The following is a 72089-nucleotide window of genomic DNA, read 5'->3' as shown; positions in this document are numbered from 1 at the left end:
AGCCAGGTCTGGTGGCACGCACCTGTAATCCCAGCTACTCAGGAGGCTGAGACAGGAGAATTGCTTGAACCCAGGAGGCGGAGGTTGCAGGAGCCGAGATCACACCATTGCACTCCAGCCTGGGCAACAGAGTGAGATTCCAACTCAAAATAAAATAAATAAATAAATATAAAACCACAAAATAAAAACAATATTTCCATAGAGCTAATTGAAAGCATCCATTCACACTATTCTTATGATGGCTATGAAGTTTCTGATTTGTATCCTTTGATTTTATAAAATCAAAAAGCTCTATAGGCATTTCTTACTCTAAATTTCATAGTTTACTGAAATACAGAGACCTAAAAATGCTTCTTTATCATGCATTTAGTCCTTTACAAAACTCCTTTTGGGAGAAAAAAAAAAAAAAAAACATGTGTAGGAGTTCAGGACAAGATAAATGTTTTGAAACTCTCTTTGATTATAGACAACAGTAAAATGTTACTTAAAGTCAGCTATTCACAATCTTGGATGCATATTAAAATCACCTGGGGAGTTTTTAAAAGTCCTACTGTCCAGATCACACCTCAAACAAATTAATAAGAATTTCTGTTTAAGTCCCAAGCATCAGTGCTTTCAAAGGTCCCAAGTAATTCCAAAGTGTGTTCAAAGCTAAGAACAGTTGTTTTACAGTGTGTTTATAATCAGCTGGCAGACACAAATACATTTTAGAAAGGGCAAAAGAAAGCACTTTAATTTGCTATGATTTAATTCAAAGGGGGAAACTGTACAAAGTATCCAAGTTGGGAAAAGGAGTCATTCCAGAAATAATGAAACATCTGATTTGACTATAATAATGAAGTTCATAGGTAGGCTAGGCCCAAATGCTATGAGGAGTGTCCCAAAGTGGGATCCATCATATGATGGTACATGCGGGGCTAGTGAGGAAGAAATCCCTCTTCAATTCTCTTTCTCTTCTAGTCACAAGGAGATGACAGTGCCAGTGTTCCTGCAGAACGTCTTAGCGACTTACTAATACTGCTTTTGAATGAGAGAGCCAGCCTTGGGCTCAGAGTATCAAATGAGAATTTAATAATTGTCTCATTATATATTTAGCAGGTATTTTACAATTATGGCAAGTGTTGCTTTTCCATTTACAGAAAGGAAACACATTTTTCTTCTAAAATAAAGTTTAAAGTTTTTTTAGCTGAGTCTTTTTAAATATTAGAAATAAAAGTAGAATACTGATAGAATTTTTAAAGTCACAAAATGAGAAATAATTGTTTTAAAATTGAGGTCCAAGTTGACTGAAAGCTATGGCCACAAAGTCATGTTTATTAATCTTTAGACTCAGTCTCAGCATCACTTATTTATGAATGGCCTTACATAAAGATGCAATGGAGCCAAGTAATCAACATTGAAAACTCATTTATATAAATTTCTAACAAACTGAAATTATGACCTATTGGTCAGTTGGGAAAACAAGGTAGTGTGGATAAATTTTAAAAACAGAATATATTAGAAAATATCAGAGTATATCATTATCATACTTAGAAAGCATAAGGGTTATTTTGTGATACTTTTGTTTCATTTAGCACATATATATATATATATATTGTAAAATATGTTTCTTAATGCAAGTCTCAGCTGAATAGTAAAAACATTGCTTCTTGTATATTAACTGAACTGTTCAGGCATTCCTATAAGGGCTTTATTATTTTTATTGTTACTATTATTATCTGTAGACAAGAGTAAACTGAGGCCAAAACTTAAAAATATCATTCATTTGCTCCAGGTCACACAGAGAAAATGGAATAGCCAGATAGGGACTTAGGCAAGGTGACTAATAGTTCATGCTCTTAAAACAGTTCTCTAATTCCATGAGTATCTTTCTTTCCCTTCCATAACTGCTAATTCATAGGTCCATGGCAGGAGGCCTGCCCTCAGCCATCTATGGATGAATCTCCAAAAGAATTTGCTCTGTTTTGTTTACTGACATGACACAAATTAATCTAGTTCTCAGTAAGAGGCTCAAGGATTTCTTAGCAATGTAATAATATCTGAAAAACATTGAAAAGTATGTCTGTGGTAGATAAAAGATGGCTATACATTCTTTGATGCTCTGAGAGGAAGAGTTGATGTCCCTCAACTTGAATCTGAGAATACTATGACTGTTTAATCAATAGTGTATGGCATAAGTGATGCTACATGGCATTGAAGGGTAGGTCACAAAAGGCCATGCAGCCTCCTTAATAACTGGAACACTTGCTCTTCCAGCCCTGAACCTTCATGTAGGAAGTTCAGCTACCCTGGGGCTTCCACACAGAACAGGTGAAGTACACTCACTTAGGTAGACTATACCAGCTATGTACTGCCTCCTAGCCAACCCAGCTAAGGCCTCAGACATGTTGTGAAGTAAATGTGGGCCTCAGAGACCAGACCATTTATAGAGTAGCATTGAGAGACTTCTGCAATGTTATATAAAACAGAATAATCATCCAGCTGAGCCCTGTCCAAGATTTCGATCCTCAAAATGCAAGCTATAATATAAGGGTCATTGTTTCAAGCCACTGAGGTTTGGGTTAGTTTGTCAGGCAGCAATAGCTAACTGAACCAGAACTTGGTTGTGGGGGTGCTTTCACAACAAAACCTAAAACATATGACATTGACTTTAGGACCAGATGGGGTCAAAAACACATAGGCCCTTAAAGTGACCATTAGCAAAAGCTGGAAAGCCCTTAAGGAGGGTGTTAGTAAACTCTGGACAGGCCTCAAAGAGTTTGGCCAAAACTGGAAACAAGGAAATTGTTATTGGAGGTTGGAAAAAGGTGACATGTTATGCAGAAGAAGCAAGTCTGCAATGCTGTCATCTATGAAAACATGGAAAATAGAAAATATTCCTAATGAAGTGGTAGATTTGGCCAAGATTTTTTAGGCAAAATGTTAAAAGTGCTAACTAGTTTATTTTAGCTGTGTATGATAAGATATGAATACAGAAAGATGAACTGAGAAAGGAACTATTCTGTTTTTAAGCAAAATTCAGGGGAACGATAAAGGAACCAGCACAAGCTAGGTTTCAATATAAAACTCTTTCTCATTCCCAGCCTCTCCAGATGACAAAAGGCTCTCAAAATAGGAAGCAGCTTCAGGATAGAGATTACTTACTTTAAGGATGTGGCTGTGAGACTTTCTGTTGACCCTCTCCATTAGACAAACAGACTTATATGTCTAATAGGGGCTTTGTCTCACAAAGCTTGACCGTCAGCCCAAGCTGAAGAGGAACTGCTCTTGAACAGATTTGAGGGTGTGGCGTTATCTGACAGAGTAAACCCCAACAAAATTTATAGAAAACCCACAAAACTTTTAAGAAAATTATACTAACAAAACACCATTGGCTTAGACTAAAGGAGACAAGGAAGTTAAAAAGAAGAGCCCATAGGCCACCCATGTTCTACAGAGGTTAGAAAGCAAGTTGAGAAATCTATGCAACTATCTACATGGAGCATGGTAAACCAAAGGAAGGATGACCCAGGGGATAGAATCAAGGAGCCCAGAGGATACAGCCCAAAGCACAAAAACATACTCAGGGGCCAGAACTGGGACCTGATCATGGAATTGGTAACCTGTGCCCAGCTGGAGTTCAATTGCTGCCATACCAAATTACCACAAACTTAGTGGAGTAAGACATCATATATTCTTTATCTTACCATTCTCTAGATTAGAAGCTATATACATTTTTTACCACACTAAAACCAAGGTGTTGGCAGGGCTGCCTTTCTGGAGACTCTAAGAGAGAAGCTGTTTCCTGCTCATTCTGAATATTGGCAGAATTCAGTATCTTGAGATTATAGTATTGGGTTCCCCACGTTCTTGCTAGCTGTAAAATGAGGGTCATTTCCAGCCTCTAGATGTCATGATATTCCTTAACTCACAGCCTCCTTTTTCCATCTTCAAAGCCAGCAGCAGCCTCTGTCTGACTCACCATGCTGTCTTCCCCTTGTACTTTGACAGAGTCAGGTGATTAGATTTGGCCCACAGACAAACCAGAATACTCTTCCCATCTCAAGTCCTTAAACTGAATCTCATCTGCAAAGCCCCTTTTGCTGTGTAAGGTAACATATTCACAGGTTCTGTGGGTTAGGACTGGACATTTTTGAAGAGGTTTTTTCTTCCTGTCATAATAACTAACTGCTATAAGCCTTCTGTTGTCCTCCTTTTAAATGGAAATTCCTTTCTAAATTTTTTTAAGAGGAGGGAGCTCACCACATTGCCCAGGCTGGAGGGCAGTGGCTATTCACACGTGCAAACATAGCACACTATATCCTCAAATTCCTGGCTTCAGTTGATCCTCCCACATCAGCTTCCTAAGAAACTACAGATCCATGCCACCATGCCGAACTTCAAATGGGAACATCTGTTGTGGCTCTGTCCTAGCAGACTATGTGCAGGGAGTGGGCATGGGGAGGAGTGGGAGAGGGACAGATAATCTGCCTCTTTAATGTACACATGTTCAGAACAACTAGAACTGAATTTAGGAGCTATATCCAAGGAACAACACATGAGAAGCCTCATCCACATCTGGATCTGATTCAAATGAGGAGGTCTTGGATTTCGAGCTGATGCTATAATAAATTGGCATTTCAAAGGACCTTAGAAGGGAAGTGAGTATATTTTGCATGTGGGAGAGATGTAAATAATTTGCAAGCAGAAGGAAGGCTGTGGTAGATTAAAGATGAATGCAAATTTTTTGCTAGTCTCCTCAATGAGAGGTGGAGGCTACTTCCCCTCCCCTTGAATCTTGTGACTGTTTTGGTCAACTATGTATGACAAAAGTGAAGCAGTGTGACTTCCTGGACCAATTATTGTGCCTATCAGTGACATAATACTGGAAAACACTTGTGGAACAGATCAACAAATGAAGAACCTACCCTCTGTAGAAGTCAGGGCAGAGGATTACTTTAATTATTAATCATTTCATATGGTCACATAACCATTTGCTGAAGACTTACTATGTGCCAAGCAGTATGCTAAGTGTTTTTACATGTGTATACAATTTTATTTGATAACTATTATATGAAATAAATATAACTATCTGTACTTTATAGGTGAGAGCAGAAAGATTAAGTAATGTGACTATAATCATACAGTTAGTAAGTAGCATAATTGGTGTTCAACCCTGAGTCTCTCTAATGCCCGTCATCTTCTTGCTTGCTGGCTTTCTTCTTTTCTTTACTTATTTTTAACTTCCTTCATATAGCCAGAAGAAAAATACAAATATTGCAAAAGAGTATACTCTGTGAAAAAGATAGCTCCTTCCTACCTCTGACCCTAGTCTCCCAGTTCCCATTCTCAAAGAAAAGTACTGCTATTAGTTTCCTGTGTATCATTCTAAATATATCCTATATATATATACAAGTATATGTGTGTATCCTTTTTCACACAAATGATAGTATTTTAAATACAGTTATTCAATGTTTTTCGTATTACAAGATGTCTCCAAACTTTTTATTATTTTTGTAGGTACATAAAAAGTGTATATATGTATGGGGTACATGAGATACTTTGATATAGGTGATATGATTTCGGTGTGTCCCCACTCAAATCTCACCTTACATTGTAATAATCCTCACATGTCAAGGGTGGGGCCAGGTGGAGATAATTGAATCATGGGGGTGGTTTCCCCCATAGTGTTCTCATGGTAGTGAATAAGTCTCACGGGATCTGACGGTTTTATAAAAGAGAATTCCCCTGCACAAGCTCTCTTGCCTGCAACCATGTAAGATATGACTTTGCTCCTCATTCACCTCCTGCCATGATTATGAGGCATCCCCAGCCATATGGAACTGTGAGCCAATTAAACCTCTTTCCTTTATAAGTTACCCAGGCTTAGGTACATCTTCATTAGCAAGGTGAGAACAGACTAATAGGCATGCAAAAAGTAATAACCATATCATGGAAAGTGGGGTATTCATCCCCTTAAGTATTTATCCTTTGTGTTACAATCCAACTATACTATTTTATTTTTTTGAGACAGAATCTCACTCTGTTGCCCTAGCTGGAGTGCAGTGGCACAATCAAGGCTCACTGAAGCCTCAATCTCCCAGGTTCAAGTGATCCTTTCATCCCAGCCTCCTGAGTAGCTGGGACTACAGGCATGTACCACCACACCCGGCTAAGTATTTTTGTGTATGTGTTTTTTTTTCTTTGTTTGTTTGCTTTTTTTGTAAAGATGGGAGTCTCACTATATTTCTCAGGCTGGTCTCGAACTCCTGGGCTCAAGTATCCTCCCACCTTGGCCTCCCAAAGTGTTGGGATTACAAGTGTGAGGCACTGAACCTGTCCTCCAAAGTTTTTAAACAATATGCTACATCCCCATACACCAAAAAAAGGTAAAAACTTAGAAATCTGATAGTAATCTGAGGCAGTCTATTTATTAGTTTAAACAATAAAACATTAATGTGGTCAAAATAAATCAAATATTTTATTCCTCAGGGTTTTTTCAATGAAATCTCTTAAAGTATCTGTTCTACTCCTTGTAATGGTCAAGGGACATCAAGTATTAGGTTCACTAAGCAAATGGATAAAATATGTGATGTAACTTAAGTAATAATATCAAAGTTATATTCGAAGCATGGACACCTATGCAGTCTCAAACAAAGGATAAATGGCAGAGGTGTAGTCTGATGCTATTGAACTGATTTTAACCACTATGCAGGGGAAATGAGGAATATAAAAAGAAAAAATATAAACATTTCCAGAGATTCTGAAATACTTCTTTTTAAACATTCTGAACCTATTGCTAATCATCATATGAAAAAAATTACCTTGACTGCCTCTTGGATAGGTTTGCTTCCATCTATTATTGATGCAAAATAAAATTTGAACAGAAGTTTTCTGTGGAGATAGCAGAAAATTTTATTACTATAAAACAAGAAAATATAAATTTTACAAAAGATGAAAGAAAGACTTTGCAATATGAAAGATTAATTCAATACTTCAAGAATCACTCTCCTGGAATAGGCATTAATGTTCAAAATATGAGAAAATTATCAAACTGCATCTTTCAGGATAAATTTGGCCAATAAATGTCATACAAAATAAAACTATCAATTAATAAAATCTCTCTTTCCTTTAGTAGTAAGAAAAAAAATGGCCCAAATGTTTGGTTATAAATTTTTCATCACACCTGAGTAACTTATACATCAAAGTGACACCATAAATAATATACATGAGAATAATCCACATTTGTCTTAGTTTGGATTTCCCCTAGCAGCACACTCTGCAACCAAGATTCCCCTGCAAGTTGTTGATTTGGGAGGAGATCTCAGGAGACACTGGTAAAGTGGGAAGTCAGTGAAGTGTGTTTTATCAAAGCAGTTACCACTGTGGGAGACTCGGAGTTGGTGTAGAACATGCCCAACCTAGGGGCAAGAGAGCTGGGGTATTTATCCATTGGCTCTCATTGTTTGAGGGCTGCTCCCTAGAAGTGTTGATTCATGGACCCTTCCCACCTGCTGGGAACACAGGCAGGGTGCTAAGACCAGAAGAAAGCCCTAAGGCAGTAGCAAAACCACTGCACTACAAGGGTAGGACCTGAGGACATATGGACAGTGTCTGATATGAGATATTTCAGAGGAGGGGTCAGCAAACATTTTCTATAAAGGACAAGACAGTAAATATGTTAGGCTTTGCAGGCCATTACAATCTCTGTCACAGCTATGCAACTGTGGAGTTACAGCACAAAAGCAGCCACAGATGATACATAAATGAGTACGGCTGTGTCTCAACAACACTTTATTTACAGATACAGATTTGAATTTCATAGAATTTTCATGTGTTATGAAATGTTATTCTTCTTTTGATTTTTTCAACCATTTAAAAATGCAAACACTATTCTTAGTTTGCAGCCACGCAAAAACAGACTGTATTTAGCCTTCAGGCCACAGTTTGCCAATCCCTGTTTTAGACTATGAAGATATTTACCAAGCACTTATAAAATCTCAAGGGAGATGACATTCAATTTGCAAGAATATCACATGAGAACATTTAATAACCAATTGAACACAAAATAGCCCTAGCGCTTCAAAAAGTAATTTATTTTCATGTTGGTTCACTGCTGTATGCTGGAGTTACTAATGAATTATTAAATGAAATGAATGTATATATGAAAATCCAACTGGTACAAATTATCTCAGACTGATTTAAAAGCTGATAGAGTTCATCTCATTAACTTGTTCTTTTAAGGTAGAGTAATCTTATATCTGATGACTACTAAAACAAAAATGAGGCCGGGCATGGTGGCTCACGCCTGTAATCCCAACATTTTGGGAAGCAGGCAGATCACTTGAGGTCAGGAGTTCAAGACAAGCCTGGCCAACATGGTGAAACCCCATCTCTACTAAAAATACGAAAAATTAGCTGGGCATGGTGGTAGGTGCCTGTGATCTACTACTCAGGAGGCTGAGGCACAAGAATTGCTTGAATCCCCGAGGTGGAGGTTGCAATGAGCCAAGATCATGCTACTGCACTCCAGCCTAGGTGATAGAGCGAGATTCAGTCTCAAAAAAAAAAAAAAAAAAAACTAAACGACTACATCACAAAGTTTTTCAAGTGCACTGTGTTAATTTGCATACTTAAATTAACTATGAAGTTTAAGTAATGCAATCTTAAAAGGCAACTGCAGACTACACTGGGCACACTGCCTATACGGTAGCCCTGCTCTGCAAGGAACAGTAAAAGAAAAGGCAACTACAGAATGTCATTTTATAAAGGGATATCAGTGAACTGGTTGGAAGCTGGGGCTTCTTTGTCTTGGGCTGTTTGCATAACAAACACATTTTTTTCCTTATTCTATTTATGTATTTATTTTTGAGATGGGGATCTTGCTATGTTGCCCAGGCTGGACCCTAACTCCTGGCTTCAAGCAATGCTCCTATCTCAGCCTCCCAGATTACTAGGAGCCATTGCACCCAGACTACTTTTCTTTAAATTGTAAATTTACTTGGGTCAGGCGGGGTGGACCATGCCAGTAATCCCAACACTTTGAGGAGCCAAGGCGGAAGATTACTTGAAGGCAGGTATTCGAGACCAGCCTGGGGAACATAGTGAGTCCCCAGCTCTACAAAAAACAAAACAAAACAAAAAATTAGCTGGGTATGAAGCCACATACCTGTAATCCTAGCTACTCAGGAGGCTGAGGCAGGATTGCTTGCACTCAGGAGTTTGAGGCTACAGTGAGCTATGATCATGCCACTGCACTCCAGCCTAGAAAACAGAGTGGGACCCTGTCTTTAAAAAAAAAAAAAAAGGTATAGATTGTGATTGGAATTTACTCGGAATTGGCTTCCAGGGTGAAAGGAAGAAATGCTGTAGATTACAGAAGAATATAAAGTCTTCTCCTCAAAGCTTCCCATTATGCCCACACTATAGCAGGTAAAAGGGTCAGAGTAACAAAGAATCTAAGCTCAGTATTGTTGGGGACCAACCTAACCTCTCTGATCATCATTCATTTATAGAATAGTCATTGAACACCAACTATGCAAAAAGCTCCTTGCTAGATGCTGGAGATAGACACAAAAACCTTCCTGTTTGTAAAATGGATATAATTATGTGCCTTAGAGCAAGCATTCTGAATACACAGATAGGCTTCAAGACATTCTGCTGAAAAATATTTGTTGATTAAACCAATATTTCTCAAATATTTTCTATGTACCAAGCCCAGTGCCAAGCCACAGGCTTACCACAAAAAAAAAAAAAAAAAAAAATCACATACTAGATAAATTTGATGAATTCATAGGACCTACAGTATACAAAGGATACAGACATTTAATGAGTAAACAAAGAATTAAAACAATTATAGACGTTTCTAAGTACTAAGAAGAAAATGAGTACAATGCTATGATAAAGAGAGTAACAAAGGTCTTAGAAATTTTTTATTTTTCTTTTGAGTTATAGTTTGCCAGAAACAAATTTTTCTGAGGAGGTTTCATTTCAGCTGAGACCTGAGAGGAAAGATAGAGAAAGCATTAAAAAAGATGATAGCAAGTGCAAAATCCTTTTGTGAGAAAGAACTTGATCTGCTTTCAAAACTGCCAGCATGACCAACAGATATAAGGCAGAATGGAAATTGGGTCAGAGACGGAAGCGGGTGCAAGTCATGTAAAGCCCTGAGAACATGAAGATACAATTAGAGAGTTAAAAAAATAAGAGTTGGGGCTGACTCCCAATTTTCTGATTATAAAGGATTGATGGTTACGTGAAATTTGCAGAGAAAATGGAGACTGAGGAAAAAACAAGTTTGGGTCTATAATCTAAAATTTGACTGGTATTAGCTTGAGGTATGTACAAAAGCCCAAGTGGGAATGTCAAAAAGGCATGTAGGTATATGAATCTGGAGTTCAGAGGAGAGGTTTTGACTGAAGAAATCCTTTGGGAGAGTACTTAGCCTATAGGAATACTTTAGGAGAATATTTAGCCTATAGGATTGCAGGGTCTGACATTATCGGAAAAGAGTGCTAGATTGTTCAATGAATATTTGCTGAATGAATAAATGAAACCTCATTTAAAATGTAAGTCATAAGTCAGAGAGACAAAAATTTAAATCTTGACTGTGCCACTTGTGAGTTGTATGACCTTCGGTAAATCACTTAAGAACAGTGAGCTCAATTTTCTCATCTGTGAAAAGGGAAACAATAATAACCAACTCCTTGGTTGGTTTTGGGATTAATGAAATTACAGTTATAAAGTGCTTAACAGTGAATGACACACAACAGCCTCCAGTAGATATTAACTTTCCTCCCTTTGACTTCCACAATACCCAGTGCTCTGGGTGAAACTTCCTACTGCACCTTTGCCAAGCAGCCCCTCTCCCCTTCTGCCTTTCTCCCTCCTTTCCTTTGCTTCTTTCCCTGTTGCTGTCTTGTGCGCTCTCTCTTTCTCTCTTTGTGTGTGTATGTATGTGTCTTTCTGTTGAAACCCATTGAGTGTCTGCTACCTATATGTATAATGCTTCTTTTGGACACTGAAGATACAGCAATGAACAAAAGTGTAGTCGCACAGAACACAAGCAATCTTGTGGTTTACATTACCCTAAAAATAGAATTAAACCAAAGACCCACTTAATCTAATTAACAATGATAAAAGTGAGTCACTACAAAAGAAAAAAAAAATGACTTAAAAGCAGCCATAAAGAATGAAATTTTGTCCTTTGCAGCAACATAAATGGAGCTGGAGGCCATTCTCCTAAGTGAATTATCTGAGAAAACAGAAAACCAAATACCACATGTTCTGACTTATAAGTGAGAGGTAAACAATGGGTACACATGGACAAAAAGATGGAAATAATAGACACTGGGGACTCCAAAAGGAAGGAGGGTGGGAGGGGAGCAAGGATTGAAAAGTTACCTATCAGGTACAATGTTCGCTATTTGGATAATGGATACACTAGAAGTCCAATCCCCACCACTACAAAATATGCCAATATAACAAGCATACACATGTACCCCCGAATGTCAAATAAAATAATTTATTTTTTAAAATCGTCAGTAAAAAGAAGAGAAGCAAAGAAGTTTCCACTAGTTTCTAGAGAGGTAACTAAAAAATTCCACCAATATGAACTCTTCCCTCCCTTGGCATTTTGTTTACCCCATGCTGTGCCCCACCGAGTTGCTTTCCGGATTGTGAAAGGAAACTCTAAGGAAAGAATGAGGAAGTATGCAACTTAATGCAGAGCAACAATCACAGAAGCACTTTTATCAGGAGACACAGGAAACTTTTATCTTGAAAAGCTGAAAAAAAAAAGACTAAAAGAAGTGTTAATCCAGTTTTCTGTCGTAGCTTAATATGAGCAATTGCAATCATTCTGCTAAAATAAACAGCTTTCTCACGAAACTTGAGCATTATTTCCTTAACCTCTTAGACACTGGTCCAGCAGTAAAGCTGGGACAACACTTCCCATTGGAAAGATGGTTCATTGAGACCATCCACTGAAAGCATCCAGCCCAGCCCTGAGTACAAAGCAGACCATTTTTTTTTATTGTTATTATACTTTAAGTTCTAGGGTACATGTGCACAACATACAGGTTTGTTACATATGTATACATGTGCCATGTTGGTGTGCTGCACCCATTAACTCTTCATTTACATTAGGTATATCTCCTAATGCTATCCCTCCCCCTTCCCCCACACCCCACGAGAAGCCCCGGTGTGTGATGTTCCCCTCCCTGTGTCCAAGTGTTCTCATTGTTCAATTCCCACTTACGAGTGAGAGCATGCGGTGTTTGGTTTTCTGTCCTTGTGACAGTTTGCTCAGAATGATGGTTTCCAGCTTCATCCATGTCCCTACAAAGGACATGAACTCATCCTTTTTTATGGCTGCATAGTATTCCATGGTGTATATGTACCACATTTTCCTAATCCAGTCTATTATTGATAGCCATTTGGGTTGGTTCCAAGTCTTTGCTATTGCAAAGCAGACAATTAGCAATATCACTACCAGCTCCTTCCCCCTCTCCCTCTTGCATTTTTAAAATAAATTCTGATATTCATACACTCACACACCCCAAGCTCAATCTTTTATAGAATTGTGAAAAAATAAATTTAGATTTTATTGAACTAGTCTGATTTCTTTTGGGGAAAGAATCTTCTCTTGTATTAAGAAAAATATAGCAGATTTATGTGTATAATGTTTTCATAAATAAAATACAAGTATAAAAGAACCCACTCAAGACTGAAATTCTGTCATATAACAATAGGTAACATAACAGAAATCTGTCTTTGATTTTTGTTCTCAAGTTCTTGAAATCAACATTTTAAATAATTTTATTTATTAATAGTGTTTATTGGAAAGTGCAGAATAATTCATTTAAGTCTTAAAAGAGAATCTGAAAAGTTGATATCTGGCCACCAGATGGCGCCAAACCTCCAACTATTTTTGTGCCAGGCATTCAAAGCGCTCAAAAGTTAATTTAGAGCTAAAGGTTAGGCACTTGTTTATTGACTTTTATGCTTATATGTACAGTCATCTTGAAGAATCATACAAAATAATTTCCCACAGATCACGACTCCTTTATGTGAACCTACCAGATTCTTGCTTTGCTGTTCTCATTCTAATATATCCAGTTGAAAAAGTACTTTTCACCACCAGACCCTCACCACGTAAGTTTAGTGAAGAACTTATTCATTAAACATTAAACCATGAATGACAAAAAAGTGTTAAATATAATTTCTCCCAGCTCTCAAATTTTAGTTATTTTAAATCCAAAACAACCCTGTAAAAACGGATTCAAACCAGCTTTCTAGGATCATTAAAGTTTGGGATAGAAAGTAAAACTGTTTCAGAGGTATTAATGAGACATGGAAATTTCATTCTTAAGTACTGTGCATAGCTGTTTCTTTCCAAAGAAGTTACCTTTCATATGTGTCTTCTTTTCAACCTGCCAATTTCAGTACTGTGTATTTTTAAATCTGTTCTACATGTTTCTGGACGATACTATAACATTTTGAGTTGTCATCTCATTGAAATGATTTAGTTTTCAACATTCTATTTTTTATTTTTAAATGTAGGATATAGAATATACTGAAAGTATAGATATCTGACATTTTAAATTAGTAAGTTGGAAATAATCAAAAAAGAATATTCGAAATTTTCATTAAGAATGGAAACTTTTATCAATATTGATAGGTTATGCAGTTATAATCTACAACTTCCAAAACCTCAGAAAATTAAAAAACAAAGGTTTGTTTCTTGCTCACACTCCAACTTCACTGCAGGTCATTTCAGGCTCCTCCACATCAAACTCACTCTAGGGACCCAACTAAGGTGTCAGTCACCAACTGGAATATTCCTAGTTTCTATAGCACAGAAGAAAAGAGCTAGAAAATTTACACTTGCCCAAAAAGCTTCCATCTGGAAGCGACACATCACTTTCTCTCACATCTCTTTGGACAAACTAGTCACATGGGTACACCAAACACCAGTGGACCTGGAAAGTAGAAAGCTGGAAATAGATGATGAAGATTCACTATAATTAATAAATATTAAATCATTATACCCATATATAGCAATGTTTTGGGGATACTATGATACAAAACATTTTATAAGAGTTTCTATGTCCTTACCAAATCTTCTTTGTATTTTCAATCTATGTAGGGTAAAAGATTAAAGAAAATGTAAAAAGTTCTTCTTTTTACAGATATTAAAACTGGAGAGAAAAGACATATATGAAAAACAAAAATTCTGGTGACAACCAATGCCAGAAATTTTGACAAATATTCTCGCAAGTGCTAAAGCAGATGAGTGAGGAAGCATAAGGTGTTAGTTAAAGACTAACTGAAAGCAAGGAGATTTTATCTGGGTGTCACCAGAAGTACAGCATTTGTATTTAAGTAGCTGGAGGACATTAGAAAAAACAGAGAGATAGGAATAAATGAGGCTGTTAAGGAAGAATTTTACAAAATCTTCACTAAATTTCCCAGACCAGCAAACATTTTCAGAGAGAGAGAGAGAGAGAGTCAACTCACTTTTCCCAAGGAAGATTTTTTTTTAATTCTTCCATCAACTATCAACTCAATTTTATGAAGAATATTTTATCACAAAAAGCTAAAATAATATTGAAATTTTAATTATGAATAATTTTAGCTTTATACATCCCTAACTTTATCATGTTACTGTGGGCCAGCAAAAACTTTGTCACAAGCCAGCTTCTGTGAATAGCTGACCTGAAATGGAAAGTCCAAATTGAGATTAATAATTTCATCCAGTTGGCAATGAATAACTACTTGACATCTTTAAGTAGAAAGCTGCCTAGAATTGGGGGATGGAGCTGGAAGAAGGAATCTAGAAGAAGTAAGAACTTTCAAAATGACCCTGATGTAACCCTGAAAGTTATGGGGACCTAGATTAGGGTGCAGACAGAGAAAAAGGAGAGGGGCATTTTAGAAGGAAAACCAAAAAGAAACCTTGAAAATAAACCTATTTTCACACTGGAGGAAAGGTTTGTTTTGGTTTGGTTTGGTTTGGTTTTAATGGTTTGTATAACAAACAGAGTTCTTAAATGTCTAACACATCAAAATGTTCCATAGATCTTGAAAAAATGCTATATAAACAAAGCTATAATCCAGCAATGAGAAAGAAAAGTATTTCAACATCTTCTGCAGGTTGGGGGCTATCACTTAAACCTTCATCTGGTAGACTTGACCCCTAGGGAAGGCAGCAAACTGATCTTGTTTATGTAACTCTAATCTCACTTTGGTTTTTACTTTTATCGTAACCCATTCAACCACGCAGCTATATGAAAACAATGCTTAGGAACAGCCATGCACTAAAGTATGAGATGATTAGTTATTTCTACCTGTGCAACTCTGAAGAAAGAAAGCATTACTTAGCTTAGGCTACAAGTACTTATCAAGAATTACTGAAACTGGCCAGGCGCAGTGGCTCATGCCTGTAATCCCAGCACTTTGGGAGGCCGAGGTGGGCGGATTACCTGAGGTCAGGAGTTCGGGACCAGCCTGGCCAACATGGTGAAACCCCCGTCTCTACTTAAAATATGAAAACTAGTCAGGTGTGGTGGCGGGCACCTGTAATTCCAGCTACTCGGGAGGCTGTGGCACAAGAATTGCTTGAACCCAGGAGGCAGGGGTTGCAGTGAGCTGAGATCATGCCACTGCACTCCAGCCTGGGTGACAGAGTGAGACTCCGTCTCAAAAAAAAAAAAAAAAGAAGAAGAATTTATTAAACTAAGATCTGCAAGTAGTTTTAACCTAAGTAAATCACAGTACTTTTCTTTGTAGTAAAATAATACTTTATTTTTCTGGGGAAAAAAACCTTTTTTGGATTAATTAACTTTTAAAACATATTTCTTTATACAGGGCATTCTTCTCCACTGCAAATAAATCAACAGATGGCATCATTTTTTTAAGATGAATAAAAATCCAACATCCAATCAAATTCATTATAATGTTATGCATCATTTTGGAAAATGCCCACTGCCATATGTTTTTAAACAATAACAATAGTAAATTTCCCCCTCTGTTTTAAATGTAAAATATTTCAAGCTCACCAAAACATTCAGGGAATAATAGAAATATCCAGGCCAGGAGCAGTGGCTCACGCCTGTAATCCCAGCACTTTGGGAGGCTGAGGCGGACAGATCACCTGAGGTCAGGAGTTCAAGACCAGCCTGGCTAACATGGCAAAATCCTGTCTCTACTAAAAATACAAAAATTATCTGGGCATGGTGGCAGGCGCCTGTAATCCCAGCTACTCGGGAGGCTGGGGCAGGAGAATCACTTGAACCCAGGAGGTGGAGGTTGCAGTGAGTCGAGTTCGCGCCATCGCACTCCAGCCTACGTGGCAAGAGCAAAACTCCAAAGAAGAGGAGAGGAGAGGGGAGGGGAGGGGAGGGGAGGGAGAGAGGAGAGAGAGAGAGAGACAGGAAGGAAGGAAGGAAGGAAGGAAGGAAGGAAGGAAGGAAGGAAGGAAGGAAGGAAGGAAGGAAGGGAAATCTAAGTGCCTCCCATAAGCTGTAAACATAAAACAGAAAATAAAATAATCTGGGCACCTCCACATACACACTAATCAGATTTTTTTCCCATCCCAGAGATAAATACTACCTCAACTACCTCAATTTGATGTGTGTGTCATTATTATCACACATGCTGTTGTGACTTTGCTACATGCATAAGCATCCATAAACAATATACGATACTGGCTGGCACATTTTAAAACTTTACATACAGCCTTTCCCATGTTCGTTTTTTCACTCAACATAACATTGAGATTTAGCCACAGGTTGATACATATAACTATAGTTCGTTCATATTTTCCATCACGTAAAATTTACTTAATCACTCCCCATTGAACAATTAGATATTTTTCCATAGTTGTATTATGAACAACGCTGCCATCACTCTCTTGTCCCAATCTTCTCATATGCACATGCAAGACTTTCTCTAAATTCCACATCATCACCCTGTACAGCCTCTCACTAGCAGTATAAGTTCTTTCTTCTCCTCCACACCAACACGTCCTTTTATGAAATTTTCTGATTTCATGCAGTCTGATATGTGTGAAATGATGTTGCATAAAGATTTTAATTTCCTTTTTCCTGATTACCAGGGAGGTTAAGCATCTTTGCCTCTTCATCTCTTTACCTGTTTCTCTATTGAGTTGATGAGTAAGTTTTCTTGTTTATTTGTTTTTGGAGACAGGGTCTCACTCTGTTGTGCAGGCTGGAGGGCAGTGGCGTAATCATAGCTCACTGCAGCCTTGATTTCCAGGGCTCAAGCAGTCCTCCCACTTAAGTCTTTCAAGTAGCTGTGACCACAGGCGCAAGCCACTGCCCAGCTAATTTTTTACTTTTTTATAGAGGTAAAGTCTCACTGTGTTGCCCAGACTGGTCGCAAACTCCTAGGCTCAAGCGATCCTCCAGTCGGCCTCCCAAAATGCTGGGATTACAGGCATAAGCCACCATGCCGGGCCTTTTATTTCTAATTTTGTAGGTATCTCTATATATTTGCAGTATCATTTCTTTGAAAGCCAATAATAAGTGCTATAAATCTCTCTCTCAATCTATGGCACATATATTTACTTCTTAATGCTTGTCCTTAATGCACATGAAGTAATATTAAAGGAATACCCATGTGTATACTCACTATGCAGATTGCTTTCTTTTGCTTTATGGTGTTTTTTATGTCTTGTGTCTTTTTTTTTTTTTTTCTAAATTACTATTCTGAGGGCATAAAGAATTTTCTTCTAGAATTTTTAAAGCTGTTCTTTCACACTAAAGTCTTTCATACACCTAAAATATATTTTTTTTAGTATGATGTTAGGTAAGAATCTAATTTTATTTGTTTCTATGTGGGTGAAGAATTGCCCTGGCATCATTTATTGAATAATGCTCGTTGTTTCCTTGAATTTTATAGCATCTCTGTCATTTATCACATTTCTAATACGTAAGCGTCTGTTTCCAAGCTCTCTATTCTTTTCCAGCCAGGAGGGAACTTAAAAGGAGTAAAGCTTTATCTCACTCTTATCACTCACTATCTGAATTTTTCTGTAAGTTAAATATAAATTACAAGAAACTTTATATCTTCAAAAAGTATGAGAAATGAGCTTGATAAAATAGGTCTCCGCTTTATTTTCACCAACTTATCAGTATAAATTTTAATACAAAACTCTGATTCCCTAAGAAATGTTCCACATTCTTATGATCATTTGAGGTTAAAACAATCAATTTGAGATTTTTTTCCTTTTCCTTTTCCATCTGGGGTGTCTGTCAGTCAATGAAATGAACACTTTTCCACAATGGTAAAATCTGCCGAGGAAGAGTGGGGGACAAGCGAGGAAAGAACACACACCACAGTTTGGGTTCATTGCTCACTTTATTTCTTCTGTCTTCTGGTTCTTCTGTTGTTTGCTAGACTTTTTTCCAACGTGTCTTCCTCAAATGTGATACCCCATTTAAGAGGTTGAGTGATGATGTAGTATGGAATCTCCGGAGCCAGATCGGTTTCATTGAGTCCTGGCTCTGTCATTTTCTAGCTGTGAGATCTCGGACATATTACATAACATCTCTGTGCCTCAATCTCCTCACTGGTCAAGTGTAGATAAAAATGAACCGACCTCACAGGGTTATTGTGAGGAACCAATGAATTGGTATAATTAATATATCTAAGGCACTGAAGAAGTAACATAAATATCAATAGATGCTACTCCACTGCCTTCTGGCTGCCTGGGTGGTACTAGAGAACTGATAACCAAGTCTGAAATGTTTTCCTATCTAGGACTTGTTCTTGCCACCTGAAGTCTTATAACATTTTCTATTAATAATTGGCAATAGGAATTTTATCATTATATACTAAGTATGTTTTTCTTCATGTCTCCAGTCTGGAACTTGGTGAGATATTACCATCTACAAGCACTTTTTTTTTTTTTTTTTTTTTTTGAGACAAGGTCTCTGTCTGTCACCCAAACTATGGGTGACAATGCAATGGCTCTCTGGCCCAATGCAATGGCCAAATCTCAGCTTACTGCAACATCCACCTCCAGGGCTCAAGCAATTCTCCTGCCTCAGCCTCCTCAATAGCTGGGATTACAGGTGTGTACCACCATGCCTGGTTAATTTTTGTATGTTTTGTAGAGATAGCATCTCACTATGTCGCCTAGGCTGGTCTTGAACTCCTGAGCTCAAGCCATATGCCTGCCTTGGCCTCCCAATATGCTGGGATTATAGGCATGAGCCACCACTCCAAGCCTTTTTCTTCATCTTATGGAAACTGTCTTGCCTATTTATTATTGGCTTCCTTTTTTCTTCTGGAACTACTATTACTCACATGCTAGGCCTCCTAGACATATTTCCTAAGTATCTCCCCCAGATTTCCATCTTTTTACATTTTTACCCTGTACTTCAAGAAATGTCTTGGTCCTGATTTCTAGACAACTATTTCAGATTTCAACAGTGAGCATAGCATCTCCTCCCCCAGTTCCTCTACTAAATTATTTATTTGGAATTTTTTCTTAGCTCCAGAGAGCCTCTTTTGTGCAACACTTTTATTTCCTTGGGTGCTCTTATTATTTTTGAATTCAAGATTTCCTTTTTCTTCTCCCAGAAGCTCTATTTCAGTGATTGTTCTGCTGGGTCAGCCCCTCTGGCTCCTGACCCCATTTAAATAGGATGTTATTTTTCCTTTTAGCTCAGTTGGTTCACTTCTGGTTGCTAGAGAACTCTGTATGGCAGTGGTCTTGCAGGATGCAAAGCAAAGATGGTGTCAAGGTGGCAAGTGGAGGAGCAGGCAGAAAGCCATTGCCCTATTGCAGCAATGGAAGGAAGCCACCCTCTTATCTGGCCTCTCAAGGATCTCCCAGCCTCAATAGCAGGGAAGACTCAGCGAACCCATTAAACTCCTTCTTGATTTTTTGGAGGCCAAGGAGACTGAGTATACTTGTGCTGAGACTGTACTTTCTCCCTGAGACACCCAAAGTCTCCCCTGGATCCGTGGCTTTCTGGTTCTCCTCTGTCCTCCCAGCCCCAGGGCTTTACAGCTTACCTGTACTCTGTTTTCCGAATTGGGCTTAAGAAAAGTACATAGACCGGAACTGGGTGTGGAAGTGTACCAAAAAATATTCCAGTCACCATCTTCCCAGTATCCCCTTATGTAATTTATAAAAAATAAAAGGAAAAATGCTTTAAAAAAAAAAAAAATTCACAGAAGTGTATACAAGGTAGGATTCTTATGGGGAGGCCAATTTTGTTATTTCTATCATTTCTAAATATTCTAAAACAAATACATATAATTTTAATAAATAAGAAAGTGTGGGGCTGGGTGTGGTGGCTCATGCCTATAATGCCAGCACTTTGGGAGGCCGAGATAGGTAAATGGCTTTGAGCCCAGGAGTTCGAGACCAGCCTAGGCAACATGGCGAAACCCCATCTCCACTAAAAATACAAAAATTAGCTGGGTGTGGTGGCAAGTCTCAGCTTCTCAGAAGGCTGAGGTGGGAGGATCACCTGAGCCCAGGGAGGTCAAGGCTGCAGTGAGCCAAAATCGTGCCACTGCACTCCAGCCTGGGTGACAGCCAGACCGTGTCTCAAAAAAAAAAGAAAGAAAAGAAAGTTTTGTGCTACTATTCATGTTAAAGCCACCAGAAGCTTTTGGTGGCTTAGATCATTTTAAAAATCTAAGCTTATTATTGGCCAAAACATGTCACATGCTTCAAATGAAAAATGTTACTATTATGATATATTTCAGTGAATCTGAATACATTTATAATCCAAATTACTGAATTAAACATTAGGATTCAAATGAGATCCAACAAATATTTCACCATAATATGATACCTTAAATTGTTATATGTGATGATTGACTACAGATGACTTTATGCAGATTTCATGGAATTGTTAAAGGTCATGCGGTTAGCAATAGCTCACTTCTACAAATGGCTAATGAAAATTTTCTATTTCAATAGGTGAAACACTGTGTTGGAAAAATGCCTAACCTGAGGGATAATAATTTCTATATATTATTAACTTTGAATTTGTTCTTGTCAATTAAAAAAAATATGTGCATGACTTAAAAATTCAACCAGTACAAAAAGGTACACAATGAGAAATAGGCTTATCTCCTGCCCAGACTTCCCAGTCTCCTCAGATCATAACAGTTTCTTGAGTACCACTCCATATATGCATTTAAATAGCCTTCTAAAAAATGCAAACATACAGTACACATTGTTCTGCACCTTGGGTTCTTTTAAGCAACAATATTTCTTGGATATCATTTCATATTTTTGAATGGCTATGTGTAGTCATCCATTTCTGTATAATCAGTAAATATGTTTCACTTGTCCCTGACCACCCACAGAGGTCATTTTTTTTTTTTTAATAATGAAAGCTAACACTTGCATAGCACTTACTATGTACCAGAGACCTTCTATGGCGTAAGGATTATTATTATCTCCGGTTTACTGATAAGGAACTGCAGTTCAAGGTTTTACAAATAGGAGAGCCAGAATTCAGAAAAGATTTGATATGATATTCTATTCAAGTTTTTCATATTTTTACACTTTAGAGATGTGTTTAGTCATTATTATTCTCCTGTATTGAAAAAGATACCCCAAAGTGACTATTTGTCTTTTACCAACTACTGCTATTTCTGACATGATTTATTACAGTTTTCCTAAGCAGGATTCCTTTCCACTTTCATATATCCTCTTTTGCCTGGTTTGTAATAGGCCAGCGCCCTCATTCTGCCCTGCAAAAGGCCCAACTCCTGAAGACCCTAGCAGTCCTTCTATTTGCCAGGCCATTTCCTTTTCTATAGCTTCAGAGACTACATCATATACATGATGTATATATAACAGGTCCTCAAAAAACATCGTTTTGTCCACGTCATTTTGTTGTAATGTTGGTAGGGGGAAAAAAAATAAATTCCCAGAAGAGCCACTGTCCATGTAGAGTTTGCACATTCTCCCCATGTCTGCATGAGTTTTCTCCGGGTAGCTTGGTTTCCTTCCACATTCCAAAGATGTGCATGTTAGGTGAACTGGAATGTCTACATGGTCCCAGCTTGGGATGGCGGCCTGGCCAGGGCTGGTTTCCGCCATGAGCCCTGAGCTACCTGGATAGGCTCGGGCCACCGGTGACCCTGAACTAGAATAAGTGGGCTGGAAAAGCAATGAATGAATGAATGAATGCAAATAGTTGTAAAATAAACATGCTTAAAGTCTACTGTAATCATACAAATGCATGACAATAAATGATGCCATCTGAAGGTGCTCATTGAGCCTGCCATATTGGTTGTTTTTGAACTGCCTGGTGGTAGGAGGTGCTCCTAACAATTTTCACTTTGCAAACTTTTATTCCTTGATTTAACCCCCCACCACTATATCAATATCACTCATTGATTCACCAAAAGTTGGGTAAATAATTAGCTTACTTGTTTTTATTGATCTTTCTTAAATATATATATATATATATATATATATATATATATATATATATATAGAGCTCACATTTATTTCAGTGTTTAATATTAGAAGTGTCTTGGGTCTTTATTTAGAAGTTTGGTGATATTTTTGTGACAAAAATATGTGTTGTAGGAACTTAACTCTTGTTTATATCAATTAGCCTATGGTAAAATTGGGGTTTTTTGGTGGTTTTTTTTGAGACAGAGTCTCACTCTGTCACCCAGGCTGGAGCATAGTGGCATAATCTCAACTCACTGCAAGCTCCGCCTCCCAGGTTCAAGCAATTCTCCTGCCTCAGCCTCCTGAGTAGCTGTGATTACAGGTGCGCACCTCCATGCTGGGCTAATTTTTTATTTTTAGTACAGACAGGGTTTCACCATGTTGGCTAGGTTGGTCTCAAACTCCTGACCTCAAGTGATCTGCCTGCCTTGGCCTCCCAAAGTGTTGCGATTACGGGTGTGAGGCCACAGCGCCTAGCCTGTGTTTTATTATATGTTTTTTTGCTTAAAGTCGAAGTTTCCAGGAAGCTATCCACATTAAGTGAGAACTTACTGTACCTAGAAGCTCTTCTCATAGGCTAGTGGGTGTTAGACTAACTATAAGTCAAAGTAAATTTGAATAGCCGTTATCTCTCAGTCAGGGGCTTGTTTTCATTGTGTTTTGCAGCCTCCTTGAGTGAAGAACAGCTGAGCTGGTTTCAGCGTCAAATGGAGCCTTGGTGGTGACTCCAGGGTCAGAGTAAGATGAAAGTCATCACTCTTTCCTGCCCTGCTCCCAAGGCAGACATCACTAATCAATCCCTGCACTCTATACTGCTGAGATCTGATTAGGTTTCACTGTATTCTCAATACAGTGTTCTAGGAAACCACTCCCAAGTGACCCTCTATATTTACATAGTCTAAGATAATGCTATACCAGCTTTAGGCCAAATCACAAATGAAGCAAATTGCATTCTTACATATTGGCATTTCCTTTTCATTATACATAAAATGATTCAAATATTTTGCTTTTATTACCTCTCCTATTTTTCAAACTTTATTTTTGATGGGTGTAATATTATTACTTTATTTTATTTAGTCTCTATACATGGACAATTTGTCTTTTCAATTATAGAATGCTTGTAAGTGTATTAACGACAACTAGTATTCAGAACAGGGATCTCTGAAGAACTAAAAATTAAGACAAAATAACCACTACTACAGTTTAATCACTGAGTTCTCTTATTTAATCCAAATACATCTATTTAAGTGACTTGTCTGTCTATAATCAGGGCTTTGCTGAGTTCACTGATTGAATTCATCTGTGATGTCTCAGAAATGCACAGTTACAAGAGTATCAGGTGGTAGCTGCACTTGCTGTGAAATAAGATTGTGCAATTTTATATCTTACAAAGATGTAATAACTTCTGTTTACTCTAAGTATATGACTAACCATCTATACCCTGGATTCTGGACACTAGAAGATAATGTGTCAGCCTAAAAAGGTAAATAAAAATTAGTTTATATTTTATTGTGATTGAAATGGAAACAAGTCTATGTTACAGGAGTATATTTATTTAACTTTTAACAAGAGGCCCATGGTGTAGGGAATGCTGGCTCATGAGGCCCTAGTTTGCCTTACAGAGGTGCTTCCTCTAGAATGCACTTTGCCAAAATAAAAAGTTGAAGATTGACCATGGGCAACAGAGAAAGAGCTGGGCTTCAGAATCAGTCAATCACTGCTCAGTCTTTACAGGAGTATATTTATTTAAGTTTTAACAAGAGGCCCATGGTCTAGGGAATGCTGGCTCAGGAGGCCCTACTTTGCCTTGTAGTGGAACTTCCTCTGGAAGACACTTTGCCAAAATAAAAAGTTGAAGATTGACCATGGGCAACAGTAGAAAGAGCTGGGCTGTGGAATCAATCTATCACTGCTTAGTGTCTTACTAGTTATATGATGCTGAGCAAGTTATTATTATTCTAGAGCCTCCATTCCTTTATCTGTGAGATGGAACTAATATTCCCTAACTTAAAATGATGATGTCATAAAGATTAAAAGTAGGTATCTTTTTTAAAAGACAGAGCTTTATTGGTTGCTCATGAAGTTTTATTACTGCTGTTTTTGTTAAAATTGAAGCTGAGAAGACAGTGCTGCACAGGCCGGGGTCTGAGAAGTGACCCTCCAGGGTTAATTACCAAAAAGTCTACAAAGCTAGATTGAGTGATAGGCCTCCTATCCAGTTCGGATCTCTGACTCAGGATTTCAGACCCCCACATTGGCTTGTTCCTTCCAAGTAGCCATGATTCCCCAAATGCTGATACTTGGGATACATACACAAACATTTATTTCCATTCTGTCACCCAGCTGTCTACTGATGCTTCTCTGCTACTCCAGCACCTGCAATTGCTCACACTGTCTCTGTGCTTTATTCTCTTTGTAGCTTCCCCACTACCTGAAATTACATTCTAAGCTTACAGGTTAGCTTGCTCATTATTTAACTCCACCATTAAAAGTATAAATTTCATGAGGGAAGGCAATTTGTGTCTGTTTTGTACCACTTGATCCTCAGTGCCTAGAAAAGTGGCTAGAACATACAGTGAATTCAATAAATACTTGTTAAATGAATAGATAGCTTAAATAATGTATTCACTCTGTGCAGCTAAACATAAAACTCAGCTTTCATTCAAGAACTATTAAATAATTCACTCACACAAAAATATTTTTGGGCAATGTTGACTTTACTAAAGATTTTGTATAGAAAATGGAGAAAGGATTTATCCTGGCACTCTTCATTAAAAATTGCTCAACCTAATAGGTAACAAAAAGAATGCAAATTAAAATTGCACCAAGAATCCTGAGGTATTGGAGGCTATAAGGAGTGAAGAGAACTTCTGCTACAGATTAGAGTATGGAGGAGGGAGATGCCAGGCACAAAACCCAAGGGCCTGACATGAAATATCAAAGTGAGAAAGGTATTTATGTGGGAGGAGGCAACAGTGTGGGACTTGTTACCTACAGGGATGTTGATGAAATATGTAAGTACATTAAGAATAACATGAGCCAGGACTTCCACTGTGAGAGAAGAGTGTTAAAAATATGGAATGGGAGAAAATTAGAATGGATCTCGTGATGTTGGCTAGGAGGTGACAGAATAGACATCAACTAGTAGTTGTTTATATGTGGAGATAAGTAATTACCAATGTAAATATGTATCTCTTTACTAAGAGGGCCTTTAAAAAGACACACCCCAATAGCCAGCAACACGCATAGCACTCAGGCTTCTTTTCTTTTCATTTTCCTTTTTTTTTTTTTCTGAGACAGAGTCTCACTCTGTTGCCCAGGCTGGAGTGCCGTGGCACGATCTCGGCTCACAGCCAACTCCATCTCCCGGGTCCAGGGGATTCTCCCACCTCAGCCTCCTGAGTAGCTGGGATTACAGGCACCCATCATCATGCCCGGCTAATTTTTGTATTTTTGTAGAGACAGGATTTCACCCTGTTGGTCAGGCTGGTCTCAAACTCCTGACCTCAGGTGATCCACTCTCCTCAGTCTCCGAAAGTGCTGGGATTATAAGTGTAAACCACCGCACCCAGCCACACTCAGGCTTCTAAATATCATTCTCCATTGAAACATTCCTTGACGAAATGGCTGATTCCAGGTCCAGTGCAGGACAAGTATAAGATGAGCCTAGAATCTCCCTTTAGACAAGAAAGCAAAGAAGTTCTGACAGAATGATAGAGATAAGTCAAAAGAGCACAGGAACTAGTTTGAAGGAGCTCCCACCAAACAAATCTGGGACAGTTTGAACATCAAGATAAACAATGATAGGAACGGATTATGACTATTGGTTATTATAGAAACCTGTTAGTACATAGTGATGTAACCAAAAGAACCAATTTATCAACTGAATTTTTAATGCCAAAGTATGTATTACATAACTTCAAAGTACCCTATCACAAACACTTACTAATTACAAAGAAAAAAAAGACTAAGTTAGTCTTTTTTTGTGAGTGGCACTCACCACCCTAGTCAAATGATCAGAGTGAACTATCATCAGTAGTAGGATAAAGCAAAATAATGAACCACCTGATAGGTTGCCAGAAGAACAAGGCATCTCTTCTGTCATATTTTTGCCAAAGATGTGCAATCTGAAATGAGTTCAAGGAAACGTCAGGTAAACCCAAATTAAGGGACATTTTACAAATGTCTGGTCTATCATCTTTAAACGTACCAAGGTCATAAAACTGAAGGAAAGCAGAAGGAACTGTTTCAGATTAAAGGAGATTGAAGAAGTAGGGCAACAGCTAAGCACAACACATGATTCTTGACTGGATACTTTTGCTATAAAGTACATATTAGGGACAACAAGCAAACTGTGAATGGAGTCTGAACTCCATTTGATGTCAGTAACATATCAAAGCTAATGTCCTGATATTGATGGTTTCACAGTTGATCCCCCATATCTACAAGTTCCACATCTGTAGAATTAACCAACTGTGGATTGAAAAATATTTGAAGAAAAAAATAAAAATAATATAAAAACAATATAGTATAACAACTATTTATATAGCATTTACATTGTATTATATATCTCAAGTAATCTAGAGATGATTTAAAGCTTGTCCAACCCACAGCCTACGGGCCACATGTAGCCCAGGATGGCCTTGAATGCAGCCCAACACAAATTCGTAAACTTTCTTAAAATATTATGAGTTTTCTTGCAATTATTTTTTAGCTCATCAGCTATCATTAGTGTATTTTGTGTGTGACCCAGGACAATTCTTCTTCTTCCAATGTGGCCTAGGGAAGCCAAAAGATTGGACACCTCTGATTTAAAGTATACAGGAGGATGTCCATAGGTTTTATGCAAACATGACACCATTTTATATAAGGGACTTGAGCATCTGAGGGGGGATCCTGGAACCAATCCCCCATAGATACCAAGGGAAGACTGTAGTTTGAATATGTAGGAGAACGTACTTGTTTATAACATATGTAACTTAACGTATTCCGGGGTACAAGGATACCATGTTGGCAACTTATTCTTAAACAGTTCCATGGGGGAAATGTTCTTTGTACTTGCAACTTTTGGATACCTTTGAAGTAGCTTCAACATTTTTTAATATTAAACTTAAAAAAACTAAAAATTAAGATATCATTTGTCACCTATCAGATTTGTGGAAATGTAAAAGTTTAACAATACACTGTATTGGCAAAGCCGTGGGCAAATAGACCCCTTTTTTTTTTTTTTTTTTTTTTTAGATATGGTAGCTCTCTGTCAACCAGGCTGGAGTGCAGTGGCACTCCAGTGATCATAACTCACCGAAGCCTCAAACTCCTGAGTTTAAGGGCTCCTCCCACCTCAGCCTTCCAGAGAAATGGAATTCTAGGTGTACACCCCCATGTCTGGCTAATTTTTTAAAATTATTTAAAAACTTGCTGTGTTGCCCAGTCTAGTCTCAAACTCCTGGGCTGAAGAAATCCTCCTGCCAAAGTGCTGGGATCATAGACATGAGTTCCAGCACCCAACCCAACACTCATTTATTTATTTTGAGGATATAAATCAGCAGAATTCCTTAGGAGGGAAATGTTTATTAATATTACAATAGCATATGTCCTTGATCAACAATACCACTACTGGGAATTTACCCTATGGGTATGCATGCACTAACGAAAAATTAGATCTGTATAACGTTACCCATTTTAATATTGTTGCAAATGCAAATAATCAGGAAAAAAAGTTCATAAATAGGTTAAATTATGATACATTGATAAAATGGAATAGAGTGGGGTGATGAAAAAGAATTAGAAAACTCTATTTAGTCATAGGAAAGGTGTCCAAAATATATAGCATAGTGAAAACATTTAAGGTACAGAACAGTATATACAATACGCTAAATTAGGTGTCAAAAAGGCAGAGAAAAATAAAAAGCAATATGCATGTTTGCTTATATTTGCATAAAGAAATTCTAGAAAAGTACATAAGAAAACAGTACCAGTGGTTACTTGGTGGATGGACAAGTGAGAGCAGTGAGGCCCCAGGATGGTAAGGAGACTTTCTGGACCACATTTTTATACTTCTGTTAAAATATGGGTCTCTGTCATCTATTCACAATATTAATTTTGAAAATCTCTCATTAGACATTTTTGTTTCCTAAATTCTTTCCTTTAACCAAGCAGCTACTTCCCGTTCCTCCCCACGTAAATGATCCAGCAAGCTGGCCCTCATTTCTTTTCTCAGTATTCCCCCAGAATCTCACACTCCATTCTCCTCATAAATATCCAGCAACACAGCCCTGTGCCAAATTTTACCTCCAAACCTATTTATCAATCTTTAAGGAAATGAACAAAACACAGGCTCCTAATTGAAAGGCAATTTGTCCTTATTGGTTGGGGATAGGTTGGGGGGTAAAGGAGAACTACCCACAAGCAGTTTATTAGTTTTTTTTCTAAATACAATACATACAATCTTTGCCAAAGAGAAACTCTGATGAATGAGATTTGTTCCACCTCAATGAAGCACTCATTTACTCATGAGTGGTGCCCCTCTATCCACACACACAGTTTTATCCACCCTAGGACCCTCTCCTGCTTTTCATTTTGGTGAGTCCTGATCTGCATGTACCACCATCCCTCTTAACTAATGCTGAGCTAAGCTGCATCTGTCTCTAAATAGGCCAAAGGCACTGCCCAAATTTGGAGAAACATTTAAGAACCAGACAAAGCTGAGGATTTTTGGCTCAAACTCAAGATGAGAAGGATAAACAAACGCTGCCCAAATGGAATCCAGTTTGATGTATTTTCCTGCCTTTCTAATTAAAGCCAAATGTTTTAATATTTCCCAAATTACCTCTGATGAAATCTACTGTATCATTTCATCTTATAAAAGCAAACAAGTTTATATTTACAGTTAATAATTTTATTTCAATGCATGCTAGTTTTTAATTTTATTTGCCATGAGGTGTCATAAATCTCCACTATGGGTTGACTAATCTGCTCCATGGGCCACACATGTACCAAAGAACTGTGGGAACCAGAGATGGTCAGAATACAATCTCACACAATCTTATACCTTTATTTTTCTCACTGTCAAGAATACAGAAGAGGCCAAGCACAGTGGCTCACACCTGTAATCCTGGTTTGGGAAACCAAGGATGATCATTTGAGCCCAGGAGTTTGAGACCAGCGTGGGCAACATAGTGAGACTTCATCTCTATTTTTTAATAATTTAATTTAATTTTAAAATAATACAAAAGAGCCCGGGGAAAGGATCGCAGTATATTAGGGATCAATTGACATCAACAGTAGAAAGTGAAGTCTTCTGACTTGATACTTCAAAACAATACTAATAATAATGATCCTAAACATTTTAGCAATGCATTTCAGAACCTTCTATAGGCTTTGTCACATTTGATTTCCATAATTTGAGGTGGATATAATTATCCCCATTCTATCAGTCAAGAAATGAGGACTCAGATGATAACGAATTTCTCCAAATCACACAATGAAGAAGCAGCAAGTCTGCAAGGTGCCTAAATTAGGCTTATCTTCAATGATCTGAGTAAATCTGTATGATTATTAAGTTTAATGATTCTATTAGTAATGGGTATTTCCAAGTTCAAATGAGTTTAAAATTTTATAAGGCTATCTAATGCCTCGAGAACATTGTCTGTGGAGGCTGGGAATTCTACAAAATAGGAGCTAAAAAGGTTAATTTATTCCGACAGAAGGATGATTAACACTAGGTAAGATTACCTATCTCTAATTAACCTAGTCCATTATTGAGTTCTTAAGAAGGATATGGATAGCAAAAATGTCACTCAGAAAAAATTCAGCTGAGAAAGTTTGAAGACAGTACTGCACCGGGAATGATAATCGTTATATTTGTTAGCCATTGGGTATGCTTAAAGTCATTTTCATATTTAAGCCATAACCTAAAATACTTCTTTACTCAAACCTCTTTAAGGGAACTATGAGGCTTAAGATTAACAAATACATTTTAGCATTAACTTAAATTTAAAAAATGCCTATCAAAAGTTTTAAAAGGAAATCTGTTTTTTTAAAAATTAATCCCAAATCTGCTTATATATAAAGGCCTTCTAATAAAAATCATTAAACATTGTACTGAGTTATGTTCTTGACCAATGATTTCATGATAGGCTTAACCTCTCTCCCTCACTCACACCCATGTTATACCTACTATGTTCTGACAGAATGTAAAACAAAACAACTATAGTATTATTTATTAATAGTACTTTTGGGGACCTTGAAAAGTTAATGCTACTTTAAAGTTTCCTAACTTAAAAATCTTAAGCATTGAAAGGATCTGGTTTACCATATCCTGTGGGTTAGAGTTTGTTTTTTGCTTTTCATTATAGACCACAGTATCAAATAAGAATGGATATCATTTAATTTAGTTTTACCAGGCATGGTGGCTCACGCCTGTAATCGCAGCACTTCAGGAGGCCAAGGCAAGCAGATCACTTGAGGTCAGGAATTTAAGACCAGTCTGGCCAATATGGTGAAACCCCATCTCTACTAAAAATACAAAAATTAGTCTGGTGTGGTGGCACGTACCTGTAATCCTAGCTACTGGGGAGGCTGAGGCATGAGAATCACTTGAATCTGGGAAGCAGAGGTTGCAGTGAGAAGAGATTGCACCACTGCACTCCAGCATGGGCAACAGAGCAAGACTTCATCTCAAAAAATTAAATTAAATTAAATAAATAATAAACTGTTAAAAGGGATTTTTTTCTGTTGTCTTGGAATTGTTATTATACTGAAAAAATGATGACAAAAAGTCACAAAGATTCTAGGCTGTTAAAGGTCTCTCTAACCACTGGGCCAGAAACCTCTCTGAGGGCTTATTCAGATGCAAAGGAACCACCTCTGCTATTCCCAATCAACATTTCAGCCCTGAGTAAGTGAGCAGGAAAATATTTCCCCTCAACCCACTAGAAGTCAAGTGAAGAGGAAGTTTCAAAGGAATACAGAGTGGGAGTGCTTGCACAGAGGAAAGACTGACAGCTACTACCTAGATGAATACTTACAGAGTTGGGAACCTAGAGACTCACCCCAAGCCTGCCTTCAAAGTTCACTAAGCCAAGTGAGCGTGTCTGTGGGAGAAAATGACATGTGTCTTTTGGAATTTGGAAGCATATCTGAACATCAAGAATTGGCGCCTGATTCTTTCCTGAAGATTTTGAAGAAGGAAGACTTGCAGACAAATCCCAGAAAAGTGGAATTTTTTAAAAAGACCATATTGTGAGGCGTTTTAAAAGAAGGTGGAGAAAACATCCATCCCATTCTAGGTTTCCTTATTTTTATGGACTGAATGTTTCTGTCCCCCATCCCCAAAAATTGACATGCTGAAATCCTAATCCCCAATATGATGGTACTAGGAGGTAGAGCTTTGGGGAGGTAATTAAGTCATGAGAGTAGAGTCCTCATGAATGGGATTAGTACCCTCATTAGAAGAGACATGAGCTTGCCCTCTCTGATGTCCAACATCTAAAGACACAGCAAAAAGATGACCATCTGCAAACCACAAAAACTACTCCCACCAGACATGGGATCTGCAGACACCCTGATCTTAGAATTCCAGCCTTCACAACTGTGAGAAATAAACATTTGTTGTTTAAGCCGCTCAGTCTACAGTTTTCTGTTATAGCGGTCCAAACTGACTAAAACATTCATTTACCAACGGGTGCAGAGGATGACTTTCAAGTTTGACTCAATTTGAAGGAACATAAAGAAGGTAAGAGAAGACCAGGCGCAGAGGCTCACACCTATAATCCCAGCATTTTGGGAGGCGAAGGTGGGCAGATCACGAGGTCAGGAGTTCGAGACCAGCCTGGCCAACATGATGACACCCCATCTCTACCAAAAATACAAAAAATAATAATAATAATAAATTAGCTGGGCATGGTAGGGTGGGCCTGGAATCCCAGCTACTCCAGAGGCTGAGGCAGGAGAATCTTTTGAACCCGGGAGGCGGAGGTTGCAGTGAGCCAAGATTGTGCCATTGCACTCCAGCCTGGGCGGCAGGGCGAGACTCCATCTCAAGAAAAAAAAAGAAGGGAGGAGAAAAGCTGAAGCCCTGGGATTAACTAACAGCTGCTGCTTAATGGAGTTACGATGCACACCAAAGGCAAAACTAAAAGGCGACATGGGCCCCTCTCTCTGCAGGCATCCTCAGTGATACAGTGAATCAAGATGAAGCTAAACAATCCTAAAAATTGCACCAACTTATAAGGAGACCACCAACAGCAATAAAATCATGCGAAGTCTTGAGGGGAAGGACACTGCCTCATCTCCAAAAAGCAAACCCACCATCTCTAATATTCCTCCTCCCTGACAAAGGGAGAGGTACTAGTCAGATACTAATAAAGGGAGCTGAGGAGATTATATTTGAATCAGACTTAAGATTGAATTTTTACACTGGAGTGAAATTAGTTTGGCTTTGCTTTGTGTTTTTAATAACTGAAAACGATGAGAAAGTTGTGGAATGTGACCAAGAAACTGTCTTGGGAGACTCTCTACAAAGTGCTATTGGGAATTGTGATTGGAGGAAAAACAAACATTATTGTATTACTATCTACTAAGTAGAATGTACTCAATAATACTGGTTATACTAACATGTTGACTTTCCAAAGCAGGCTGGGAGGGGTGCAGTCTTCATAATAGTAGACAATGGAAAAAACAACAACAACAAAACCAAAGTGAAATATAGGGCTTATGAAAGCATATTTCAAAATAAGTTTAAAACTATATTCATATTTGATTGCATTACATAAGTTGAAGACACAAACTTATCTATATCTTTCCCAAAAGGAGACATTTTTAGTACTATAAACCTTGGCTGTGTATATGAGCTTAGTTTTCAAAGCACTGTTTCATACTTTTACTTATGAGCAAGAGAACAAACTCGCATTTCATATCCACCGTGTACACGACATAATCTAGACCACAGAAAATGTTCAGACAGTGATTTTCAAATTAATCTATCACTTCCTACCTACTTCTGCCCTTTGCTATTATATATAACAATATTTTGGTCATTAATCCATATTAATTGAAGATCAGAGAAGGTGGATAAATTATTTTTACAACCTATATGTATTATTTTGTAATTCAGAAAAATTAAACTTTAAAAAGAATTAGCATTTTATTCAATGTCTCCCTCTTCATAGCAACTCATGCTTTAATTTGCATAAGCTCAGTACCCACACACAGAATCTACAAATGCTGAGCATCTGTTGGTTTTGCCAGTGGTGCTTCCATTCTCCTTCTTCTGTAAACAGCATCTCTGTTTTCCTTTGAGGAACTTCCCAAACTCCATTTCATATACTCTTTTTTGGGTTTTTTTGTTTTGTTTTTGTTTTTGTTTTTGAGATGGAGCCTCACCCTGTCACCCAGGCTGGAATGCAGTGGCATGAGCTCAGCTCACTGCCACCTCCACCTCCCAGGTTCAAGTGATTCTCATGCCTCAGCCTCCGAGTGGCTGGGATTATAGGTGTGCACCACTAAGACCAGCTAATTTTTGTATTTTTTTAGTAGAGATGGGGTTTCACCATGTTGGCCAGGCTGGTCTCGAACTCCTGACCCCAGTGATCCACCCACCTCGGTCTCCCAAAGTGCTGAGATAACAGGCGTAAGCCACCGCACCCAGCCAGTTTCATATAGTCTTGATAGAATAGTCAATCTCCTGCCCACGAGGGTGGGCACAAAATCTAAGCAAGACCACTTAAACCGTAACCTTTCTTCTCAGTATTTGAACCCTAAGCAGTAACAAGAATGTACAAATAGTAGAACTAATTTTTCCCAGTAGTGATACTGAAGGTGTCCATTACTTTCAAAACCTTGGATACCAAAGCTGCAAGTTTCTATATCTCTGAAGCATGATTTTTTTCTTCAGACTGAGTTTTAAATCTGTGAGCTACCTGATATATTTATAACAAATTCCACTTTCCATCCTCCACTTCACTCTTAAGTTAGAGTTGGTTTCTGATTGTTTAAGACCAAATCACACAAAAACCTTTGGGATAGGACATGACCCATCTACTGTCCTTCTTCTAGATTCTATCTCTTTACTTTCCTAATAGTTTACAGAACTGTTCAACATTTCAACATCCATTTCCTTCAATTTAAGCTCTCTCTAGTCAATATCCTCAACTCACTTGTCCTTGGTCTTTCTACTTAATTGTTTGCCTAATAAAAAAAACTGACATCTCCACTCCCAGCCCTGGGGGCTGCTGGAGAAAACCTGACAGTCATTAGGATTGGTGTCTCAATTCATTTTCAGTTTCTATTCTCAGTTAGGTTTTCCATAGTGATCAGAAGCCTTTCTGGTTTCCTGATCATTTCACTTCTCATTCTCCACAGGATTTTCAGAATTCTCTTCAATCTCCTTAATCTCCAACTAGATCACTCCTTTTCAGCAATGTTTGCACAAAGTAAGTAAAAGCCATGGGATGGAAATTCACTTTTCTTGCGGCCAAAAGACTCTCAAACCAAGTTGTATTCAAGCCATTCTTCTCTCCCACTCTGAATTTAAGTGGGAATGCAGTCTTCTCTTGCACTTAAGACTAATCCTCAGAATTGTGCACCAGACCCTATCCCTTTCTTCCTTCTGAGAGAAGTGGCTTTATCAATTATTCTATCTCTTCTGTATCTTTAACCTCACTGTCTAGATTGGCTCCAAGGCAATTACAGGTAAATATGATGAATGCCATCCTTTTTCATCAAAAACTCCTGAAGGAGTCTCCTTTTAGCTACTGCTTTATTATTTTTTTCTCATTCTCTACTAAATTACAGTAGTATCTACTCAGCATGTAAAGGATGGTGATAGAGACAAGGAGGCAGCCAAGGGTCCCCCGGCAAAATCTCACCTTCAAGACTAAAACAGTCTGAGGTTGAAAAACTGGACTGCCAGTCCCAGTGAGAGACAGGACTAGCTGGATTTCCTAGGCTGACTAAGAATCACTAAGCCTAGCTGAGAAGGTGACTGCATCCACCTTTAAACACGGGGCTTGCAGCATAGCCCACACCCAACCAGTCAGAGAGCTCACTAAAATGCTAATTAGGCAAAACAGGAGGTAAATAAATAGCCAATCATCTATTGCCTAAGAGCATAGCGGCAGGGACAGGATCAGGATATAAACCCAGGCATTTGAGCCGGCTAGGGCAATCCCCTTTGGGTCCCCTCCCTTATATGGGAGCTCTGTTTTCACTCTATTTCACTCCATTAAATCTTGCAACTACACTCTTCTGGTCCATGTTTTGTTGCAGCTCGAGTTGAGCTTTCACTCGCCATCCACCACTGCTGTTTGACTCTGTCGCAGACCCACCGCTGACTTCCATCCCTCCAGATCCAGCAGGGTGTCCGCTGTGCTCCTGATCCAGCGAGGCGCCCACTGCTACTCCCCATCAGGCTAAAGGCTTGCCATTGTTCCTGCACAGCTAAGTGCCTGAGTTCATCCTAATCGAGCTGAACACTAGTCACTGGGTTCCATGGTTCTCTTAAGTGACCCACAGTTTCTAATAGAGCTATAACACTCACCGCATAGACCAAGATTCCATTCCTTGGAAATCATGAGGTCAAGAACCCCAGGTCAGAGAACATGAGGCTTGCCACCATCTTGGAAGTGGCCCGCCACCATCTTGGGAGCTCTGGGAGCACTCCCCGCCCCTCCCCACCCGCCACCCCATAACACCAGAGACTCTCTGACTGGCCTGTGCACTGGGAGGATGGAGTGGATCCTTAGGACAAGGAGTGTGGTCTCTCCTGTTCCTGGGTGGTAACCTGGGATTCAATCAGTGAGGTGGAGAGCCTGTTGGCAAGACCCAGTTAATTCCATTCCTCACCCTTCTGTGTGTCTGGGAGCCTAATCTTTCCTGGTTGTGTGACAAGAACCAATATTTTTCCTACAACACTGGGGCACAGGAAAAGGGGGAGTGGGAGCAGTGTGTAAGCAAAGCCCACCTGATACAGGGTTCAGAAGGCACCACACAAAGGCCAGTCCGGCATGGAGAGGTCCAGCCTGCATCGGGTGAGGACACATCCACTAGAGGGGCAGTCTGAAACAGGGTGGCAGAGCCTAGGTAGGGAAAGAGGGCATCCACATTCAAGGCAGGATGACAGTGGAAACAGGAGATTGATCACATGCAGGGGGCATTGATCAAATAAGTCAATATGACAAGGCCAGTAGAAGCCTGGTTTCTCAGTGTCAAAAAGGTTACCTGTATGGAAAGGGAGAAAATTAGAACAAACCCTGAGGTGTCAGATTAGAATTTATGGTATCACTATACACTCATGGTTTTACAGATAGAGACAGAGAGACAGACAGAAATATAGATGCAATTTTCAACTGTGTGTCTATACATCCGTGTGTGTGTGTGTGTGTGTATATGTATATGTATGTGTGTGTATATGTATATGTATGTGTATATATATATATGATAGCTCTCTCTACTGGGGACAGCCTGAAAGTACCACACTCTCAAAGCAAGGTGTATACCTAGTGCTCCTTCAAAGACTCAGGGCTAACTTGGAGAAATGGCTGATTCCAGGGCTAGGCAGGGGAATTACAAGATGAGCTTGTTAAGTACAAGAAGTACAGGAGAAGTATAAGATGAGCTTGTTTCATGTGCCAGAAAAAAAGAAGGTAGTTGAAATATGATGGAGATATGTCATAAGCTACTTTGAAGGGATTTCTACTAGCTAAATTGGGCACAATTTGAAGATCAAGATAAATAATAAATTAAGGCTCATATTAATCAATGGTCATATAAATAAACAAACAAATAGAAAGTTTGATAAGAAATGGGATACTTGCAAAGTTTCAAAAACTTACCATACAAAATACTTACAAATTCCCTAAGGTCAGGGTGGGGAACCAAGTAGTTGAGAATTCGGACAGACACATCCTTATTCAAATGATCATTAGTAATGAGACAAACCAAAATTGTACATTATCTGATAGGAATCAGTGAGGAGAAAACAGCATCACTTTTGAAGTGTCCCTATCAAAATAGAATCATTCAGACTTTTTCAGCTGAACCCCAACACATAGTGACCATTTGCTCAACTCTCTCAAGAATGGCATATAATTAATGCCATCCTAAATGTATTTTTCAAACTTAATTATTTCATCCAATACATGCTGTGGTAGTTAACTGTGTCTGTCAACTTGACTGGGCCCCGGGATGCCCAGATATCTAGCTAAAGGTTATCTGGTTATGTCTGTGAGGGTGTTTCTGGAAGAGACTGGCATTTGGATTGGTGGACTGAGTAAAGCAGATGGGCCTCCCCAGTGTAGGTGGGCATTATGTAATCCCCTGAGGGCCTGAAGAGAACAAAAAGATGGAGGATGTTTCGATCTGCTTTCTGATTGTTCGCACTGGTATGTGGATCTATTTCTCTCCTTAGCACTCCTGAATCTTAAGACTTGTTCTGAACTCAGACTTGTATTAGGTTGGTGCAAAACTAATTTTGATTTTTGCCATTACTTTTAATTAAAAGTAAATTAGTTTTACTAATGAGTTTTGCACCAACCTAATACTAAATTACACCACAAGCTTCCTGGATTTCCAGTTTGCAGACAGCAGATCATGCGACTTCTCAGCCTCCATAACGTCATGAGCCATTTATTTGTTATTTTTTAATAAATAAATTAATTCCGTTTTTTCTGGAGAACTCACTAATACAGATTTCTAAGGGTGTTAAGGCTTAATTCTCACCCAGAACCATGGCTGAAAAAAAAAAAAAAAACAGGTTGAATTGTACACAGAGGTACAATCTACAAAATATCTGGTCTTCAAAAGGGTCAAGATCATCAAAGACCAGGAAAGGGTTATATTGCTGCTCCCAACAGAGGGAGACTAAAAAGGCCTGAAAACTATATGTAACAGGTGATTCTAACCTGGATCCTTTTGCCCTAAAGGAGAGTACTGAGACAACAGACAAAACTTGATTGGGATTTGAGTATTACATGGTAGTAACGTCTAACGTTAATGACTTGATTTCCATGGTTGTACTATGGCTGTGAAGGCATAGTCTTTACTGGCAGTGAGGCATCATACTGGCAACTTACTTTCAAATGGTCCAGGAAAAAAAGTCTTCTGTACTGTACCTGCAAATTTTCTGTACATTTTGTATTGTTTCAAAATTTTAAAAATACAAAACTGAAATTCATCATCCTCCTCCTTCCCCATGTTCCACATCTCAGTGAGGAACTCCACCATTTAGCAAGTTGCCTAGGCCAACCAGTGTCATCCTTGATTCCTCTTACCTCTAACATTCAATTAACACCCTTCCTCTATATCCATATTCAATTACACACCAAGATCTGATTATTTTACCTAATTATTTCATTATTTTAAAAAATAATTTTAGGCTAGGCATGGTGGTTCACGCCTGTAATCTCAGCACTTTGGGAGACCAAGGAGGGCAGATGACGAGGTCAGGAGTTCGAGACCAGCCTGTCCAACATGGAGAAACCCTGTCTCTACTAAAAATTCAAAATTAGCCAGGCGCAGTAGTGTGTGCCTGTAATCCCAGCTATTCGGAAGGCTAAGGCAGGAGACTCACCTAAACCCAGAAGGCAGAGGTCACAGTGAGCCAAGAAAACACCACTGCACTCCAGCGTAGGCAACAGAACAAGACTCCATCTTGGAAAAAAAATAAAAATTAAAAAATTGAAATAATAATAATTTTAAAAATTAAAAAATGTATATAAGATTGTTTTGAAATCATATATATTTTAGTGACCAGGGTTTTGCATACCTGACTACTGAATTTATCAAACTTATGAATAAAGAAGTGCCTCTACACAGAAATGTTTTTAGAGATTTTAATTTCTAAGAGGGACATCATGTGTGTGTTTGTGTGTGTGTGTGCGCATATATATATATATATATATATATAATATATATTTATATATAATAAAATATTCAGTAATCAAGACCTTTGAAATAAACCTTTCTATTATCTAGATGCAAATTGTTCAGAATACTTTAAACGTCAGCTATATAAGCTATATACTATGTTAAAAACACAGATAAACAATATTACAAATTTCAATTAGCTTCCTCTCAGGTATTTTGCTTTTTGCTGTGGCACACAATTGCACTTTTCCTTAGGTCCAATTAAAAGCAGGCTGAAAGATTCCTTGTTCATCAGTTTTAAATAATGTATCAAGTATAATATAAGCAGAAAAATGCTAAAAGATAATATATGTTTTTTGTGTGTTTGTTTTTTGAGACGGAGTTTTGCTCTTGTTCCTCAGGCTGGAGTGCAATGGCGCGATCTCGGCTCACCACAACCTCTGAGCCCTTGGCTCAAGCGATTCTCCTGCCTCAGCCTCCTGAGTAGCTGAGATTACAGGCATGTGCCACCATGCCCAGCTAATTTTGTATTTTTAGTAGAGACAGAGTTTCTCCATGTTGGTCAGCCTGGTCTCAAACTCCTGACCTCAGGTGATCTGGCCACCTCGGCCTCCCAAAGTGCTGGGATTACAGGCATAAGCCACAGCCCAATATATGTATTTTTAATATTGCTTTTTAACCATAAAACTTTACTTTAGCCTAAGCTAGTAATCCTTATTTACTTTAACTGAAATCAGATACTTACTTCACAATACTGACCCTGTGGCAATCAGCATACATTTATAAAAATGATACTTTGAATCTAAGTATAATCTAATTCATCAGTCCCCTGGTTTTCATGTGGTTATCCAGAAAAACTACTCATCAGTGTCTACAATGATACAATGAAAAATTTCTTAAAGATAACATTCCACTATCAATCTATCACATATCAATGAACATTTATTGAGTGCATATGTGACAGGCACTATGCTACATGCTGGAGATATGAAAATGTTTGACATTTGGGCACTAGATAAGACAAGGAAAGTGCCCTTGAGGGGCTTGGAATATTATGGAAGAGATAATATGTACAAACTATGTATAAAATTGTTAAGGAATAGAATTTTAAAAGGTGCTGTGAACACAAAACAGAAACATATAATCCAAACTAAGGGAGGGGAGGATGGTTACAGAAGCCTTCTCAGAAGAGGCCATATCTTATTGATAAATAGTGCTATAGTACTTGCTTGCACTATAGCCTAATGATCAAAAACAAAGGTTCAAATCCTACCACCACCATTTACTAGCTGTTTCAGTTTGGGCACATTACTTAATCCCCTTAAGCCTGTTTTCTTCTCTATAAAATGGGTATAACAGTATTTACCTCATAGAACTCTTACAAGGACCAAACAGGATAATGAGTGAAAAGCACAGTGCCTGCCATAAAATAGGCCATTATTGCAGCTGTTAACAATATGATGTGATCTCTCTCTCGCATGCATACACACCCCAGTCAACAAATAACCTCATGGATTTTGGACTTCTTAGCCAATGTATCCATGTCCTATACACCTATAAAGGAAAAAAACTGCTTCACTCCACCACCACTTGCCGCTCCTCCCACTCCTCTCATCATCTGTTATCAGCCAAGCTTCCTAATCCCCTGAAAAGTTTTCTTGACTTCCTGTCATTATCAGACATGCCTGCCTCATGTTCACTGTTTAATGCGAGCCTAACCACCTGAGGTGTGTCTGGACTATCTAGTAAGACTGTCTTCTCATCCCTCTCTGTTCCCACATCCACCAGGAGACATCATTGTCTGCCCTTCACTCTCATACTGCTCCCCGATGGGACTTCCTTAATGATGTTTTGGTAATTTTTATGCAGTCCACTAAACTACCTTTGCAGTTATTTGCCACCACTATCTCTTAACTACTGGCCAACATTTTATTTCATTTGGGGTGACCAGAAAATTTTAAATAACTCAAATTATATGCAAATGAACATATGACAACAAAAACATTTACAAAGTAAAATCAAGAATCACTGCAGAGACAGACCAAAATAAAAAAGCAAAGTATTTAGAACACAGAATCACTAGGGCTTGTGAAAATGAGAAAGGTTACTACTATAAATAGAATTAACAGTATCACCTTCTGTTTTTTCCCATATTATCTTCTTAAGCATCAAGAATCTATGTTACAATCGGCCAGCCATGGTGGCTCACGTCTGTAATCCCAGTACTTTGGGGAGGCCTGGACAGGCAGGTCACTTGAGGTCAGGAGTTCAAGGGCAGCTTGGTCAACATGGTGAAACCCATCTCTACTAAAAATACAAAAAATTAGCTGGGCATGGTGGCAGGCGCCTGTAATCCCAGCTACTCGGGAGGCTGAGGCAGGAGACTCTCTTGAACCTGGGCAGCAGAGGTTGTGGTGAGCCAAGACCACCTGCACTCCAGCCTGGGCCACAGGGACAGAATGAGATGAGACTTTGTCTCAAAAAACAAAACCTATGTTACAGTCTTTCCCTGCAACAATCTCCCACTGGGCACTTGTCCATGAAGGGACTCAGTCTTAAAGGTTCTCTTCTTCTTCATTCATTGGCAGAAAGACCCAAAAGACAAGCAAGGCTCAGCCCAGTATTCTTATATGTTAACTTTTCTGAAGGCTTCTTCCAAGTTTTGCCAAAGCAGACCCAAATAATAGCAAAATAATAAATACAAAAATAAAGCTAAAAGACTTCTTTCTAATCAAATGGTCCACCAGTACAAATAAAGTATTCCTTATTTCTAACTGTAAAAGATGATTTGGACATTAGAACTATTAGATAAAATGGTATCTACTCTAGCTTTCAAATTTTGTTTTTAACCCATACCTTACCAAAAAAAGTATTAGTTTTTTATTATTTTAATGAGCCCTTCCTTTAGAACTTCCAAAAATATTTAGGCTTTACTAAACATTACTCCCTCTTTCTGAAGACCAGGACTGAATAAATTATTTTCATCTGTAAATTATTCATGATTTAATTCTGTTCCTCACTTTGGATACTTTGTTATATGCATCTTTACAATAGCATGCATATCCCTATGCTCACAAATTCCTACATATGTGTTTCAAAGTCCAAACTAATAAAGCATTAAATTCCTTTCTATTGCATTGTCTTCAGCAAAATAATTTGACATTTATACATAGCTACAAAATATAATGTCAATTTTGAGCAAGAAATTTCAGTTGCCTCATGTTTCCACTAAAATGTATTGGTTTACGTACTTTATACCTGAACCAAAAAGACATTTGTGTTACAAAAACAATAAATATAAAACCAATGGCCGGGCCGGGCCGGGCCCGGTGACTCACGCCTGTAATCCCAGCTCTTTGGGAGGCCGAGACAGTGAATCACCTGAGGTCAGGAGTTCGAGATCAGCTTGGCCAACATGGCAAAACCCCGTCTCCACTAAAAATACAAAAATTAGTCGGGCATGGTGTGGGGTGCCTGTAATCTCAGCTATTCGGGAGGCTGAGGCAGGAGAATCGCTTGGACCTAGGAGGTGGAGGCTGCAGTGAGCCAAGATCGCACCACTGCGCTCCAGCCTGAGTGACACAGCGAGACTCTGCCTCAAAAAAAAAAAAAAAGAAAGAAATTGCTGATCATCAAGGAAATTTGCTAGGTCATAAATTAAATGTGTGATTTTAAGGTTTAGCTGTCACCTAACCTATTTCCTGACCCTGAAACAAAATACTTAGAATTCTGAGGATAGCGAGTTCTCAGCAAATAAACTAAAATTGTCCCTCCTCCGTAAGGAGGAGAAAGCTGTAAAGCTTTCCCTTGGCAAACACGTCCTTTATCACACCTACTTCTTCTTCTTTTTTTTTTTTTTTTGATATGGAGTCTCACTCTGTCGCCCACGGTGGCATGTGGTGGCACGATCTCAGCTCATTGCAACCTCCTCCACCCACCAGGCTCAAGCAGTTCTCCTTGCCTCAGCCTCCCAAGTAACTGAGATTACAGGCACCTGCCACCACGCCCAGCTAATTTTGTATTTTAAGTAGAGACGGGGTTTCACCATGTTGCTCAGGCTGGTCTCAAACTCCTGACCTCAAGTGATCTGCCCACCTCAGCTTCCCAAAGTGCTGGGATTACAGTCACGAGCCACCTCACCCGGCCTTTTTTAAAACTTTAATTTTAAGTTTAGGGGTACAAGTGCAGGTTTGTTACATAGGTAAACTTATGTCATGGGGGTTTGTTGTACAGACTAATTCATCACCCAAGTATTAAGCTTAGTATCAATTAGTTGTTTTTCCTGATCCTCTCCTGTCTTCCACCCTCTGAAAGGCCCAGTGTGTGTTGTTCTCCTCTGTGTGTCCATGTGTTCTCATAATTTGGCTCCCACTTACAAGTGAGAACATGCAGTATTTTGTTTTCTGTTTCTGTGTTAGTTTGCTAAGGATAATGGCCTCCAGCATCATCCATGTCCCTGTAAAGGACATGATCTCATTCCTTTTTATGGCTGCATAGTATTCCATGGTTTATTTGTACCACATTTTCTTTATCCAGTCTATCACTGATGGGCATTTGGGTTGATTCCATGTCTTTGTTATTGTGAATAGTGCTGCAATAGCTACTTCTTCGAGTAAAAGTCCCTAACACTAGGAAAGACAGTAACATAAAAACTGAGCTGATTAAGGATGGGCGAGAAGCAAAAATTCTCTCTTACAATTTAAAAATCATAACATAAAGATAATAATTAATAGTACATAAAACTAACTTTAGGTGGCGAACTGTTGGAAAAATATTCCATTAAGCAGTACTGAGAAGTTAGTGGCAGTAAATAACAAGTTTTGGGGTTTAAAAAATCATTTATAATAGTGATCCCCTTCATCAACACAGAAAATGTGGATACTTAGAAGGGCAATATGTCCAGGTAAGGTATTGAATATTAAATTCCAGCTAGCTATATGTAAGTTTGATATTTAAAAGCTGGGAACTGGTTCCCTTCTGTTGTACTTTACCACTAAAACTCAATATCCATCAAGAAAACATTTTTTTATAAAAGACAAAAATGGCCAGGTGTGGCGGCTCACACCTGTAATCTTACCACTTTGGGAGGCCAAGGTGGGCGGATCACCTGAGGTCCAGAGTTTGATACCCCCCTGACCAACATGGTGAAACCCTGTCTCTACTAAAAATATGAAAATTAGCCAGGTGTGGTGACCTGTAGTCCCAGCTACTCAGGAGGCTGAGGCAGGAGAATCGCTTGAACCCAGGAGGTGGAGGTTAGAGTGAAACAAGATCACGCCACTGCAAGAAGATAAGAAAATAACAGATGTTGGCAGGCTGTGGAGAAAAGGGAATGCTTATATACTGTTGGTGGGAATATAAATTAGTTCAGCCACTGTGGAAAGCAGTTTGGAGATTTCTCAATTAACTAAAAATTGAACTACCATTCGACCTGGCAATCCCATTACTGGGTATATACCCAAAGGAAAAGAAATTGTTCTACCAAAAGACTCATGCACTTGTATATTCATTACAGCAGTATTCACAATAGCAAAGATATGGAATCAACCTAGATGCCTACCAATGATGGACTGGATAAAGAAAATGTGGTACATATATACCATGGAATACTATGCAGCCATAAAAAAAGAATGAAATCATGTCCTCTGCGGCAACATGGGTGAAGCTGGAATCCATTATCTTAAGTGAATTAACACAGCAACATAAAGCCAAATACTGCATGTTCTCACTTACAAGTGGGAGCTAAACACCGGATACATATGGACATAAAGAGAGGAACAACAGACACTAGGGACTATTGCAGCAGGAGTAGGAAGGGTTGAAAAACTACCCATTGGGTATTGTGCTCACTACCTGGGTTATCAGATCAATCATACCCCAAACCACAGCATCACGCAGTATACACATGTAACAATCCTGCACATGTACCCCTGAATCTAAAATGAAAGTTAAAATATAAATAAATAAGAAAATAAAAACAAAAATAGAATGGGTTCTCAGGTTGCTTAAAGGCAGGGGGTTGACTTAATGACTTTAATGGGTCTCTTCAGCCCTTTCATCTCTGGGAGAGTAAAATTTTTCAAAGTAGATATGCTATATAAGCTACATATGCTATATAAAATTATCAAAATGTTGTCCAGGAATGGTGGCCCACACCTGTAATCCCAGCACTTTTGGAGGCCAAGGTAGGCAGATCACTTGAGGCCAGGAGTTCAAGACCAGCCTGGCCAACGTGGCAAAACCCTGTCTCTACTAAAAATACAAAAATGAGCAGAGTGTGGTGACACACGCCTGTAATCCCAGGTTGAATCCAGGAGGCAGAGGTTTCAGTGAGCCAAGATTGTACCACTGCACTCCAGCTGCACAACAGAGCTGTCTCAAAATAAAATAGTCAAATGTTTGAAAAACATTTTTTTTTTTATTTTTTTTGAGACAGGGTCTCACTCTGTCACCTAGACTGGAGTGAAATGGCACGAGCTCAGCTAACTGCAGACTCAACCTTCCAGGCTCAAGTGATCCTCCTACCTCAGCCTCCTGAATAGTTGGGACTACAGGCGCATGCCACCATGCCTGGCTAATTTTTGTATTTTTTGTAGAGACAGGGTCTTGCTATGCTGCCCAGACTGGTCTCAAACCAGTGGACTCAAGCAATCCTCCCACCTTAGCCTCTCAAGTTCTGGGATTACAGGCATGAGCTACCACACTCAGCCAGAAAATATTTTATTATAGCAAGTAAAATTTTATCCTCATTATACAAAGTTGTGCATAGTCAAAAGTCAAAATTTATAAAATAGTTCAGAAAAGAAATTTAGCATTCCTAATTCTTTCTGTAGACCAGACGCCATTTGAGCTTAGATGAATAAACCTTACCAATTCATCTTCTACATGATAATATGCACTGTCATAGCTTAACTGGCAATGCTTTTCTTTAGTTGTACATCTAGATGAAAATACACCAAAATGTTAACAGTGGTGTCTCTGAATGGACAGACAGTAGAATTATGGGTGATTTTCTTTTAATCAAGAAACAAAATATAACAGATTAAATGGTGTTCACATAACACAAATTACACTATTTATTAATGAAGGAGAACAGAATCCAAATTTGATGGTAATTTTCATCACAAAATCCATAACATATATAAAAGTCTATTAAGTATGAAGAATATAACAAACATAATATACATTATGTTTGTAATAGCTCTCAAATATAGAAAAAGAATACTACTCATTTTGCTAATAATAGCAAATCTTCTCTCCAGTCTGCATATCAAATTTGCTGCACCGTGAGAATATTAAAGAGTCAAGTCAGAGTTACAAAATCTTGAAATACAGAGTTAAGACCAAAGGGAAAAAAAAACCCCTTAGTTCCATAGCACTCAGCCTATCAGCTGCTAGTTAAAATAGATTAAGCATAGATTTCATATTTTTCTTTATGAAACAGATTCTGACTACTGGTAGGCTTTTTTTTTTTTTTTTTTTTTTACAACCAAACACCAAAACTTCCAGTTGAGATGGTTTCCTTTTTAAAAAAAAATAAAAATATTGAGCATGTTGATATAATATGCAAAAAACTCCAAACTTGGCAGTAATCTTGACATATCTCCTCAATATCATACACCTTGATAGCAATGATCATTTATCAGTCTTTGATAGAGTTCTTGAGATTGAGTTCAAACTTTAATATATTAAGGTGAAAGAGCCATTTGACTCAAAAGCCGAAAAGCAAATATGAAGAGATTCCTACTTAAGCTCTGAAGAAGCAATGAAAGGGGGATGGGAAGCTAGTTATTCAGTCTACTTGGAATTTTACTCAGTTGTGCCAACTGCATCTAGTGGAGGGATTAGAAAAAAGCAAAGGAGATAACATAGTAGTGAGATGTTATTCTGGGCACCAAAAGCACATGTAAGTGCACACTGGCAACAGTGAGACAAGCTAACAAAGGGGACAGAAGATGTACTTGACAAGAATATAGAGAGTTAGCAGATGAGTAGGCAGAGATAGCATATGAGACGTAGGCTGGGGAGCAGTAGGAAAGAGCCTTGGTGGTAAAGACAAATAGTTTAAATATAATACAAAATACAATAAGGGCCCAGTGAAGAAAGCTGAGAAACCCAAGATAATGTCTACAGTACAGCATTTCAAGCTGTCTAAGGAGTAGATATTTAGACAAAAAATCTGAAAGGGGGAAGTTATGAAAGCAACAAGAGAAAACATTCAAACTCTGGTCCAAGTGTTTTTGTTTTTCTTTTAAGAAATGAAAAGATAAAGAGAGACCAGGAGCGGGCAGCTCAGGTCTGTAATCCCAGCACTTTGGGAGGCCAAGGCGGGCGGATATCTTGAGGCCAGGAATTCGAGACCAGCCTGGCCAACATAGTGAAACCGTCTTACTAAAAATACAAAAATTAGCTGGGGGTGGTGGTGTGTGCTTGTAATCCCAGCTGCTCTGGAGGCTAAGGCAAGAGAATCGCTTGAACCTGGGAGGTGGAGGCTGCAGAGAGCCAAGATTGTGCCACTGCACTCCAGCCCAGGTGACAGAGTTGAGGCTCCATCTCAAAAAATCAAAATGAAAATGGCAGCTGGTAAGAATTTCTTGGAAATTTGCCAGTTACCTAAGTATTTAAGAAGACACAGTAAAAAGAAAATTTTAAAAATAGCAAAATAAAGACAACCATTCAAAAGATCCTGAAAGCTTCAAACACAAAGAATAATGTACTATACAGTAACAGGAATGAAACATTTAATATTTTAAAACAATTTTCCAAACTACAGATAAATTTCTTAGAGTTCTGTTTTATTAAATGCAATTCTGGTGTATTTAATTCTTTTTTCTGAAATAAGTTATATTCTAATTAAATAAATTTTACTAAAAAAAAAAAATCTGAATTCAGCTATTGTTCACTAACCCTTAATAATTTTTAACATAAATGTAGACACAAATGTGCAATGAATTTATGTATTCATTGTGGACTACACTTTTAAATCCATTCCTTGCTCAGTGGTTTTTGAATGCTTATTAAATATTATTGACATTATGCTGAGGAAAAGCTGTCATTCTAGGAAATTCACCACTTCTACCACTAGGTGGAGAAAAAACACAAGTAGTATCTGTAATCAAAGCTAGTACAAGGCCCCAGGTACTTTACCTAGAATTTCCACCAGGTGTCAACCAAGAGGGGGGGAAAAGATAAGACTGTTTTTCCCACTTAAATATGCAAATTTATAATTTTACGCATAGCGATCTAAACTGTGAAATAAATGGCCTGCTCATTGTCTAGTTTGCATATTTATACTTTTTATATATTGCTGTTGAGTCCAAGATACTGCCTTGTCAACTAAAATCCAGCCCCCAAAAGTTTAGTTTCTTTTGAAATAAAGAAACCAGCAAGACCAATAAGTTTAGTTTATTGTGACTCATAGGCCCAACCTACCCAAATACACTACGCAAAAGAATCTAAAATGTTTAGACATGGACAGCCAAAAATCTCCCAAGGTATTTTTGGTCATACATATATAGAGAGAGAGAGATAGCACCAGATTCATAATTTTTTCTTTCTACATTTCTCTTGTGAGGCAGTTCTGTTGATTGCCAGTAATCTAGATGAGTTTATGCTGTTATGCTCTGAATCCCAGTGTGATATGACGAAAGCACTGCTATTTTTTACCAAACATTCACAATAAAAAGAGAAATGTACCTATATTTAAGATGTATCATGAGAATTACTATGTTAAATGGTCCAAGGCTCTTTCGGCCGAAAATTAAAGCTTCACAGTTAACCCCTATTTATATACCAAATCATGCTTTTTAAAAACAATTTTATGCGCTTCACTAATTTCTAACAAAGATTTTCCGATTCTGTTGCAAACAATATGTCAGCTAAACCACTATGTCATATGCCTTTTATAAGGTGGTACTTTTTTAGGCCGAACTCTATTCTTATTCCTCTGGACACAGGAGTTGTAATCATGTCTTACTCTGCAAATCTAGCCGTAGGTGGTGTCTTAAAAAGGACTTTTTCTTCCTTCGAGGAAGTGGTCAAGCTTCCCCTCAGCCCCCACCCGTGTCATCCTGGAAACAACTTGGTTGTTTTTCGGTGCTATCTAATTAAGCGATGTAGGAGAAAGAAGTTGAGGAGACAAAAAAGCCTATTGATTACATTGTACTTGCTTCTCTACCTCGCTCTTCAAAGGACTAAGGTTTCTTTGACCTCGACTGAGTTCATTTCCACCCTGCCTACAAAGTACTGGTTTAAAGAAAAAAAAAATCCAAGCCAAGTATGCTCTTGTCTATGAACAATACTTCTTGTCCAGTTTTATTACGTTTTCTTTGAAAATTCGTTAGATTATGCTTAACAATCGGCCGCTTGCCCAACCGGTTTCTCCCTTCCCCCATCTCTCTTCACACATCACTTTTTCCTCCTCCCATCCAGGCAGTTGGTAAAACGCTGCAGTGCCAGTAACGCACGCTTTGGGGTGGTCACTGCAGTTTATCCTTACTTGGCTTTGCAAACTCCCCACCCAGGCCTTGTCCCCTCGCGCCCCACTCTGCCATTATCTTTCCAGTAGAGTGTGCTCGGTAAGGGGCTCCAGATAGCACGTCGGGGGTATACGGCAGCCTGCCTACCAATAGGAGCCCACAATGAAGAGAAGTCAGGTTCAGCCGGCCGGCAGCTCCAGTATCTCCTTCCCCTAACTCTACACCTACTGTACCCGGGAGCGAGCGAGCCAGGGAAGGAGCGAGCGAGCGCGGCGCGGCGCGGCGCGCCGCGGGAGGGGGCGCGCAGGGAGGGCGGACAGCAGCCGCGGCCTGCGCCTGCGCACTGGGGTTGTTTTTCACAAAGCTGCTCTTAAAGTGAGCTGGCAGCGTTTAGCCGCCCGTCTTTGTAAGGAGACCACTGAGACGAGCGGGAGCGCGGAGCAGCAGCTTCTGCTGCCCTGACTTTTTAAGAAATCTCAATGAACTATTTGTAGAGAATCACTGATCCGGCCTGCAAGCATTTTGCACGGCAAAAATATCGATCAGTGTTGTGAAGATCACATTTTATATGCGATCTTGACTTTTTTGTCTTACATTATATTTTTATAGATTTTGTTATAAACATGGTGCTGGGAAAGGTGAAGAGTTTGACAATAAGCTTTGACTGTCTTAATGACAGCAATGTCCCTGTGTATTCTAGTGGGGATACTGTCTCAGGAAGGGTAAATTTAGAAGTTACTGGGGAAATCAGAGTAAAATCTCTTAAAATTCATGCAAGAGGACATGCGAAAGTACGCTGGACTGAATCTAGAAACGCCGGCTCCAATACTGCCTATACACAGAATTACACTGAAGAAGTAGAATATTTCAACCATAAAGACATCTTAATTGGGCACGAAAGAGGTAAGTTTTTCTGTTATTCAGAAGTCATTGGACTCATTTTCTTTGGAAACGTACCTTTTCAGTTTTCTGAATTAACGTGATTCTACTCATAGTATAACTAAGCAGTTTGATAAAGGTTAGCGAAGTTGGAAGGTTTGGATTCTCCTTGACGTTCATCGTATGTTAAGCCGTAATGCATGCAGGCATCTGCAAAGTGACTGCAAACTACACTTATTCAACTACCTCTATACCCGGCTTCGTCTGTGCCATACGCGCTTGTAGTCCATTTGCACCTTATAAATTCTGCTTGAATCCAATTCAATCGTTTTACTAATATATTTTCAAATGAATTGCTAAAAGCTGCAGTCTTAGATTTTTGCCCTTTTACTTGCAACCTAAGATGTAAAAACTGAACTTCGATCAAGAAATGTAATAACATTTTTAAGAGGCTCAATGGGCGTGTTTCATTTTAATTTTGGAATGCAAAAGACTTTAAAGAATTGATCACTGTGCTTTCATAAAAGGTTTATGTGGCTTATTTTGACATATGGTATCAACACCCCACGTGTTTTTTCTCTATTCTTTCCCATTCCTTTAAAAATTTACACCCGGCATTCCTTATTTTAAAGGGTACTGTCTGTCATTATGATAGGTATCGAGTCAGTTTTAGAAGCCATTTAGGATCAGTAATTTTCTTTTCCGAGCATCATGTCTAACTTTGGAACGTGCATTCAATGAAACCCATGCCAGTCAAATGGAATTGAAAAGTATAGGGCACCCTGGATTTGATTTTTGGTTAGAAGAGGGAGATAAAGGGTTGTCAAAGGGAGAAGGAGTCCTGAGATTTCCAATCTATTGTTTAATGGTTACATTGTGGAAATATAGGAGAGTCTAGGCTTGTTTTTCTAAGTTTCCACCCTTTGTTAGAAGCGGTTCAATCCTGTTTCGGACCAGTTCTGGGGGGTGGTGAGGAGGGGCGCTTGTTCTGCTCTCAGCAGATTGGTTACACGCGTCAGGTGGTGGCGATGACTTAATTCCTAGCCCAAGAAGAATATAATGTTAAAACTGGTTATGTAATTTTTGTGCCTCTCCTTTTTAATGCAGTATTTAGTTAAGATGTTGGCGATTTTCAGAAAAAAATCAGAGACATATTTTACCTTCTTTTTTATATTAAAAACGTACATCCTGGAGAGGTGCTGATGACTGAACTAAGGCAAGTGAGAAATGAAGGATGCTTTGAGGGGCAGTATTAATGCATGATTTCTGAAACTATTGAGGTGAACTCAGTTCTTTAGTAGGATTTTCGTAGATACAGGTACTTTGCATCCTGAAATAACTAATTAATGTCTCCAAGCGTTAACACTGATAGGAGATGCAGATGCCTAATGACAATCTTGGTATTTGTTGAAAAGCAGATAGATGAGTTTGTGTTTCTATCTTTCTGAATATTGCAGCCTTTTATGAAATGGGTGAAAGAAACAGATTTTTCTTCAAGAGGTTGAGACTTGCAATGGGGGAAAAGTAGAACAATGAGTTGTGAGGACAAATATAATTTCATTAGTTACACCATGATTTCATGGTAAAGAAAACTAAATGCCCTGCACCCCCAACAAAATGCCCCCCAAACCCTGCAACGCGTAGACGAGCTCAGTTTGGAATAGTTTCAATGACTTGAAATTGGGAGCTCTCAAACTAGCCTGGTAACTGAGACCCCGCCCCGGGCGCCTGGGATAGGCGGAGCCAGGTTTGTTAGCCTGTTGCTAAGGCGATGGCAGGCGCTGATTGGATTGGGCGCGGGCGGGTGGGGAGAGGGGGCTCGCGCCGCTGCTGGGGCGAGGCTAGGAAACCGGCGTGCGCCGGTAAAGGTCCCTCCAGAGCGACCCCCACCCAGTCCGTACTCACGTTTGTTCCCGGGCTTCTGGGGGCGCCCCGCCCGTGTCACATCACATTCTGTCGCCCCTCTTTTGGGCCTGCTAAGGACCGTCGAAAGGAAACGACTTCAGGCTTTAGCTGAGTTGAGGGCGGACGCTCCTGCCGGCCTTACAGGTGCCGGATGGCCCTGGACCCAACTTTAGCAGAAAATCCTTTTCAGATGGAAGTTAGATGGGAAGGGTTGGCAAGACCCCCCTTAGCTATCTTTCGGGTGGGAGGTGTCAGGGGACTCCTGTGAACGCTTCTGAAACAAAGCGTGTTCCCCGACCTCTCCAGTCGCCACACTGGCTACCTTAGGTTGACCTGAGGGGACAGAGCAGAGGCTGGCCCGGGGAAGAAAGAAAATGATTCCAATATCGAAATCTGGGTGGGGGCTTCGAAGGGTATCCTTTGCTCCCTCCCCCATTGTTTTCTGAAAGCTTCAGGCCCCCGCCTCCCCTCGGCTGCCCCAGTTTCCCTCGCCTAAACTAAAGGTGTCAGAGTGGCCCGAGCCAGATCTAACCGGTCGCCGGCTGGGGCGTGTAAAGCGGAAGCGCCGCGGCTCGCTCGCCCCGCCCCTCGTCCAGCAGGCTAGGTTGTGCGGGCACGGGCGCGAGCGCCGCGCGACGTATGCCGTATGTATAGCGGGGCGCGCGGGCGGCGGCGGCGGCGCGCGGGCAGGCCGGCTGGGATCTGCTCGCGCCGGTTTAGGCCGGTCCTCTCCTGCTCCGGTCTAGTTCTTGATTGACAGCCCGGCACTTGTTTACCACTGCGCGGCCGCTCGCCTCAATGAGACTGCTGAGCTGGCACAAAAAGGGAGCGAAGAGGGAAGAAAAGGAGAGGAAGGCGAACTTTGGGCGCCTTCGAGGGGAGCGAATTTAAATGGCCCCCAGCTCATCAGCTAGTTTTTGGTTCTGAAATCTGTTCAGAGGATTTGCACAGGGGACGAGGAAAATTGTATGGAGACATACAATTTTTAAATAAAAGTATCGTGATTTTTAAATAAAAGTATCGACGTATACATGCTTTTCCCCCCTTTTCTCGTTTGATATCAGGGAGGCATCACGTTTTTTGTGTATATTCAATACTTTGCTGAAGGAAAGTTAAATAATAGGCCAGTTTTTTCTACTCTGGGGGCTAATCGTAAAGGTTTCTACACCGAGAAAACTAAAAGATATTTCTGTAATTATTTAGAACGCTAAATAAGCATTTTAATGATCTAGAACCCCCTCCCATATTTTCGATTATATTTCTTTATTTTCATGCCACTTGAAAAACAAATTTGACCAAAAAAATTGGTTGTAAAATGAAAGGTCATCCCTTTTTTATAGAAACTGGAAACTGTTAATAATTAGACTTCATCTTCTTCAAGAATGTCAAACAATATTGTTTCCTTATAAGCAGGCACCTCCTAAATGCGGTTCTTGGTAATGATCTAAGTTATAGTTTATGCAAATTTTAATCGTTGCTAGGACTGAGTGTTGTGATCACTTTAAGTCAATAAATAATTATTTTTAATTACAAAACTGACATTAAAATCAATGTGTGTGCTTTTTTTTTTTTTTTTTACTCCATCTATTTGACAAAGTTTTCTAGTGATTTTGGAGTATCCTATTCACATCTTTGGCATTATTCCCCCTAAACTGACATATTTTAAAAGGGTTGCATGAATAGTTTTTATTTGATACATTGTAGTCTTCATGCGATAAATTTAAGCAAACAGCTGGAGACAAAGATAGCATTATCTTACCATGATGTGAGACCCCAGCCTTTTGAGTATATATACTATTTTATCAACAATTTGGGTCATTTTCCATTTAAAAAAACAAAAGTCTGTGGGGTGTGAGTATTCATTATCCCCATTTTACAGATAAGGCAGCTGAAAACGGGATCTTTATTTTGTCCAGAGGAAATGATGAAGTTAGAATTAGAACTCGGATCTCTCAGACTCCAAAGCTTGTTTTGTGGTCTTAATTATTACATAAGCATCTTTAAAGTTATGCCACCCTGCGGAGTATGTAAATTTCAAATAGTAAATTCTTTGTTTTCTTTTTATGTTTGTTTTAGATGATGATAATTCCGAAGAAGGCTTCCACACTATTCATTCAGGAAGACATGAATATGCATTCAGCTTCGAGCTTCCACAGACGTAAGTATTATAAATAATAGGCATTTTTATACATACCTATGATCAGAGCATTACTTTAAAATTAAGTATTCTAAATTTAAACACTTTTAGTTGAAAAAAAAAACCCTTTTCATGACTGGAACTTGCTAGAGGAAAACAATATATTAAACGTAAGAAGCTATTTTTTAATCTACCGTGGCAAAATTATAGAAAGCATACTCAGTTTTCAGTATTCTATCCCAATGTTCATGAGGTTTTTAAAATAGGAATAGTGTTTCCTTTAACATAGTGAATTGGAAGGTGCTAGTCAAATAATAACCACTTTATACTTAGTTTATTATCAGTTATCATTATGAGAAAAGACCCTATCGAGTCTCAGTAGCTTCAATTTATAAAAAATTCTGTGTTCCACCTTTTCTGCTAATACTAACCAATAGCAGTAAGTTTCAAAAGTAAAAATAATTAGGAATATCCTAACTTTAGAAATGTTGTTCTCCTGATATGAACTTAATAACTTCTGTACAAAGAACTATTGGGAAGGTCACACAAGAGATATGACCCAAGCTTAAAAGGAAAAATACACCAAGGATACATTGATATAAAACTTGGAATCTAGTAAGAAAGGAAAAAGGAAAGTGGTATATTCTTGAATTAATGACAGATTGTTGGAAGAGATTATACAAACTTTTTTTAAAAAAAAATGCCTTTTAGCAAATACTAAAACCTGCAAAATGGCACTTGTGCAGATTATTCTGGAGAATAAACAGATTACGTAAGATTTTGTCAGGTGACAAATGTACATAATTCTACATTTGTTAATTCTAGTGCTTGAGATGTTATATAAAGAGAGAAGTCATAAATGGTATTTTTTAGAAAATTCTATTTACTCTATTATTTGAGAATTTTATTTGGAATATAATGCCCTCATCTAATTTCTGAGAAAAATATTAAAGTCTGTCGATAGAATAAGGCTAATATGGGGCCTGAGTATTTTCAGGGTCATTTAATGTTAAAATTCTGTCTGTAAACCAAAGTCATTTAACATAAATTTTGGATAACTATTAGCATATAGTTTAAGATTTTATTTCTCTGCTATATACAAGTTAATATGGGAGTCTAAAATGCAAAAAAAAAGTGAAAACACCAGTGTTCCTTATACTAATCTAAGCTAGCACTCTTCCTTGTAACTAACTGAACATTGAGTATTTTACTAATGAAATTATGAAAGAGACTGAACTCGCTAAAATAAAGCCTTTCGCAAGTAAAATCTGACAGTTAAAAAAAAAAATTTGATTCTCTTGACATAGATCAAGAGGACTTTTTCTTTTGAAGCCTGTAAAGTTAGAGAACAGCCACATAAGAATTAGAAAATGAGTAAACTGAGAAATATAAAAGTAGTTTTTCAGTAAACTTACGATATGTGAAATTTTTGAAACTATAATGACTATTACAGGCTTTTTCTAGACCTTAATTAGTTGCTATAAAAAGATGATAATCTGGCTAATGAGAAGTGGAGTACTGTAGGGAATTTGGTCTGAATGTTTAACCAGTGTCTTGAATTTATCAGTAGAAATAGTTAAACCATTCTCAACTTTGTTTTTGAATTCTTGGCCTTTTCAAAAAATGTCCATTAAACTTTCATAATTTTGCCACCATCATTAAAAGTAGCCTCCTCTTAGTTTAAATGGATTGTATTCTTCTGGCTTTTTAAAGCAAAATTTTAAAGATATTTATTGTTTATTGTTACTTGGAAATAGAAAGTTTTTTCCCCAATGACTTATCCCTTTGGAAATTTTTTAAATTACATGTTTGATACCTCATTGGTACATAAACAATACAATATATTAACACTTCTATTCTGACCTACTGTGTAATTGTTAGAAAGAGGTATAAAATTAATATATTGACCTTTATATTCTGCACAGACCACTTGCTACCTCATTCGAAGGCCGACATGGCAGTGTGCGCTATTGGGTGAAAGCCGAATTGCACAGGCCTTGGCTACTACCAGTAAAATTAAAGAAGGAATTTACAGTCTTTGAGCATATAGATATCAACACTCCTTCATTACTGGTAAGAATTGACTGAATTATTCATTCTTTGTTTTTGGCATATAAATATTAAAGAATAATCAATCACCTAAACTATGCAGTTGTCATAATTTAAAAATACTGGTTTTCTTTTAAAATTTCATAAATATACATTTTCTTAAATACAGTCAAGAACACTGAAATTAATGAAAAATATGCTCATGTTTTTGACATTGTAGTACCTTTAAGTAAATATGAAACTAAGACCAGTATATGATGTGAAGTATCTCTTACTCACAATATGAGTAACAAAAGCCATAACAAAAAACAGATCTGGTCCTTGGATGATTTGAGTGGAATAAGGACATTAGTATCTTTTTTTGTAATACAATATCACTTAACTTGACAATATCATAATCTAAAATTTGTACTATACTTTGTTATTCCAATAGAGGGATAGTTGTCAAATAATGGGGAATCATTTGTTTCATAAAAAAACTTAACTCCTTTTTTAAAAGAATCTATTTTTAATTGCATTTGTCTGAGAATAAATCAAATTTGACTTAAAACTTTATTCGGTTTAAACAAATGATAACATCTTTAAAGCAAATAAGAAATGGGCATTTTCCTTTTTTACATATTTTTTTTTTATTCTCAAAGAAAGATGTTAACATTTGGAATTATAGTCAGATTGCTTTCTGTGCTGCCTTTTTAAGGCAGTTTAAATGGAATGTGGAAAGGGTTTTTTTTATTTGGTTGGTTTTTAATTACTGTATTTGTAAATAGTGTGAACTAAAAAACTGTTTATGGGAAAGTCTGTATACGCTTTACCTTTTTTTTCTAATTGAATGGAAATTTATATAAAAATAAAAGTAATGGTATAATTCAAAACCATCGGTTAGTTAAAAAATAAGTATATCTGGATACAAAAAAAAAGCAAAACCAGTTTTAATTTTTAATTTTCCACAAATTTAGGGTTATATTTTAAAATATTCTGGTATTGATTGTACTAATCCATACACTGACCTTTTTCTCTAAATTGTTTTCTTACAGTCACCCCAAGCAGGCACAAAAGAAAAGACACTCTGTTGCTGGTTCTGTACCTCAGGCCCAATATCCTTAAGTGCCAAAATTGAAAGGAAGGGCTATACCCCAGGTATGTATGAGGTAGATTCCCACAAAAAACTTTCTTCACTTAGCTTTTGTGTATAAATTTATAATATGACTATTAAATATCAACATAATATAGTATTCTTTTGTGAAATAACAAATTGTGCTTTTCCATTTGATTTTTCCACAAAGTAGAATGTAGTTTCCTTTTTCAAATAGCTACTGATTCGTTCATTTCTATGACTCTTAAGTTATTTGCAGTTCGTAGGACACCTTTTCATGCATGTTAGTTGCTCTTTCTTACTTTAGCTTTAAGAATCTTGATTTCTTGGCCGGGCGCGGTGGCTCAAGCCTGTAATCCCAGCACTTTGGGAGGCCGAGACGGGCGGACCACGAGGTCAGGAGATCGAGACCATCCTGGCTAACCTGGTGAAACCCCGTCTCTACTGAAAAAAAAAAAAAAACCAGCCGGGCAAGGTGGCGGGCGCCTGTAGTCCCAGCTACTGGGGAGGCTGAGGCAGGAAAATGGCGTAAACCCGGGAGGCGGAGCTTGCAGTGAGCTGAGATCTGGCCACTGCACTGCACTCCAGCCTGGGCGACAGAGGGAGACTCCGTCTCAAAAAAAAAAAAAGAATCTTGATTTCTGTTGTTTTTTTTTTTTCTAACAGTAGATATGTATATATTTTTCCCTTTCTAGGTGAATCAATTCAGATATTTGCTGAGATTGAGAACTGCTCTTCCCGAATGGTGGTGCCAAAGGCAGCCATTTACCAAACACAGGCCTTCTATGCCAAAGGGAAAATGAAGGAAGTAAAACAGCTTGTGGCTAATTTGCGTGGGGAATCCTTATCATCTGGAAAGACAGAGACGTGGAATGGCAAGTTGCTGAAAATTCCACCAGTTTCTCCCTCTATCCTCGACTGTAGTATAATCCGTGTGGAATATTCACTAATGGTATGTACACATTTAAGAGGTTTTTTCCTTTCTTTTTTCTTTTTTGAAACACCTGTCACCCAGGCTGGAGTGCCGCGGCACAGTCTCAGCTCTGCTGCAGCCTCTGCTTTCTGGGCTCCAGTGGTCCTCCCACCTCAGCCTCCCAAGTAGCTGGGACTACAGGTGTGCCTGTAGCCAGGCCTGGATAATTTTTGTATTTTTTGTAGTGATCGAATTTCACCATGTCGCCCAGGTTGGTCTTGAACTCCTGGGCTCAAGTGATCCACCCACCATGGCCTCCCAAAGTGTTGGAATTAGAGGCTGAGCCACAGTGCCTGGCCCAAGAAGTCTTTGGTGTTTTGTTTTGTTTTGTTTTTAATCTTAAAGTTATGGAGACATAATTTTGTCTTACATCCAGGTTTTTTAATTCCATATATAGTGACATATGAAATACATAACTCTTTATATATTTTGACTTATAATTATACCTTATATGTAAATGTACTATACAGAATTACACATAAAAGAGAAACTTTTCATGTATGTAAGATAAAAAATGAAGTAAATGGGGGTTTCAAATAACATTAAAATTGGTTATTAGTGTTTGAAAAAGATATCATACTTTGGCATTCTAAACGTAATATTTATTTGCAATGTTTAGGTATATGTGGATATTCCTGGAGCTATGGATTTATTTCTTAATTTGCCACTTGTCATCGGTACCATTCCTCTACATCCATTTGGTAGCAGAACCTCAAGTGTAAGCAGTCAGTGTAGCATGAATATGAACTGGCTCAGTTTATCACTTCCTGAAAGACCTGAAGGTAATTTGATAATACATATCTAAGCTTAATCTCTTACTATTATTATCAAGAAAATTATTTTGCTTCTGATATTTTATGACCCTAGATGAACATAATCTTCCCCTAAAGAAAGTAGATGTGCCCCTAATATTCAGTTTTGATTATATGTCTTCATAGTTTTAATCACCAAACAAATAATTATTATTTTACCTCGACATTGCTTTTTAATACCTACTATTTTGTGTATTTTGACATGCATAAGAACATGCTGTTCGAATTGCGTGTATCTTTTTCCTTCAGCACCACCCAGCTACGCAGAAGTGGTAACAGAGGAACAAAGGCGGAACAATCTTGCACCAGTGAATGCTTGTGACGACTTTGAGAGAGCGCTTCAAGGACCACTGTTTGCATATATCCAGGAGTTTCGGTTCTTGCCTCCGCCTCTTTATTCAGAGGTAAGTACCTACTCCTTAAGTATGAAATGAACTGGCTGTCTTGGGAAATAGCATTGCAGGCATTTTTTTTTTAAATGTAATTAGATCTTGATTATCATGATAATAACAACAAATAATTTAAAACGACAGAGTAAAAGTTAAGATTAAGGTCATCAGTATTTACTAAGTTTGAGACAGGTAGGACTGTTCACTTATTAGGGAATTAATTAAGATAGTGATCTAACCTCATGTTGAATTACTAATTTTTTTTTCTCTTAAACTTGTATCTTGAGACACATTTTTTGAAGGAAGAATTTTGTATATCCAAGCATCAATAGGAAGAACTGGCATTTTGCAAACACTGATTAAATAGCTAAAATTTATCTTATTCATGATTCTTTTCCAATTCTTGCATATTTTGACATTCTTAGTCATAAGAAATAATGTATTTGTGGTAACATCTTAAAACAACATTCCCACATGGTTAGACTATTTTCATTTATCTCATATCAATGGCAGCTAAGCACTTAAATGTAAATAAAACATGGCCCTTAGGAGAAGCCCACAGACTACTGAGGAAAACAAGCTAAGAAGCAAAATATTACATAATAATGTGTTAAAATGCACAGCTCATTTGAGGAGCAGCTTATTGGGTCTTGGGAATCAGGTGGGGCTTCTTGAAAAGGTGACTGTTAAGCTGAATTTTGAAGAATGAGTAGTTCTCAAAAGGCAGGAAGAACAGTATATGTAAAGACGAGGAGTAAGTAGGTAGGGTATCCAGCAATTTCACGATATTTCAGAGTGACTTTAGCCACTAGTACACATTTTTAAGGGGTTTTGGAGTTGGTTTTGATACCAAAATAATTCTGTAAATTACTAGAATCAGCTTTTTCTTTTGGTTACTGTAATTTACATAGCTGTTATACACTGAAATATTACTCCCAAATTAAACATCAGGGGGATGGTTCATCAAATTTCTCTCTCTTTTTTTTTTAAAACACCATAACTGGAAGGGTCAGTTTTCCTTTGGATGCAATAATATGAGATCTTCTTCATTCATTGATTATAGAATATTCAGAATTCTTGATGAGACATAATTTTTTTCTATCTATTTCCTAATACATAAAATTTCTGTTAGATGCTAAAAGTGTTCTGTCACTTGCTACAGATTTTGTCATTACATTTTTACTTGGACATTTCTGTTTTGCTTATTATAAGTCAGTCATTTCTGGCTTGATTTGAGGCTCCCTGGCTGTCCAAGGAGGCATTTTAAAAAGAATGGCAATCTAAGTATAGTTCACTTTTAAGCAATTTGTGGGAAAATTCTGCCTCCTTTTAAAAAGCACGAAAGATAAAAGCTAATAAGAGACTGTCAAGATTGTATACCTTTTAAAACCCTACAATATGTTCAGGATGTGATTTAACTGAGAGTTATTTGACTTTTTTCCTTCAAAAATGTGTTTTACCTAAAGCTTCTGAGGCAATTTGGGTTGTTCCACATTTAAATGCAAGTGGATGGGTCTCATCCAAAAGCTCTTTCAGTAAAAAATGTATTAAACCCAACAATTTACTTTTCTGTGACCATTCTTTTTGTACCTGAGAAGCAACTTTTCATTAAAAATATATACATATGAAAGCCACTCCAAAGATAAAGAAGGTGAGAGGAAACCTCTTGAGTATTTTGGGTTCAGCAGTTTTACCTCCTGATACACACACTGCATTTTTGGCCATCTCTGGAGTTTGACACCCATGAGTTATTACCTCACATAAGCACATTGTTTATATGAGTAAACAAATTGTTTGCACATTGTATAAACAAAGAGAATTGTTTACACAATTTCATTTTTCCAAAGTCAGAGGAAGCAATGAGTTAACTTTTTTGTAGAAGGATGAAAAGGGGTACTTTACAAAAGGAGATGATTGCTATGAAGATATTCTACATTGTGTATTTAGGTCTTAAGTACTACTAAAGTACTGAGCAAGTCTTCTTTCAATGATAAAATTTTACTGTTAATTTTTGTGAAATAGGGGACTATTCAGACATAACTTTATAAATCTTGTTAATCCAGTAATTAAATATCAGGTACTTTATAGGTACTAGCACCCTTTCCTCCCCACATAGCATTTCAGATATGAAAAGAGAATAATTGGATACAATATGCTATAATTGGATACAATATGCTAACAAGCTGTGTATGCTCTCTCTGATTACATTTCTTGACTAGTATTCAGAATTGTAGTCATTTGCTGCATTCTTCCTAGACCTCATGAAATAACTCTGTAAACTTTTTTCTCATTTCTTTTTAGATTGATCCAAATCCTGATCAGTCAGCAGATGATAGACCATCCTGCCCCTCTCGTTGAAGGAACACTTGGTTGAATCAAGTTGATGTGGGTTCCGAACTGTATCTCTTCCGGCTGAGGACAGAGAAGTATCTTGGAGACACGTTTCAGAGGAAGTGGAATTGCTTTTGCCCAGAAAATGGCGAATACATGAAACAACCAGTGATCATGCTTTAGAAGCCTACAGCAACATTCTGGGACTGCTCCAACATGCTTGAAGATCTAAGCTTTTCTCTTTTAAAACTGGCACATACTCAGAGCAGTCTTCTTAGCCTATGGTCGTACGTGTCAAGACACCACGTTGTAAAGAGGGATGATTTCCTTCTTTTGATTTGAAAATTTGCACATGCTCAATGCTTACATTGTGCGGTTCAATGTCACTACAGCTTTTTTTTTTTTTTTTTTTTTTTTCTATTTTTGCCAGACTCTTGATACTCTTAAAACTTGTTTGTGGTCAGCACAACAAGGAACAAAAGAAAGCTTTGAAAAAACTTTAACATGAAAAAACGCACTGACATTTTTTTTTTAATTTAATATAGCCTGGACTTTACCTGCGTATGCACATGCTCAGAATTGTCCTACTAGGCTGACCATGTATCACCTCTTCAGCTTGGATCCAATTGTGGATTTATTTACAAACATCAAATGCCTTCAAGCCAATCCTTTTTGCTGTATGTTTTGCAGCCTACTGTAGTAGATACGCAACAGATAATGTGGGGAAAAAAGAGATGAGAGGAGGAAGCTAATAAGAGACTGTCAAGATTGTATACCTTCTTGGTTTCTTTTAAAAATTTGTTGCCTTTCTACTATTACAGCACAGCAGCATTTTGTTACTGACTGCCTAAAATCACTTAATCTCAGGTGAACGCATCACTTGCCAAACTGTTGGAATGCTATTTGTGTTTTGTTGCACTGTTTTTTTTGTTTGTTCGTTTATTTGGTTGGCTTTTTGGAGAGGGAAATTTGGAAACGGGACATACACAAAAGTTATAACCCACCCACATTCCCTTTTTATCATGACATGCAAGAAGAAACTAGCTGAGCTAAGAATGGAGTGAAGAAAGGCAGTATGGCAAGCACCAGCAAAGAGTTGAGGGCTGTTGCTCTTAAAAATTATTTTTATTATTATTATTTTAAAAGTATGGAAGTTTTCCATTCACTGGGGAAAGGAGGGAAAAGTGCATTTATTTTTATACAGAGTTACTTGATTACCTCCAAAACACATATGTTGGAAATCATTTTTGCTGGTGCAAAGTATATTAACGAGCAGGAACACATATATTACGGTTATGATTAGAGAGCTCAATTTGTACCTTTCCTATCTTGCTCAAGCTTGATATAGCATGAAAACTCAACTTTATTCCAAAAGTATATAACTTCAAAATTTAAAATACTAGAACATTTGCTGTGATAAATCTTTTGTATTTTTGTGTTTTTCTAATGAGAATACTGTTTTTCATTACCTAAAGAACAATTTGCTAAACATGAGAAATCACTCACTTTGATCATGTATAGATTACATAGGAAGAACAATCACATCAGTAAAGTATAGTTTATATTAAAGGTAATTTTCTGTTGGCTCATAACAAATATACCAGCATTCATGATAGCGTTTCAGCATTTTCCAAGGTACCAAGTGTACTTATTTTGTTGTTGTTGTTGTATTTTAGAAGGAATTCAGCTCTGATGTTTTTAAAGAAAACCAGCATCTCTGATGTTGCAACATACGTGTAAAATGGGTCTTACATCTATCCTGCCATTTAACCCCACAGTTAATAAAGTGGCTGAAAATAATAGTAGCTCTGGCTTGGTGCTTGACCTGGTTAAATACTGTCTTAAAGCTCATACAAAACAAATAGGCTTTTCCATAAGTGGCCTTTAGGAAAACATGGAAGACAATTCATGTTTGAAAAATGCTGACAGGGTGAAGAAAGCCCAGTGTAAAAATGAATCGCGTTTTAAGTGATTCGGTTAAAGGGTTTGGGCTCCCGTAGCAAACTAATACTAGATAATAAGGAAATGGGGGTGAAGTATTTTTTTATTGTTAAATCATTTTGTGAATGTCCCCCTCAAAAAAAGCTAATGGAATATTTGGCATAAAGGGCATTTGGTGGTTTTATTTTTGTTTTGGGGGGGATTGTCAGAAAATCCCTTTTCTCTCTTATGTCTGACTAGGGAACAATTGTTGATATGCATAGCATTGGAATACTTGTCATTATATACTCTTACAAATAACACATGAAGCAAGAATGACCAATATTCTGATAATTGGCACTGGATCACAAAATGTGATAAAACTTTAAAATGTATAAAACTTTATCAAATAAAGTTTTATTTTCCCCATTAAAAAGTATTTCTTTAGAGGCATTACTTTTTTAAAAATATTGGTCAATTCCTGACATAAGATGTGAGGTTCACAGTTGTATTCCAGTATTCAAGATAGATTCCTGATTTTTCAATTAGGAAAAGTAAAATCCAAAATGTTAGCAAAACAAAGTGCAATATTAAATGTTTGCTTTATAGATTATATTCAATGGCTGTTTGTAATTTCTCTTTTTTTCCTTTTTTATTTGGTGCTGAATATGTTCTTGTAGGCTCTGTTTTAAGAAAACAATATGTGGGAAATGATTTAATTTTTCCTATTGCTCTTCCTTGTGGAAAATAAAGTGTTTTGTTTTTTTTCTGTTTTGTATAATTGTTTGGAGATTTATTTGAATCTTGATCATATTAGTAACTCACCATACATGCAAATACATTAAACTGTTATAATTAAACTCTATTTTAAGCCATTCTGGGTAAGAATTGTATCTAGGTCTGTACTAAAGAAAATTACTGACCAACTCTTAGGCTAAAGCAGTCCTCTTGTCTCAGCCTGCCAAGTAGCTAGGACTATAGGTGCACACCACCACAGCCAGCTAATTTTCTAATTTTTTTGTAGTCATGGTCTCACTATGTTACCCAAGCGGATCTCAAACTCCTGGCCTCAAGGAGTCCTCCCAACTTGGCTTCCCAAAGCACTGGGATGATAGGCGTGAGACACCATGTCCAGACTCTAAATTTCAGTCTTAAATATGAAGCAAACTTAACCAGGTAAAATAATTCACTTACAGGCACCAATTCCTTCTCACTGTGTTGTGTTGAAATTACCAGTATTTCAAGAGTACATAAACATAACATAGTTACATTTTTTTTTGTTTTTAAGAGTGTGTCTCACTTCATCGCCCAGGCTGCAGTGCAGTAGCAGGATCTCGGCTCACTTCAGCCTTGACTTCCCAGGTTCAAGCAATCCTCCTGCCTCAGACCCCCAAGTAGCTGAGACTACAGGCATGCCCCACCATGCCCAGCTAATTTTTGTGTTTTTTGTAGAGATGAGATTTTGCCATGTTGCCCAGGCTGGTCTCAAAGTCCTGGACTCAAGTGATCCACCCCACTTGGCCTCCAAAGTGCTAGGATTACAGGCGCAAACCACCACACCTGGCCTAAAAGTTACATTAATTTCTAATTTTTGAAGAATATCTCTAAATTTCTTTAAATTTTAAAAACAGTGAATATTCTTTGTCTTAAAAGAATCAATTTTACAGTGTGTGATAACCTTAGAAGTACTTTTGGAGTCACATTTAGAATTTTTCTTACAGTGTTTATACATTCATGCATGAGTTATCAAGTTGTATATGGGCCTTACTATATGATTCTCCAATATTTTCTTCCCAAATATATATTCACATGCAAAGTATGTTACAAAGAGGCATCTAGACATACACTTTGGGTTTTTTTGTTTTGCTTTTTGAGACAGGGTCTTGCGCTTTTGCCCAGGCTGGAGTGCAGTGATATGATCACAGCTCACTACCTCCCAGGCTCAAGAGACCCTCCCACTTCAGCCTCCCCAGTAGCTGGTACTACAGGCACGTGCCACTATGCCCGCTAATTTTTTTTTTTTTTTAATGTTTGTAGAGCTGGTATCTGGCTATGTTGCCCAGGCTGGTCTCAAATTCCTGGTCTCAAGCAATTCTGCTGACCTCCCAAAGTGTTGAGATTACAGGCAAGAGCCACAGAGCCTGGCATAGACATACAAATGTATACATTTTGTATACATTTATAGCCACTTAATTTTAGGAAATACTGTCATCCTTTTCATTCAACAGAAGCCAGCGATAACATAATAAAGTCTTAATGCATTAAGGAATAACAAGCCAGGCCCGTAATCCCAGCACCTCTGGAGACTGAGGTGTGAATCTGCTGAGGTCAGGAGTTCAAGACCAGCCGGGCCAACATGGGAAAACCCCATCTCTACTAAAAATACAAAAATTAGCCGGGCGTGCATGCGCCTGTAATCCTAGCTACTCAGAAGGCTGAGGCACAAGAATCACTTGAACCCGGGAGGAAGAGGCTGCAGTGAGCCAAGATCATACCACTGTACTCCAGCCTAGGTGACAGAGTGAGACTCTGTCTAAAAATAAATAAATAAATAATAAGGAATAACAATGACAGTGTGGAAGAGGGGACTTGTAGAATGAGAAGGGTAGACCTAGGTTCTGGGTTCAGTAACTTTAGACGGAGCATAGAACAAAATGCAAGTTGATTTCCTCATCTACAAAGTGGAAAAGTAGCTACCCAAGGTCATTTTCACCACCGGAGGTGTGAGCTTATACTTCTTTTTTTTTTTCCAAGACTGGGTCTCTATCCTCCTGCCTCAGCCTCCAGATTAGCTAGCACCACAGGCATGTGCCACCATGCCCAGCTAGTGTTTTATAGAGACAAGAGTCCTGCTTTGTTGCCCAGATTGGCCTTAAACTCCTGGTCTCAGGTGATCCTCCCCCTTCAGCCTCCCAAAGCATTACACATCTTTTAAGTAAGAAGATAATGCTGTAAATCAGTTATATTGGACAGTCACCACATTGCTTCTAAGACTGTATTAGAATACTTATAGACGTTGAGTTCAGCACATGTCCCTTAGGTTACATAAGAGCATGAATTATCTTCTGCTTTTGTATTAACTCAACTTCACTTTGATCAAAGTCCTATTGCCATTAGTTATAATTTGTTGAATGGCTGAACTTGGTATATTTACCAGTACTTTTGGTTGTAGGACAGGAAGAAGTTCAGACTTGCTTAAGAAAAAACTGAATATATTAACTTGTAATTCCAGGAATAAAATATATTAAACACATTTGAATCCAGGAATCCAAATAATGCCCTGGGGACATACTTTTTTATTGCTTCATCTTATCCCTTTTTATATTGGCCTTATTCTTTCATATTAGCCTTACTTTTTCATGTTAGATAGACCAGGAAAGATGACCCCTTTTACACTTGAAGGATGACATACCACCTAGAGTCCCAAAATCACTTTTTTTTTTTCTTTTTGAGTCAAGGTCTGGCTCTGCCACCCAGGCTGGACAGAAATGGTGCAATCTCCGCTCATCGCAACCTCCACCATCTCACAGGCTCAAACCATCCTCCCACCTCACCCTCCCACGTAGCACCACCACACCAGCTAATTTTGTATATTTGGTCAAGATGGGGTTTTGCCATGTTGCCCGGGCTGGTTCTGAACCCCTGACCTCAAGCAATCTTCCCTCCTGGCCTCCCAAAGTGTTAAGATTACAGGCATGAACCACCGTATCTGGCACCAAAATCACTTCTTAAGAGAGATTGTGATTGGCCAACACCTGGGTCATATTTTATACCACATAAAATGGGTTTCTCAGTAGAAAGAGTTCTGTTTCCAGAAGGGACAAAGTGATTACTACATTCTTGCTATTTCGAGTGATGTCCAAACCAGCAGCAATGGCATCCCACAGAAGCTCATTAGAAAAATCAACTGTCAAGATCTACCCTAGAACACTGACTCACATGACCCAGATGACATTTTTGAGATAGAACTTTGTAACTACTGAGTCAGTAGGCAGTTATACCTTCAGGATTTTTTTTTTTTTTTTTTTTGAGAAAGAGTCTAACTCTGTTGCCCAGGCTAAAGTGCAGTGGCACAATCTCAGCTCACTGCAACCTCTGCCTCCTGGGTTCAAGTGATTCTCCTGCCTCCCCAGTAGCTGGGATTAGAGGTGCGCACCGCCATGCCTGGCTAATTTTTGTATTTTTAGTAGAGACGGAGTTTTGCCATGTTGACCAGGCTGGTTTCAAACTCCGGACCTCATGTGATCTGCCCACCTCGGCCTCCTAAAGTGTTGGGATTACAAGCGTGAGCCACCACGCCCAGTCTTACCTTTGGAATTTTTATGTCAGCAATCAACGTTTCTCAAAACTTCCATGACAAAATAATGACATAATTCTACCTTTTAATTTTTTGATATCAAAGTCAATACAGAAGGGAGACAAATGTTTCCAACTAGACAAAAACTTTATTAATACAGTTTATTTTGACTTTTGAGAAATACAATCTGCAATATTTAACCAAAAAAACTGAGAAAAATAATGAGGAAATGAAATGAATGAATGAACATGGAAGGATCACTGCAAATCCAAGAGAACTAGTGGTTTGAAAATCCAAAGGTATGTCTACCTGGAAATGGAACCAGTATCACTGTATTTGACTGTTGGACAGCATAAAGTTAAACATATAAGGAAAGAAAATTTTTTGAACCACCTTCGCAAATACCAACTTAAATGATGTCACGATAGTATATCTTGACATAGCAAAAAAGCAATAAAGTTGCTTTGGAATAGTTTCCAGCATTTACATGTCAAAAATATATATCCTAACGTTATTCAAGAAAACAAATATTTACGACATTTATATTACGAATCTCTAACACAGCATAGCTAATTCTAACTGGAAATAGATTTTTGCTACTTCTGAATTCAAGACCTAGATAAGTTCTCACATCAATTTCCTGTCCAAATAATAATTATTACTTCTGGCATTGGTAGGTCTCTGGGGAAGTTAATAAGACAGTAAGTTAGAACATAACTTTGTATAATTTGGAAGTCTGTTTACTAGTTACGTAGGACAGTCTTACCAGTGAATAGAAGGAAATGAGAGATTAAAATATACTCTCTTATTTTTTAACCTTAAAAAATGATGTTAATTGCACCAATTCATGGGTGCAGTGGCTCACACCTGTAATCCCAACACTTTAAGAGGCTGAGGAGAGAGGACTGCTCAAGCCCAGGAGTTCAAGACCAGCCTGGGCAACACGCAGAAACTCTGTCTCTACCAAAAACGCAAAAATTAGCCAGGCACTGTGGCTAATTTTACTTGTGGTCCCAGCTACCTGGGATTCTGAGGTAGGAGAATCACCTGAGCCCTGGGAGGTGGAGTCTGCAGTGAGCCATGATCATGCCACTGCACTCCAGCCTGGGCAAGAGAGTAAGATCCTGTCTCAGAAAACAAACACAGTTCACCAACTCATAGATCTAACAGTGATGATAAAAGTAATGATAGTGAGAGTATTATGCAGTAATTATTTTAGATAATGTGAATTTTTGCCAAAGGAAAAGCTGTTCGATTCTTACAGAATATAGAAATTTATACTTATTAGGTAATTTTTGTCAAATTAATTTACAACTTAATAAGAGAAAGGCAAATTATTAGAATAAGCAGTCAGGAGGATCTGGTTTATTTGCTTTTTTTTGGTTTTTTTGTTTGTTTGTTTTTGTTTTTTTTTTTGCTTTTTTTTAGGGAAATTCCACATTTCCACCTTCTAGTACAAGGCACACTTTTATAATCCAGACAGCTTGACAAGTCTGAATCCCAAAGAATAGTATTAAGATGGCTAGAATAAAAGGAAAACAGCAAGAAACTAAGATAACAGCACACGCATCATGCAAACTAATAGTATGCTGGTAGCCTATAAATGCATATACAGAACCTACGGCAATAAAATCATACATGCTTTCTTCTCTAGTTTGTCAATTCCAAATACAAAAGAAGAGAAGAAGATGTTATGTTCCCTCTCTTTCACCATTCTTCCTCCCATTTGGAAAGCCAATTCTAGAAAACCTTTGTGAGGAAAAGCCATAGGAATCCATGCTGTATAATGGAAGCCACAGACAAATGCCCCAGGCTGGTGAGCTTTCATGAGTCTTGAGCAAACTGATCAGTAGACTGATCGGGAAAATCCCAATAAATTCTCTCATTGACTTGCTCCCTAGGTTAGTTTCCTGTGGCTGCTAAAACAAATCACCACAAAGCTTAGAAAAATAGAAATGTATTCTCCCACAGTTCTGGAGACTAGAGGTGGCAAAAACAAGATATTGGCAGGACCATATTCCTCTGAATCCTGTAGGGAAAAAATATTTGCTTGCTTCTCCTAGCTTCTGGTGGTGCCTGATGTTATAGTTTGGATGTTCAGCCCCTGCAAATCTCATGCTGAAATGTGATTAGTGTTAGAAGCGGAGCCCAACCGGAGGTGTTTGGGTCACGGAGGCAGATCCCTCAAGAATGGCGTGGTGCCTTCCCCAAGGTAATAAGTGAGTTTTCACTTTATTAGTCCATGGGAGATCTGGTTGATTAAAAAGAGTCTGGCACCTCCCTCTCCCATCACTATCTTGCTCCTTCTTTCACTATGCTTGCCATTTGCCTTCCACTATGACTGAAAGCTTCCTAAGGCCCTCATCAGAAACAGATGCTGGTTGCATGCCTTTTGTACAGCCTGCAGAACAATGAGTCCAATAAACCTCTTTTCTTTGTAAATTACCCAGCCTCGGGTATTCCTTTTTTCTTTTCTTTTCTTCTTTATTTTATTTCTTTTTTAAAAATATGGAGTCTGGCTCTGTCACCCAGGCTGGAGTGCATGGCACAATCATAGCTCACTCACTGCAGCACTGCAGACTCAATCTCCTGGGCTCAACTGATCCTTCTGCTTCAGCCTTCCCAGTAGCTGGAACTCCAGGTGTGTGCCACCATACTCAGCTATTTTTTTTTTTTTAGAAACAGTGTCTCATTATGCTGTGCAGGCTGGCCTCGAAATCCTGCCCTCAAGCAATCCTCTCACCTCGGCCTCCCAAAGTGCTGGGATTACAGGCACAAGCTTCCATTCCCAGCCAATATTCCTTTATAGCAACACAAAGTGGACTAACAGCTGGCAATCCTTGGCATCTCTTGGTTTGTAACTGCATGACTCCAAAGTCCACCTCCATTGTTTTAGGGCCATCTTCTCCATGTGTATCTCCGTCTCTCTATATGGCTTCCTTCTCCCTGTGTCTCTTTCTTTATAAGGATACCAGTCATATTGGATTAAGGGCCTACCCTACTGTAGCATGACTTCATATCAACTAATCACATCTACAATGACTCTATTTCCAAATAAGTCCACATTCTGAGGTATTAGGGGTTAGGGCTTCAATATTTCTTTTTGGAGGATATAATTCAGCCCATAGCATTCTCCTTCTTTCCCCAAAATAGAACATGATAACAGTATAGTATCCATAAGGAAGAGCTTCCTGTTTAGAGTAAATACAGTTAGCTATTCCTAACTTTACAGAGCAGACTCAATCCTGAAATGTAAAATCAATAGAGATTAAAGGAAACTATTTTTTTTCTAGACACTGGTACTGTGGTGGGTGAGTACTCAAAATAGGAGATAACTAACCTGAGTTCTGTGTCACTAATCATCAGAGAAATGAAAAACAAAACCACAATGAGATTGAATGTGGTTTTCGTTGTGGGGGAAAAAAAGAAAAAAACCACAATGAGATATCATCTCATGTCAGGCAGAAAGGCTATTATTAGAAAGTCAAAAAATAACAGATGCTGGCGAGGTTGCAG

The 72089-nt window shown here is 38.2% G+C and overlaps 1 protein-coding gene across 3 annotated transcripts; it reads left to right on the top strand.

Moving 5' to 3' along the window:
• The first annotated feature begins 50151 nt into the window (after positions 1-50151).
• On the top strand, positions 50152-65057 carry ARRDC3 (arrestin domain containing 3). 3 transcript variants are annotated; one of them, XR_002732177.2, is made up of 8 exons: positions 50152-50691; positions 54649-54730; positions 56635-56782; positions 57793-57895; positions 58547-58803; positions 59444-59606; positions 59848-60040; positions 62327-65057. XR_002732177.2 is itself a non-coding variant. In XM_023215055.2 (8 exons), the coding sequence occupies exons 1-8, from the start codon at positions 50412-50414 to the stop codon at positions 62381-62383; spliced, it is 1245 nt and encodes a 414-aa protein (XP_023070823.1). In that variant the 5' UTR covers positions 50152-50411; the 3' UTR covers positions 62384-65057. The 3 variants fall into 3 exon arrangements, 2 of the variants coding, with proteins under 2 accessions (XP_023070823.1, XP_023070824.1); XM_023215055.2 differs by having other exon boundaries at positions 59886-60040; XM_023215056.2 differs by lacking the exon at positions 56635-56782 and having other exon boundaries at positions 50194-50691; positions 59886-60040.
• Positions 65058-72089: the final 7032 nt, after the last annotated feature.

The sequence above is a fragment of the Piliocolobus tephrosceles genome, chromosome 4 (assembly GCF_002776525.5).
Source record: "Piliocolobus tephrosceles isolate RC106 chromosome 4, ASM277652v3, whole genome shotgun sequence".
NCBI classification, from domain to species: domain Eukaryota; kingdom Metazoa; phylum Chordata; class Mammalia; order Primates; family Cercopithecidae; genus Piliocolobus; species Piliocolobus tephrosceles.
This window is presented reverse-complemented; position numbering and strand designations above follow the sequence as displayed.

Excerpts from the sequence above, each read along its gene's own strand:
- ARRDC3 (XM_023215055.2), top strand. The coding sequence starts at position 50,412 with ATGGTGCTGGGAAAGGTGAAGAGTTTGACAATAAGCTTTGACTGTCTT. Across the intron at positions 56,783-57,792 it reads TCAACACTCCTTCATTACTG|TCACCCCAAGCAGGCACAAA; the intron begins GTAAGAATTGAC and ends GTTTTCTTACAG. Across the intron at positions 58,804-59,443 it reads GTGTGGAATATTCACTAATG|GTATATGTGGATATTCCTGG; the intron begins GTATGTACACAT and ends TGCAATGTTTAG.